General features: G+C 36.1%; 5 protein-coding genes across 5 annotated transcripts in view; 3 read left to right on the forward strand and 2 right to left on the reverse strand.

The window, feature by feature from the left end:
• The first annotated feature begins 3,589 nt into the window (after positions 1-3,589).
• Positions 3,590-12,009, forward strand: LOC129275269 (uncharacterized). The gene is made up of 4 exons (XM_064108428.1): positions 3,590-4,386; positions 6,184-6,954; positions 9,001-9,070; positions 11,494-12,009. The coding sequence occupies exons 1-4, from the start codon at positions 4,098-4,100 to the stop codon at positions 11,807-11,809; spliced, it is 1,446 nt and encodes a 481-aa protein (XP_063964498.1). The 5' UTR covers positions 3,590-4,097; the 3' UTR covers positions 11,810-12,009.
• A 4,249-nt stretch (positions 12,010-16,258) lies between these two features.
• Positions 16,259-29,562, reverse strand: LOC129275268 (2-Hydroxyacid oxidase 1-like). Its single transcript, XM_054912069.2, has 9 exons — positions 29,046-29,562; positions 27,376-27,527; positions 25,972-26,142; positions 25,350-25,455; positions 23,553-23,728; positions 19,463-19,554; positions 18,544-18,705; positions 17,588-17,657; positions 16,259-17,237 (listed from the first exon to the last, which is right to left on the reverse strand). Exons 1-9 carry the CDS (start codon positions 29,183-29,185, stop codon positions 17,164-17,166), a joined length of 1,143 nt encoding a protein of 380 aa, XP_054768044.2. The 5' UTR covers positions 29,186-29,562; the 3' UTR covers positions 16,259-17,163.
• Positions 29,563-35,030: 5,468 nt separating this feature from the next.
• LOC129275267 (insulin-induced gene 2 protein-like) lies at positions 35,031-50,959 on the forward strand. The gene is made up of 7 exons (XM_054912068.2): positions 35,031-35,191; positions 41,566-41,979; positions 42,736-42,910; positions 43,328-43,452; positions 44,198-44,364; positions 45,104-45,203; positions 45,678-50,959. The coding sequence occupies exons 2-7, from the start codon at positions 41,836-41,838 to the stop codon at positions 45,711-45,713; spliced, it is 747 nt and encodes a 248-aa protein (XP_054768043.1). The 5' UTR covers positions 35,031-35,191; positions 41,566-41,835; the 3' UTR covers positions 45,714-50,959.
• A 390-nt stretch (positions 50,960-51,349) lies between these two features.
• Positions 51,350-58,057, reverse strand: LOC129275266 (polypeptide N-acetylgalactosaminyltransferase 5-like). Its single transcript, XM_054912067.2, has 7 exons — positions 57,862-58,057; positions 56,899-57,016; positions 55,960-56,148; positions 55,265-55,402; positions 53,719-53,811; positions 52,507-52,644; positions 51,350-51,967 (listed from the first exon to the last, which is right to left on the reverse strand). The coding sequence occupies exons 1-7, from the start codon at positions 58,050-58,052 to the stop codon at positions 51,815-51,817; spliced, it is 1,020 nt and encodes a 339-aa protein (XP_054768042.2). The 5' UTR covers positions 58,053-58,057; the 3' UTR covers positions 51,350-51,814.
• A 5,638-nt stretch (positions 58,058-63,695) lies between these two features.
• Positions 63,696-72,089, forward strand: part of LOC129257615 (uncharacterized) — a 13,596-nt gene continuing 5,202 nt past the window's right edge. Inside the window, exons 1-6 of the mRNA XM_054895989.2 lie at positions 63,696-64,078; positions 65,983-66,093; positions 69,462-69,539; positions 70,024-70,101; positions 70,390-70,464; positions 71,294-72,089. The exon at positions 71,294-72,089 is cut by the window's right edge and continues 5,202 nt beyond it. Coding sequence (XP_054751964.1) covers positions 63,725-64,078; positions 65,983-66,093; positions 69,462-69,539; positions 70,024-70,101; positions 70,390-70,464; positions 71,294-72,089 — 1,492 coding nt within the window. The 5' untranslated portion in view covers positions 63,696-63,724. The remainder of the gene's footprint in view (positions 64,079-65,982; positions 66,094-69,461; positions 69,540-70,023; positions 70,102-70,389; positions 70,465-71,293) is intronic.

Here is a 72,089-nt window from a genome sequence, read left to right on the forward strand (position 1 = left end):
GGGTTTTACATTTTTTTATGTACACAGCCCAAGCCAGATCTCGTACAGTTTAGTGAATACATTACCAATATACTGACCAATAAGTAAAAGAGAGGAGGAAACTTATTCAGAATGTTAACTTTAAACATAAACTGGTGTCTGAAATCCTACTTATATTATTACAGAAACAGAAACATGAATTTTACACACATTATTGAATTTTTAGTGACATTTATGTTGTTGACCATACATGGACAAAATGTAATGTGAGTAACCGAACGTGAGTAACCACTTTATCTGCATCCCTAGTAAAAACCATGTGTTCTTTATTTTTTGAATTATAATTTATATACAAAGTTTGTCTCCCTAATATACTTCTTTGAAATGGATATCAGCTTTCATAAAAGCTTTGTATGAGGACACTTTTCACTTATGTCGACTTTTCACTTTATGCATGTCCAAATCATGTAACATGAGTAACCGACACATTTCAAAGATTTGACAGGTGCATAATAAAATTTCCAAAGTTTTGTTTTTATACAAAGGATAGTCAGACTGTGTACTTTGCTGTGATAAGGAGATGTTTAGTTCCTATCAATAATGATGGAGTTACAGCTCCAAGTATGAGTCAAGGTGTCTCCAAATGTAACGTGAGTAACAGTGGAATAGCCCTAATGGTGTATTTCAATTAAGTTGAATCTTCTACTATTTTCTTTTTATCTCTTTCATTCCTTCAAATACAATGAAGCGTCCCCTACTTCACACGATAAGATTTATCAATCTTTACTAAAAAATTCATTCAATGAAAATAAATTATGTACTGAAATTGTTTGATATTCATGCTGCATTTTGTTGCATTGATTCTAGTATACAGGCAAGACCAGTATAAGATAAAGCTCACCATTTATTTGTCTCTCATCTTCAGATGCTACTCCCCTCCCTTCAAAGTTCAACTCAGCTGCAAAGTGAAATTAAGCAGAAACATAAGAAAATCAAAAGTAATTTCAGTGTGCACAAAATAACGATGCAGAGGAAAAACTAATGGAACCCAATCAATATCAGCAGACTCATCATTTTTTCTCTTATGTTTAGAAGGGTTATTTCAAATTGGTATCTCCCTTATTCTTTCAAATCCAATTAAGTTTCCCCTACTTCACATGATTTATCAATCTTTATTTTAAAATTCATTCAATTATGGAAATGAAAAATGTATTCAAGTTGTTTGATATTCATGTTGCATTTTGCGTATAAAAACTTGCATCAGCAGTGTAATGACTTGAGATACATTTGCCAAAACAGCCTGAAAATGTAAGAAAAATACTGTATGGAACAGGCAAAAAATAGTTACCAATTCTTGGGGTCTACTTTTTAGAACATTCTACCTAAATCCGCAACATTGGATAAGCTTTAACACTGTGATGAATAAGGATTTTCCAGAGCTCTTTTTTGTTTTAGTTTCCAGGGCTATATTGAGCATTTCAGGGGCAATATCATCCGGGCAAAGCGCCGTGTAATTTACTTTGCAACTGTCTGAATATCAATTTTTTCATGATTAACTACTCTTAGCAAATACTTCTGAAACTCAAATTGACGATTTCCTTTGGACTTGAGACAAGTATTCAAAATGTGGAAAATACTTCTTAGTTTCCTTTTCCGATTGGAAGTAGAGCTTTTCATATGATTTGAATATATTGGAATTCTCAGGCCCAAACAGAAATGACTGTACCATATATTTGATATACATGTATATTTTCGAGGGTAATTAGTGTAGTTTTCAAAGTATCAATGTCAATATAAGCTACTTTACTCTAATGGGGTCAATTGCAAATCAATTAGTTTGAATTACGCTTGATTTGCAATTGAACATTAAAACATTTTCAGAAGATTACAGACTGTGTGAGAGACATAGCCACAACTTGGCATGAAACAATATCAAATGAGGATAGATGTTTTTAGGGAACGCCTTTTCATCATATATTCCTTACATGAAATAGAAAAAGGAATATTTGACATTGCTTGAAAGGTTCCTAAATATTCTTCATTTCTATCTTACATTTATACATGTCCGAAATGGAAGAGTGAAAATTTGCAGGTGTGTGCATTGTGCAAAGTATTTTAATACAGGTAAATCACTTATTGCAAAAATGTTGAAACAATGCACTCTGGCTTTCTACATTTCCTGTAGGATGATTTTTTTGGGCTATTTTCATATTAATCATGGGCCACCAAAGCCATGTGGGATAAATGCACCTTGGAATTATAGCCCTCTTCCATTTTTCTTATTTGTGCAGTAAATAGGTCTCGTCTTCCCCTTGTTGGCCGCAATCGTACATTGTAAGATTATTATGGCAAGTAATAGTAGTAGGTATAGAAATGTACCCCTGCATTCGTTTTTTAGAATCTAGTTTAGGAAAATTCATAATTTATTAATATTAATATAATATTACTATTACTTCATATTCAAAAGCATGACAAGTTCGTTACTTACAGAACATTCTACCAACATCATTCTTCAACTTGATGAAATCAAGTCTGTCAAGATCTTCAAGGATGGCATGATACTTTTCTTCTGAGAAGATATTGAGAGTTTGCATGTGGTTAAAAAATGCAAGGATATCGTTTTTGAATGAAGCTCGTTGTCTGGGTGGTATTTCCTTTTGTCGTAGAAATAACCATTTGTTAACGTCGCTCTCCACAAGTTGATTTGAAATATGAAGCAATATTTCTGGATAGGACTTTATTTTCTTCAAATGTGGATATTTTGGAGATGTAGACGGGAAACTTGCACTTGGATTCAAGCCTGCCATTTTTACTGTGCTTACTGCTAGTTTAACGTCGCAATCACTGAATTTTGATGTTTAAAAATATAAATTTAATTTGACTGAGCCTGTCAAGTCACTGTCAAATTAAGTTAAAGACAATAAAGTGACCAATGTCTGAATGGTTTTACTCCTATACCACCATTTGATAAAATAATCAATGGCAAGGCAAAGAATCAAAGCACAATGAAATTGAAAAACTGCTGCTCCTTGTCCTTAAGTAAAATCAGACGTTCAAATCAGTCACATTCACATGCTGATCCAATGCCAATGCCAATGGCTATATCAATGATTATGAACTGGATAAAGAAAAGAAAACCTTCCTTATCACAATCGCACAAAACGGGTATAAAAATAATTTTTAGTCTGGAACTGGAGTGGAAATGTTAGTCCTGATCCTGGAGACCTTAGTCAGTTCAGCCTCAGCTGACACACAGTTCAGTAACACGAGTAGTAGTAACAGTTAGTCAGTAGATCTAACTAGACATGCTAGATCAGTAGTAACTCTTCCTGAATTGCGAATTGCGACCGCCATGGGCTAGCTCCAGCCCGGTCAATTATGTAGACTTTCCCCTTTCTCTGGTAGAGTCAGGATACAATGGAAAGGTCACAATATATTTCGTTTTAAAATATCAAAATGTAATTGTTTTGAATTTTAAAAAAATATTTAAGGACAAAATTATTGTTTTACAGTCAATTTATTTGTTCCGTGAGTAGAAATGATATTATTTTAATACGCAAATCACTCATATTGATCTAGATATACAGATTGGCACTGCGTGAAGAGGGGAATCCCCCGATTTTCACCCTGCTCGCGATGCTTGTTATGATCACGTCATTATACTTCCTGCCCTTGCCGTGGCGCGCGGCCTTACGGTAGCTCGATCAGCTCAGTTAAACTTGACTTAAAGCATGCAATGGCTCCAGCTCTGAGATGTTTGACTTCAATTTCAAACATCTTTGACTTCAACCAGTTTTGATTTACCATGCTTTGGGTTCATTAACATATACATCAGTTTGATCAGCCAAGGATGATGGTACTGCCTATACTGAGTATACGGTTACGTTGCATATCAAAACAGAGTGGGACACAGCGCTAGATCCATGCAGGAACTTGGGAAGATTATTTGACAGGGCCTTATTTATTTTTTAGGAGGGACTGGTCGAACGTTGGCCTGGTCTGGCCTGGTTGGACTACAAAACACTCTTGCCTGATTACCTAGTCCTGTGGTTGTCATTCGTAGATATGATTTATGAATATAATTGATGAACTAGCTGTTATATCATACATTCCGCAACATGATCGAATCTGAATTTTGTGCCCTACTGGTTTCCATCAACAAGCTTCTTTCAAGGAAACAAGTGCAACAACTCACCTTCATCACAATGGGAGATGTCGAGAATCGGCGACTTTCTGAGGAGTGCGAAAGATCAGGAAATGCTCTCCCGCTATTCCAGGCAATGAAAGATAGGGATCTGTATACCCACACCGAACCATCTTTACTTCTACGTCATCTAAAGATCATTGACAGGCACGATGCTGCAATGATGTTGGAGCAAGAAATGGGTGTTCATTCTCAAGACAATAGTAAGTTGACCAAGCCTGAAGTTGATGTATATTCAAGGAATGTTCATTTAATGGCAATATATTGTAAGCTTTGTAAAAATATCAGACATTTCAGTTATTTGAAGCAGGGAAATGCAAGGGATTGTCATTTTTTAGAGGGATAAAATTAAGTTTACATCTGCCCTATTTATTTCACACGGTAAAATACTGATTTTTGGGTCAAAATACTGATTTTGGGGGATAAGAATACTGAAAATGAAAAATACAACTTGGCAGCTCTGCTATTTGTATACTTTTTTTATGGGGTCTATTTTTTTTTGGGGGGGTGGGAGGAAAATTGCTTTGAAACTTAAGTGCTTAACTACGTTTGTATCATACACATTGAATGTATATTAAACCACTTGCTATTATTTACGGCAATCAGTTATTTCAACGAACAGTTATTTCTTCCGGTAGGAAGAAACTCCTTGAATGCTTGAGCGCCTAGGCAGCTCAGCTAAAGCCGGGGTAATAATAATAGCAGGGCCCACTGGTAGAACAGTTTTCAAAACTGAAGTGGCTACCTTGGGTAAATATACCTATATTATTATTATTATAACACAATATATAGCATCAGTGCATTGATGATACATTTACATTTTGCCAGTGATGTTTTTGACTTCACTAAAACTTTATGAAATAAATAATGTCTTCACTGAAATTTTATTTCAGCAAATCAGGTCCACTGAGTTGAATTAGCTTTTTTTACGTCTTCATCAACTCAGGCGATACATGGACATCAATACAAATTGTACGTGAGGAGAAGCAGACTGGATGCTAGACAAAATGCTATAAGTGCCAGAGTTGTAAATGACTGGAACTCATTGCTGGCAGAAATAATTATTGCATTGACATTGAACTGATATAAGACAAGTTTTGGTCTGCAGCGCAATATAGTATACCCACCCTTGGGAACGGTGATTCTTGCACAGCACACTGTCACAATTTATTTATTTGAATGCTGATACTATAGCAATAGTGATAAACCTGGAAATTATAATCATAATTGAAGGACAAGTCCACCCCAACTAAAAGCTGATTTGAATAGACAGAGAAAATTCAAACTAGCATAACACTGAAAATTTCATCAAAATCGGATGAACTTATGGCATTTTGAAGTTTTTTGAAGTTTCGCTTAATTTCACAAAAAAGTTATATGCACATCCTGTTCAGTATGCAAATGAGGGTACCGATGACATCACCCACTCACTATTTCTTTTGTATTTTATTATATGAAATATGTAATATTTTGATTTTCTCGTCATTGTCATGTGAAACAAAGTTTCGTTCCTCCCTAAACACATGGAATTCCATTATTTTAACATTTTGTGGTTCAAGCAAGGAGATCCTAATTGTCAAAATTGTCAAAATTGAAATATTGTATAATTCAAAAAATAAAAAAACAAAAGAAATAGTGAGTGAGTGACATCATCGACTCTCTCATTTGCAATTCACTGAGTTGAGCATAGAACTGTTTTGTGAAAAATAAGTGAAAATTTAAATTGTCATAACTTTCTTATTTTACATCCAATTTTGATGAAGTTTTCAGCATTATTCATGTTTGATTTTTCTCTATTTATTTAAATCAACTTTTGGGGTTGACTTGACCTTCAACTGAATAGTAGATCTGGTAATAAAGGTAATGAAGATATCACTCATTATGCTCGGCATTATTGATAGTGTATAAACTATATGAAAATCACTGACAAATGTCCCATTTCTGCACATACATTTCACTTTTTTTATGTTACTTTGCTTCCATTACTATACACTATACAGATCAACACATGCTATCTTCCAGTTACCAAGCTTCTGGAACAAGGAATGCTGCCAGTGAAACTGTTGAGAGAGCATCTACTTCAAGCCATTCAGCAAGTTCTTTTGGGAACCTTGGCCAACAGGCAATGTCTCCAGCATGCGTTGGTCGAGTAAATGGTGTCTCCAAAGATGGTGCATCTGCCTGCAATCCTGATCATAAACCGCCTACTTTGGATCAAGGAGGTCAAACTGGCAGTAGAAAGCTTGAACCTGAGGCATCTCTCTATGGAGATGCAACCTCCCCCAGGAACTTTCCACCCATTCCTGACAGGCCAGGCTCCAGCAGAGACATCAGCGCAGCAGCAACAAGATTTAACTCTGAGCCTTCTCAAGATGGGAGAATCTCATCAGCAACTGGCTTCTCCTGCAACGGGTCAGAGATGATGCATATAGGTACTCTGGTATCTGAGGAAAACTGTCAAGACATTCCTGGACAACATCCTGGAGGGGGCACTGCTGGCCCAACAGTAAATGAGTTTATACCTACAGCACCAGAAAGGACTATGGCAGCAGGAACATCTCAAGTGCATCCTCCAGAAGTTCCACCACGGCCTCCTCGTGGAATCCCTATGAATAGAGCATTTCACCTCCCAATCCAAGAGTCGCAGCAGAATGTTCCAAGTGCACACCCCCAGCAGACTGCTATTTCTAGTAGACAAGGTGCAGATCATGTGAACCCCATGACTGTGCAGCAGCAATTTCCAGGAGGAGGACATCAACGTTTAGTACAAGGTAAGCATCACCACCATGGCACCACCACCACACGTCTCCTTTGTCATCATGATCAAAACTATCATAATCACCTGGTTTTCATCATTATGTTCAAATGATCATCAACACCATCATCACTATCTTCATCATCATGATCATCATCACCACCACCACGGCACCACTACACAATCGCCATCATCATCATCACCTTCACTATCATCAACATCATCTTTAGCATTATCACCATCATTTTCATTGTCATCAATATTACTATCATCATCATCATCACCACCTTCACCATCATCAACATCGTCTTTAGCATTATCACCATCATGTTCATCGTCATCAACATCATCACCATCATCATTGACTTCATTATTATTAAAATCATCATCATCATCACCATCATCACCATCAACACCACCATCATCATCATTGTTAACTTCATAATCATTAGCATCATTGTCCTCAACATCATCATCATCATCACAATAATAATAATAATATATGCAATTTGTTAGGCACCATATCCATCTTGTAAGAGATGCTTAAGGCGCACATGTGAAGGGGGGGGGGGGAAACAAACTTACAAGTAACAGAAAATCATTGATAAAATGAGTTAAAGAGGTAAGTTTTTGTCTCGCCTGCATAGCAGAGCGAGACTATAGGCGCCGCTTTTCCGACGGCGGCGGCGTCAACATCAAATCTTAACCTAAGGTTAAGTTTTTGAAATGACATCATAACTTAGAAAGTATATAGACCTTGTTCATGAAACTTGGACATAAGGTTAATCAAGTATAACTAAACATCCTGCCTGAGTTTCAGGTCACATGACTAAGGTCAAAGGTCATTTAGGGTCAATGAACTTTGACCATGTTGGGAGAATTATTTTCAAAATCTTAACCGAAGGTTAAGTTTTTGAAATGACATCATAACTTAGAAAGTATATGGACCTAGTTCATGAAACTTGGGCATAAGGTTAATCAAGTATTAGTAAACATCCTGCTCGAGTTTCAGGTCACGTGACCAAGGTCAAAGGTCATTTAGGGTCAATGAACTTTGGCCAAGTTGGGGGTATTTGTAGAATTACTATCATAACTTTGAAAATTTATGGATCTAGTTCATGAAACTTGGACATTAGGTTAATCAAGTACCACTGAATATCCTGTGCGAGTTTCAGGTCACATGACCATGGTCAATGGTCGTTTAAGGTCAATGAACTTTGGCCGTGTTGGGGGTATTTGTTAAATTACCATCCTAACTCTGAAAGTTTACGGATCTAGTTCATAAAACTTGGACATAAGAGTAATCAAGTATCACTGAACATCCTGTACGAGTTTCAGGTCACATGACAATGGTCAAAGGTCATTAAATGTCAATGAACTTTGGCTGTGTTGGGGGTATTTGTTGAATTACCATCCTAACTCTGAAAGTTTATGGATCTAGTTCATAAAACTTGGGATATAAGAGTAATCAAATATCACTGAACATCCCCTGTGAGTTTCAGGTCACAAAACCAAGGTCAAAGGTCAGTTAAGGTCAATAAACTTAGGCCATGTTGGGGTAATTGTTGAATTGCCATCATAACTTTGAAAGTTTATAGATAGAGTGAATGAAATGTGGACATGGGTGTAGTTGACAAGTCTTAAGTCACCGTTCAAATGTCATTTATGGTCAATGAACGTGGTATTATGTCATTATATGGATGGTGTTTTTGTGAATGATTATTTTATAGTAGTTTTCAAAGTTAGCACTGCTGCTATATTAAATCGCGTAATGCAGGCGAGACTGCCAGAGGCGTTCCACTTGTTTAGCCTAATCATAATAATAATCATTTTAAAAAAATCTGATGTGAAAGTAAATAAGATTTCCCCATTTCATAAGGAGGCTCATTTTGTAAAGAAAAGAAAACAAAAAATATATACCTCTTGTTGGGGCAAAACGGGAGTTTACCATAATAAACAGAAATGTGAAGGATTAAATTACATTGAGAAAAAGAAGCAAATTGCTGTGGAAATATTACATATTTTTGTGCTGAGTTTAATTTTGCTTTGTGTGATTTTTCAGGATATGAAAAAATGTACCTGCCTAGAATTGAGGTGGAGCAGCTTCGGGGGAGACCACCTCCAGTACCAGAGTAAGTTTGTATTTTGTGATAATTTTATATATATTAGCAAACAATCATTTTATTTCTAAGACTGCCAGGAAAGCGGAGAACCCAACAACTACACCCTTTCATGAATTGTAATTGAGAATATATCCCCCCACCCTCCTGTGGGGCTAAGAGCATTGACTAGATATTCCATTAAATATAAGTAGGTGTTTGAAAGACTTGTGGAAACTCATTCAATGACTTTCATTTTTGTAAACAGTTCTTGAAATGCAGGATATTTAAGTAAATGATGGTGTCTATGACTATTAATCACTTCATCTTTTAATTATTTATTAGAGAATAGTAAAACTATACTCTGTATTTAGATATTCATGTCAGAATTGAAAGTTAAGATGTCATTTTCAAGAGAAATTGCTATGAGTGCTCTAGAGAAATTCTTTGAAGGAAATGTAATCAATTTATATGAAGAAAGTGGTGATGTGACATCATCAACCCACCCCGGGGGGGCCACTTCCATTGACAAGTGGATACCATGCGCGACCATTGTGGTCTCGAAAAGCACCCTAAACACGTATTTTCCATATTCTGAAAATGCACCTCTTAACAAGTATTGGCGTCTGAAACCCTACCCTTAACAAGTATTGGAAACAAAATGATACTCTTTGGCAAGTATTCCCTGAAATGAACCCCTAAACAAGTAGGTCCTACAGCGATATTTTATTGTTATGTCACAGGTCCGTCGGTCGTCGGTTTTACCTTTACACACCATTTTGGTTTAGTACGGCCCCACCTTCCACACCTCTTGCAAATCGGACTCTAAACACGTAGTGTTGGGGCAAAAAGGACATCCTTTATAAACATTTTAATTTTGTTTTATCATCCCCGCAAATTTGACCCTTAACACGTAGCTTTCCTAGCGGAATAGATACCCTTTTTTCATTATTTTTGTGTTTTTGACACCCTTATCACGTTACGTACGTAACGTGCCCTATCTTGAAAAAGACACCCTTTTTACGTGTTTTTTTGGTCGCGCATGGTATCCACTCGTCAATGTAAGTGGCCCCCCCGGGCAACCCACCTCATGAATAATTCATGACAATGTGCATAACTGTTTTCTCAATATATTGCTAAACTTTAAAATGCAATAACTTTGCTATCAGATTTTGATGAAATTTTCAGTACTTTGCTCGGTGAACTTTACTCTTATTCAGTATTCATTACATATTTATATTTATAATATTTTTAGCCCGGATTACCCCTTTAATTGTACAGTGTATTTGAAAATGCTGATGTAAGGAGCATACAACTACTCATATAAATATAGGCCATGATTATGAATTTTTAGATCACTTTTAAAAATACAATATATGTCAGAAGTTTGACATGGGTGAATATGTGGTATTTATGTGATATGTTTAGGGTGTAAGAATTATTTAAGTGACTGTTTTTAACTTATAGCACTGACCCACTAACAAAACCAGTTCAATTTTGAAATGCACAAACGAGAATGAAAAAATCAGCACAAATTTTAGGAAGTGTCTGCTCCCATACCATGGACGGAAATCCCAGGGGGGACGTGCCCCCCTACCCAAAATATTAGGGGGGGGACACTTTAGGTGGTTTCAGACCGCCTCGAAGTTCGTCAGTTCCAGGTATTCTCTGATCGGGAAATTTACCCCGATCAGAAAATACCAGGTATTTTGGTAATGTGAAAGCAGACTACGCGTAATTTCCCCGAAAAAAAAAAAAACCCGCTAAATAGTAGGTACTTGGCGAAATTACGAGAACTTTCGCGGGGATTTTTCCAAGGTTGCAGGTATTTTGGCAATGTGAAAGCAATTTACGGGAACTTTTAGCCCAGCGTGTCGTTGGGCGCGGGCGCCGTGGGTGGCTGCTGGGCTAGTGGTTTTGAATCTCACGCCTTGCCTGCTTATTAGACCATACTGCGCATGCTCCTAACTTCAGGAATTTATCCCGAAGGGTATGTTTCGGGGTGGTGTGAATGCAGGAATAATTAATGGGTATTTTTTAGCCTAAAAATGTTCTCGTAATTTAACAGGGATTCTTGTGATCGAGGCGGTTTGAAACCGCCTAATATCAAATGTCTCCCCTACTATTTTGGGTCTTTTATGATGGAGAGAAATACATCATTCACAATCGATGTAATACACATATTTTGACCTTACATTTTTTGAGAAAACCTTTTTTTCCTTTTTTTTTGCTTGTCACTTTTTTGGGGTTAAATTGACTTTACATTTTAGGTGATAACCTTTTTTTAATTTTTTATTTTGCATGTCAAATTTTCCAGCCCCTGGTCCCCCTACCTTTGGGGACAGATTTCCCCCATGTCCAATACTTGTGACAAGTAGCTTTCACAAATTATAGGATACATGAATCATAATATACTAAATCTACTTTTTGTTTCTTTTGATTAATGTTTTCCACAGACGTCCAGTACAAAGGCTTGAGAAAGCTGAGTTTGAAGTTGAGGAATTAGAATTATGTCACCTTTCAAGACGCTTTAACGCTAGAGATGTTACTCTCCTTGGACACGAACTTGGCTTTGACTCTGCAAAAATCTCCCAGCTGAAATATGATAATCCTCATGATATATCGGCAGTGTTTTACCGTCTTCTGGTGGAGTGGCAGAGTGCGCAGCACAGCAGTTCGAACATGAGGGGGAGTCTTGTGAATCACTTACGCCAAATCAACTGCATGGGACTAGCAGATGACCTCAAGCAAGGGCGATTGAAGCGAAGGTAGATGTATGATTTGCTGTCTTAAATTTCAGTGGAGTGACCAATGGCGGGGCGGTTTGAACACAACACAATAGAGGCCTTGGAACGATTTTCAAAGAGGAGATGCTCGTGTGGAAAAAAATAATTTACTCGCAATTTTTAAAAAAAAAATAGGTTTTCATTCCAAAATGAATGTAATTTTTTATTAGAAAATAACTGACATGCAAAAAAAAAAGATTTCACTCCATAATGAAGGTGATTTTGGTCAACAAATTTTACATGTTAACACACCTACGGAACGGTTTTCAAAGTGGGGGGGCTGACCATGCTAAAAATCACAATCATATGGTAATTTTTACGTTTTTGTACACGGTTTTGGAAAAAAAGTGGGGGGGCTGAAGCCCCCCCAGCCCCCCCCCCGGTTCCGCGGCCCCTGACCTACTTAATTCCCAGGGGGTGCTGTGTATGGTGTATTACTGTATTCAACACACGCAGCACCCTCGCTTTCCAGGGCCATGGAGAATCTGAACAATTGCTTTCGCAAAAACCCCGGGGGGGGGGGGCCACTTCCATTGACGAGTGGATACCATGCGCGACCACGGTGTCTTGAAAAGCACCCTAAACACGTATTTTCCATATTCTAAAAATGCACCCCTTAACAAGTATTGGCGTGTGAAACCCTGCCCTTAACAAGTATTGGAAACAAATACTATTGGCAAGTATTCCCAGAACTGAGCCCCTAAACAAGTACAGCGATGTATTTTTCATATTCTGAAAATGCACCCCTGAACAAGTATTGGAAACAAAACGATACTCTTAGCAAGTATTCCCTGAAATGAACCCCTAAACAAGTACAGAGATATTTTATTGTTATGTCACGCGTCCGTCGGTCGTCGGTTTTACCTTTTGACACCATTATTTTGGTTTAACACGGCCCCGCCTTCCACACCTCGCGCAAATCGGACTCTAAACACGTAGTGTTGGGACAAAAAGGACATCCTTTATAAAACATTTTGATTTTGTTTTATCATCCCCGCATATTTGACCCTAAACACGTATATTTTTCCGAGCGAAATAGATACCCTTTTTTCAATATTTTTGTGTTTTTGACACCCTTATCACGTTACGTACGTAACGTGCCCTATCTTGAAAAAGACATCCTTTTTACGTGTTTTTTTGGTCGCGCATGGTATCCACTCGTCAATGTAAGTGGCCCCCCCGGGCAAAAACCAACTCATGGGATTCTTTTTTGCAATTTCTTGTGTTTTTCCTTTTAGATGTTTTTTATTTAAGGGGGATGAGGCCATTGCACTTTGCTAGAGGACACCTTCCTGTGTATTGCACTTTACAGGAAACCAATCAGAAAATTAGGAAAGCTGAAGAGAAGCGGTAGGAGAAAGATGAGAGTTAATATTTTACTTGTATGGATTCTGAGAGCACCCTTATAAACCCTGAAGTATGCTAGTGGATGTGCTGGGGGCAGCAGAAGGTCCATATTGTTGGAGAAAAAGGCATGTTGCTGGAACAAAAATGCCCTTATAACCATGACTGAAGACTGATGTACCACACACTTTACAAGTAGAAAACATCTCATGGTTGTCAGATTTCAATAACTTTTCCTTGTAATACCTAAATACCAAAATCTTAAAAAGTTATACATCAGAAAGCAAAGTACAGAGAGGCCCGTCTGCTAGACATAAACATGAGTCTGCTCCCCAAGCACTCAATTACATGTACTGTACAAGTAAACATATGTATGAATAATGTGATGGTATGAATAATGATAGTCTAAATAATGAGATTCAATGTACATCGATTAGTAGTTATTACATAGACTAAGTTTTTGTAATCATAACATTTTATTTAATAATATATGTTTGCATCGTATATTGTGCAAAGAATGGAAGGTCATGCAGTTGGAAAGAAAATGGTATCATGAACATTAAACAATTTACTGCAAAATGTATGTCTTGGATTGATAATGATGATTGATAACTGAATTTTTGTAGCAAGAAAGTTTGCCAAATTATTAATTAGTGATGTTTTTTTATGGTATTGACTAATTACTGTAGTAAATTACTGTAGTAGACAGTTTAACATGATGAATTTATTGTATATTGATAAAAACTGATGATATTGTAAAAGAGTATAGGAATTGAATAGAATTTACATGTATACATGTATATAGTCTGACAGGTTTATCCAACAAGTTTGTCTGTGTACATGCTTATTTACTTTTAATTATGAACTTAAATCACAATTCCTTCATTTTATTGAAGTAGAACAATCATGACTTGTCTGTTCACTTTTATATACTTTTATGCATGGGGTTTCTTAAAGACATGATTTATTTTGAATATTTATTCCAGAGTCTTTCATACATGTTATATGAATATATTTAGACTGAGCTAATTTTTAATATTATAATTGCAAATAATTTTTTTTTCTATCATAGTTTTGAAATGAAATGAGATTGGATTTCATTATTATTTCTTCATTTTATTGAAGTGGAATCATCATGACTATTATTTATGAAGAGTATTTATTATGTGTGTGTCTTAAAGACATATTTCATTATCAGTACTCAAGAGTCTTTTATAATAGTAAATATGAGATGCAGTGAGCTAATTTTTCAATAATTTTGTTGCAAATAATTAATTTTTCTTGGAAGATGTGAATGATACTAGTGCTGGTAACACAGCAGGTTGAATGCTTCAAAATATAAAAGTTAGAGTCAATTACAAACTTAATAATAATCTAAGCTTTACTTGAAAGATTAAGTCTACAGGTTTGCTTCATAAGGAGTTTCTAAAATCACATGTCTTTCCTCTTCATCAGCACTCCATATAGTCTTTCAGCAAAATATCAATGTTACATTGTCAATTTAAAAAAATCAATTGTTATAGAATTACATTTATTAAATTGATGTCATATCAAATATCATTCTTTTTCATCAGAACTCCATAGTCTTTCAACAATTCCAATATTACTGTAATATTGATTATTTTAGAAAAACAATGAAAAATTGTCTCTGTAATAAAATTTTAATTTCTTATAAATTGATCCAGATTTTATTACTGCCCAGGGTGATGTTTAATAAATATATTTGTGAATGACTTTACAAACGACTGGTGATCCATTCTTAGGGGCTAAGTCTTGTACATGGGGATATGCTATTTAGCACAAGAACTTGTTACCAGTTGTATGTAAATACATACAGAGCTCTGTATTGAACAACCCCAAAGAATACTGCCAAAGAGCCTTTTCTACCTTTTTCACAAATCATTTATTCTCAAGTGTGTTGTCTCATTTTCTTTTATTTGTGCATAATTATTTAGTGGAGCTATTATGTAAGTTACTATAAACTCAGTAATTATTCTTAGGAGTGCACATTATTTAAATCTTTAAGTGGGAATTTACCCCGATATGTAGTATAAGTGTAGAGGAGCATAATTGTGAATGATATCAAATCTCAATTCCCACACTTATTTTTACAGTACAAAGGAGCAACTCCCTCATATGTCATGTAATAGTAATTCGAAATTGTTGCTAATTTTTTTTAGTAGTTCCAAAAAAAAAAAAATAGAGAGAGAAATCTTTGCTCACATATGTTTTCTTTGTTTGTTATTCTCTCCCTCCTTCTTTTCTGGTGGGGTGGGGGGGGGGGCTAGATCTACCAATGTACAGTATATCGCAGTGCCCCCCCCCCCCCCCCCCCCAAAAAAAAAAAAAAAAAAAATAATAATAATAATAATAATAATAATAATAATAAATAAATGAAAAAAATAGTAATAATGAAAATAAAAATTAAAAAAACATTTTATTGAATCTGAATTATGACATGAAATTTCCAGTAATTGCAAAGGAGGAATTATAAGAGTAAACTATTTTTGTTCTACATGTATAGACAGACAGGATGTTAATTTGGACAATATAGCAATTTCAAGAGTATTTTGAAAGAAATATATATATACATGTATATATATATATGTATATATATATTCATTCAGAGTAATGTTGGAAATTATCATAAGAACTATTTTTTTCACCATTTGTTGTACTTGATGTATATTGCATCCAACCTGAAGATGAGGTCATGCATGAGGATGTATAATTTTTTGGTACATGTACAAACTTCCAACCCCCTTCATAATGGCTATACTTTTTATGGAATCTTATAGAGTGTCAAAACATGGATGCCATGTTCACGTAGTGTCATGGTTAATGGTCACAGACAATAATGCAAATCCTGTGAGAACCCACTTTCGTATTACCGTGCTATTTATTCAATTTTGTTTGCTAGCTGTCTCACAAAGTTTGATGAACTTGTGGCAAACAAAGATTGATGACTAATAAGAATTTTGAGACTGGGATTTTGCAGGTACTGTATACCCGGGCTGTATACGCAAAAATAATAATAGGAAGAAATAAAACACCCACTTCGAACGAAAGTACAAGGGAAAACTCACACATATGGAATTATATGGAGATTTAATGCAAATTATTATTTATATTTCCACTTAAAAAAAAATCAAAATGAGAGAATGGTGTAACATGACATTTTTATATCAACATTTGCTACACCACATTATTTCCTGGAATTTCAGCATTCATAACAATGGTACAAAATGGAAGTTACTATCCTGACAATGACACCATAAAACTTGTGCATAAAGTTATTTACCCAATGCTATTCAAGCAATGGACCTAGTCTTTAATAATCTTGTTTTAATTTACAATAGATATATAATTTTTACAATCGCATAAGTCAGATGATATATATATGGATTATTGAAATGAATGTTTAGCATACTCAAAAAGAATATTTTCGTTTCCAATCGATACATAAAAGAAGAATGATTGTCGTTTACTAAAATGATACAATTCCAAGTTTTTATAAATGAGAAGCACTTAGAATTTATAGACACATGTATGATTCAAGAAAGTGCATTTTCTATTGTTTATATTATGAATAATGCCTTCTTCCATTACTCAGAGACAGAATACAAATATATAATATAAACTCACTGTATATTTCACCGTTATATTTTATTACTTTGTTGTTGTTTATTTACTCGGAATAAATGAAGGTTATGAATTATTTATTTATTTGCAACAATGATTCATTTTCTTTCGTGAATATGATTGAATGATTAGTAGTTTATTATCAATTTCTTAATGTTTATATCATATATCATTATTTCTTAATATATTTTATGTATTTTTCTTCTGTTTTTATCCATTGGTATCTCACGAACTGACAATGGCACTATGGGTATTCTGAAGTTAAAATACTATTGTTCTGTTCCGCATTTGAAAGGAAGAGAAATACATCGGACTAAAGGAGAATTCGACATTCAGAATGAGTATGGTCCCAATTTACAGCTTCGAGTCACAGTACATCCATTGGCGAGACACAAGTGATTTGTCAATATCTTCTATTCTTGCACATCCTGCATAATATAAACAAAGATAAAAGTAAAAAAAGCAATGAGAAGTCAGATCTTTGTGTTGGAAAGTATAAGATATTAAAAACAGCTAAACAAAATGGAAAATGAGGATGGACGGTGAGATTTAGAAAAACATGCAATAATTTTGTCGAATATAAAGTTCCTCGAAAAATACCCTAATTTTAAAGAGAAACATAAGAAAAAGGACTGTGATTTTACTAAAATCTATTTTCACACTTATTAGGTCATATTTACATTATTGATGGCAAACAAAGTAATTCATTTTCAAGGGTTATTGTTGATGTATTTAACGATACAATCTTAGAAGGGGATAACATAATCACTTGACTTACCTGTCAATGCCATGGTTCTGCTAAACTCACTCTTCAGAAGGCCTAAGACATCTGTCACTCCTTCTTCACCCTAGGACAAAACAATAATAAGGAAAATGTAATCGATCATTTATTTATTGATGAAAACATTGTAGAATCTTATATTAGGTTATAGTTTGTCCAAAACTGCCCTTGCTATGGAAGAAAAATACTTGAAAAAAATAGTCTGGATCTGTGAATGCACATTAAAGTGCTTAATATTTACTCTAGTGGATTCTCCGAGCTCAAGTTATTCAAATAGCTTTAATTTTAAGATCCTATTGGTCGATTGCATTTTGTGTCATGGATTTATTATGATCCGGCATATGAGATGCCCTTTTAACAAACTATTTTCAAATTATTTTTAATTATGATTATAAGTGAACGAACACATTGTGTAGTAATACGCGTTTAAAGGTAAGCAACATAATGTCGATACAATAGGCACCATGAATGATGGTGTATCGTAAGACGGTCTTGCGAAGATCCTTTCATAAAGTCAGCCCTAGGCCTAATTTTCAGTGTTCAAATTTAGCACCTTTTTAGAGCTAGAGATGAGAGTGACCCGAGCCCGAGTGTGCATTTCCACAAAATGGCAATATCCAATTTCTTTTTTTTATGGGGGGGTCCATATTATAGTAAAGTGCTTTGAGCAATATGTCCAATATGGAAAGGCACATAATTATGTATGTATGCATGTATATATGAGTGTTCTTATAAGCACTTTAATCATTTTTTTATCAGTCTTTGATCATGTAATATTATGGTTTTAGAAATAAAACAGTCCTATAACTTTTAATGGCCCTATGAAATATGGATATATTCATACATATGCTGAATGTCTATCCTTTAAATTTACGATAATGTGGACCTCATCTAATATTGTGAATAAATGTCCTTTTAATGACGGTCAAGCATTATTTCACTCCCTTTCATACCCCGCATGCTAGTCCATAGATAACGGGTCGACCAATGAACGCTGCCCGGGCACCAAGGGCGAGAGCCTTGATGATGTCTGTACCGGTTCGTACTCCTCCGTCGACATAGACTTCAACGTTGGAACCTTTGACCGCCTCAACAACCTCGGGGAGGGCATCCAACTGAAAGAATGATTTTTAAAAATGATGCTTATCAGTGTATTTAGATAGGGAGAAAGGCTACCTATAGATGAGATAATATAGAATTAAACTTCTTTTTAATACTTTTTTGTTTCTTCCCTCTTTTTTCTTCTTTTTCTTCTTTTTCTCCTTCCCTTTTCACTACTTGGTGAAAAATCACAAGAGGGAAATCACCCCTGCCCCGTTCTGTTTAAGCATAGATCAATAATCGTGATTGATGGCTGTATATAGATGGAATGAAGGTATACAATGCATACATCATAACTGTGATTGATGTATGAATATCTAGAAGAAGGAAGAAACATATGGAATATAAAGCGTAATGAGGTAAAGAAATTGAAGGTGCTTGGTTTGGATGTAATGCACCATTTTTGTTAATTTTCGAAAACTATGACGTTGAAAAGTACCGTACAATCATTCATAAAAAAAAAACTTGTGGGAAATTTGGGATGTGTCTCCAGCCCACTCCTCCTATTATCACCAATACGACGGATAATATGAATATACATAGAGGTCAAGACCGAGTGGAGTATAAAGAAATCGGAAAGAGCTTGAAACAATGAACAACTTGTTTTTCTTATTAGTATATAGTTCCAATACGTATTCAAAGTCATGATATTGTTGATGTGGTAGGGATCCATTTAAAATGAATACCTTATGAAATGGGCAATACCATTTGGATTGACACCCCAATTTTCATAAATGAATAGTGGAAATTTTGGATTAGATTTTAAGTTACCGGCGCGATGGCTGTGTCGAGCTGTCGTCCACCGTGGGCCGATACCATGATGCCATCTACACCAGCCCCAACAGCCTCCCGGGCCATTTCTCCTGGAATGTGGTAAAGGCGGTGATTTTTATGGAGGTTGGATAGAGAGGGCAAGTGAAAGGGGAAATGTGAGGTGTGAGGGAAAATAGAAGGAGGTATATAGCGGAAGTTTGAGGAGAAAATAATAGGATGAAGTGTTAATATGACTTCTTCAACCGGGAGATATATTTCTAGTAACCAAGAGGATATACAACCAAATCAATACGAGGACAAATACTTCATTACCAAGTGAGTGTACATTATCATTGACTTTTCGTAACGAAGTGAATATGTCATCATTATAGATTCTTCGCCATCAAGAAGATTAACCATGAATGCAACCTCTTCGTCACCTAGTATATATACCATCAATATTATATCATCTTCTTTACCAAGTGAATATACGATCAATAAACCTGTGTGTCACCCAGTGGATATACCATCAATAATAATATGTTCGTCACCCAGTAAATATATCCTTAATATAACTTGTTTGTCACCAAATGAATATATCCTCAATATAACTTGTTCGTCATCCAGTGAATATACCCTCAATATAACCTGTTCGTCACTCAGTGGATATGCCCTCAATGTAACTTGTTCGTCACCCAGTGAATATACCATCAATATAACTTGTTCGTCACTCAGAATGTATATACCATCAATATAACTTGTTCGTCACCCAGTGAATATACCATCAATATAACTTATTCATCACCCAGTGAATATGCCATCAAAATAACTTGTTCGTCACCCATTGAATATACCATCAATATAACTTATTCGTCACCCAGTGAATATACCATCAATATACATTATTCGTCACCCAGTGAATATACCATCTATATAACATGTTCGTCACCCAGTGAATAAACCATCAATATATTGTCACCCAGTGTATATACCACCAATATAACTTATTCGCCACCCAGTGAATATACCATCAATATATTTCATTCGTCAACCAGTGTATATAGAATGTATTTAACTTCTTCGTCACCCAGTGTATATAGAATGTATTTAACTTCTTCGTCACCCAGTGTATATACCACCAAAATAACTTGTTCGTCACCCATTGAATATACCATCAATATAACTTATTCGTCACCCAGTGAATATACCATCAATATACATTATTCGTCACCCAGTGAATATACCATCTATATAACATGTTCGTCACCCAGTGAATATACCATCAATATATTGTCACCCAGTGTATATACCACCAATATAAATCAGTCGTCACCCATTGGACATACAATCAATATTACTTGTTCGTCACCCAGTGAATATGCTATCAAAATAACTTGTTCGTCACCCAGTGAATATGCCATCAATGTAACTTATTCGTCACCCAGTGAATATACCATCAATTATAAATTATTCGTCACCCAGTGAATATACCATCTATATAACATGTTCGTCACCCAGTGAATATACCATCAACGTATTTTCTTCGTCACCCAGTGTATATACCACCACTATAACTTATTCGCCACCCAGTGAATATACCACAAACCTAACTTGTTCGTCACCCAGTGAATATACCATCAATATTACTTTTTCGTCCCCATTAGATATTCCATCGATATAAATTATTTGTCACCCATTGGACATACAATCAATGTAACTTGTTCGTCACTCAGTGTATAAACCATCTATATAAGTTATTCGTCACTCAGTGGATATAGCATTCATATAACATCTTCGCCACCCAGTGTTTCTACCATCAATATGACTTATTTGCCACCCACTGTATATAGCATATATATATTTTCTTTGTTACCCAGTGTATATACCATCAATATAACTTGTTCGTCAATCAGAATGAATATAACATCGATATAACTTGTTCGTCACTCAGAGTGTACATACCATCAATATAACTTGTTCGTCACTCAGTGTGTATATAACATCGATATAACTTGTTCCCCATCCAGTGAATATACCATCAATATAACCTGTTCGTCTCCCAGTGAATATACCATCAATATAACTTGTTCCCCATCCTGTGAATATACCATCAATATAACTTGTTCCCCATCCAGTAAATATACCATCAATATAACCTGTTCATCTCCCAGTGAATATAACATCAAATAACTTCTTCGTCACTCAGTGAATATACTATCAATATAACTTGTTCCCCATCCAGTGAATATACCATCAATATAACTTGTTCCCTATCCAGTGAATATACCATCAATATAACCTGTTCGTCTCCCAGTGAATATACCATCAAATAACTTCTTCGTCACCCAGTGAATATACCATCAATATAACTTGTTCCCCATCCAGTGAATTTACCATCAATATAACTTGTTCCCCATCCAGTAAATATACCATCAATATAACCTGTTCATCTCCCAGTGAATATAACATCAAATAACTTCTTCGTCACTCAGTGAATATAACATCAATATAACTTGTTCCCCATCCAGTGAATATACCATCAATATAACTTGTTCCCCATCCAGTGAATATACCATCAATATAACCTGTTCATCTCCCAGTAAATATAACATCAAATAACTTCTTCGTCACTCAGTGAATATACTATCAATATAACTTGTTTCCCATCCAGTGAATATACCATCAATATAACTTGTTCCCTATCCAGTGAATATACCATCAATATAACCTGTTCGTCTCCCAGTGAATATACCATCAAATAACTTCTTCGTCACTCAGTGAATATACCATCAATATAACTTGTTTCCCATCCAGTGAATATACCATCAATATAACTTGTTCCCTATCCAGTGAATATACCATCAATATAACCTGTTCGTCTCCCAGTGAATATACCATCAAATAACTTCTTCGTCACCCAGTGAATATACCATCAATATAACTTGTTCCCCATCCTGTGAATATACCATCAATATAACTTGTTCCCCATCCAGTAAATATACCATCAATATAACCTGTTCATCTCCCAGTGAATATAACATCAAATAACCTCTTCGTCACCCAGTGAATATACCATCAATATAACTTGTTCCCCATCCAGTGAATATACCATCAATATAACTTGTTCCCTATCCAGTAAATATACCATCAATATAACCTGTTCATCTCCCAGTGAATATACCATCAATATAACTTCTTCGTCACTCAGTGAATATACTATCAATATAACTTGTTCCCCATCCAGTGAATATACCATCAATATAACTTGTTCCCTATCCAGTGAATATACCATCAATATAACCTGTTCGTCTCCCAGTGAATATAACATCAAATAACTTCTTCGCCACCCAGTGAATATACCATCAATATAACTTGTTCGTCACCCAGTGAATATACCATCAAATAACTTCTTCGTCACCCAGTGAATATATCATCAATATAACTTTTCATCACCCAGTGAATATACCATCAAATAACTACTTCGTCTCCCAGTGAGTATACCATCAATATATCTAGTTCGTCACCCAGTGAATATACCATCAAATAACTTGTTCGTCACCCCGTAAATATACTATCAAATAACTTGTTCGTCACCCAGTGAATATACCATCAATTAGATCAATATCTTTTTCATCAACCATTGAATATGAACCCTGCTACCCATTAGATTTAATTCCAATATAACCTCTTCGTTACCATGATTACCGAGTGAATATAATGTACCATCAATATACTTCCTTCGTGATATAGTCAATATAATGAACATATATGACTTATTCATCAACGACTAGATATACCATCAAAACAAATGGTACTGACTATCAATATTCAATCAGAGGTCGTGAATTCGAATCATTCTCTAGGCGTTAATTTCCTCCAGGAAGATATTTATCCACAGTTGCTGCACTTGACCCAGGTGAGGTGAATGGGTACTTGCAGGATTTATTCCTTGAACATGTTGAATGCTCTGACACCTATTATGGCGGCTCAGCTACAGCCGGGGTTATAAGAATAATACCAAATATTGAGCACAATACGGTATATGCATATAGTATTTGTGCTATATAAATGGACCTATTATTACTATAAATTATGTGAAACCACTTACCAGTCAGTATGCCTTTGACCACAATGGGGATTGATGATATCTTCTTGAGTCTACGGATATAGTCCCAGGTCGCTGAATCATCACTGGTATCGTTATAGTCCCAGAGAAGCTTATCACCCGCTGCCTTGAACTGATCAGCTTCTTCCTTAATACCTATCATTTCCATGTTAACACATCTCAAGACATGGAAAAAAAACAATATAATTTTTACACAACAAACACTTTGGTGTTAATTTTCATCGGTGTACCCTTACTTGCCACTGTCCATTCACACATTTTCCGACACGTTGAAAATTTGCTTTTTTTTTTCTCTGATGGTACTTGATTTGAAAAAGTGGAAGTACCATCCTCCATTTTATACCGAAATTACTTTAAATGATTCAGAACAAAACGCTGCAGCAACAAAGAAAGTTCATCTACCTCCCCCCTCCCCTCCCCGCAAAAAAGAAGAAGAACAAGAAATAAATAAATAAATGAATAAAAATCAACGTTTTGTGTAAATGTTAATGACCACACCAATCATTTTACTCCGTTGTTAATTGCTTGGTGTTATTTCTACACACGGATGTTAATACAACACCCATAGTTTTTACACTCATTGGTGTTATGTTCAATCCCTAGGGTGTAAATTAACACATCAGGGAGTGATCCTCTCGATACACCAACTGGTGTCAGTTTATAGTTTTTACAGTGTGAATTTCAGAGTGAACGATAGCTATTTTGTAGATGCGGCCATACACGCTAAAAACACTAAGTAAAAATCTTACCCAATGTTGAGTAGAAAGGGAACATGTATGGTTGCTGGGTATTTTTTAACCCCATATTGGGCTATTTCAACGCAACATTGCGTAAAATCTACAAAATATCTTTTTACCCAACCAACATGCATGTTTCCATTTTACCCAATATTGGGTAAAGCTTTTTTTAAGAGTGTAACAGGGAGGGGGTGATTCCAAAGGAGAACAAAGGAAGTTATCACTGAGCTAGGCAATAAGCTACATGCATTGCTATGTCGATGCCTAAAATAATATTTGTTATTGTAAATCATACTTAACCCCCCCCCCCCGCCTCTCAGTTAGAAATTACAATAAAAACATCCGAAAGGCAATTCACAATATAACTTTTACCGATTCCCTCAAGGTATTAATACTCATGCCCAACCACAAAAAAATTGAAAAAAACTGCCACATTTATAAACACTGCGATGAAAAAATATAATTGATTACGTAATATTGATAAATTACCTTGTAATTGAGCCCAATCCAGGCCTCTAGGTATCCATACTCATGCTCAACCACAAAAAATATGAAAAAACCGGCCACACTTATCTACACAGCAATAAACTTAGCTCAATATTACCAATTCCCAATTACGAGTAGGAAAGTATACATGTATATTGTCAATCGAATAATTGTGTTATTCTTTTGATATGAACAAAGGATGTCTCTGAATAATAGCTCCTCCGGCATGTAAATTATTCCCTCCTTTAACAACTTTATTTGTATATCTCCGTATATTCTCTTCATTATATTTACTATTCAACCTTACTTTGTGTGTTAAACTTTTTTAATCTATATAATACGGAAATTATTATTTGCGTTGCTATCAGTGTTCTCATAATGAATGAAAACACATTTAGGAGATCGCACCAATGCATATGTGCATTTCTAGGAAATCCAAAAACCTGTTGAAAAAACCCCTGAATTCCATTACTGGACTCAAATTTCAACAACCAAAAATTGACCAACATTGAACTACTTTTAAAGAATGTCTGATTAAAGTTTTGGATAATCTTACTTCAATTTCTTGTAAGCTGGATTGGTCCTCACTACTCCGTAAAGATCAAAATCCTTTTCGTTTCTGCGATGACCGTAGGTAGCGAAGTCGACGGTCACCAGCAACGCTGTGGAATCAAAGAGAAGAAGTGATCCCTTTTATCCCCCTATCCTTGTGGTTATGTTTATAAAGGAGAAATCCACCCCAAAATCATGAAAATAATGATGCTGAAATTAGATACCATTTGATTAAAAAGCAGAATTAAAAAAAAGGTTCAACGAAAATTTCTAAGGGATTATTTTATCGAATTGCTCTCTCTCTCTCTCTTAGTAGTAGTAGTAATAGTAGTAGTATAAGTAGTAGTAGTAGTAGTAGTAGTAGTAATAGGAGTAGTAGTGTAGTAGTAGTAGTTGTAGAAGTAGTAGTAGCAGTAGTAGTAGTTGTTGTAGTAGTATCAGCAACAGCAGCAGCAACAGCAACAGCGGCTTGCAGTATCATCATCATCATCATCACCACCACCACCACCATCATCATGATGATCATCATTGTCATCCTATATTATCATAATCATCATCATCATTGTAATAGGCCTAATCTTGCTTATGATCCCCCCCCCCCCAATATTCCATTCCTCTTTACCTACCGTTAAAACCCGCTTTCTCCGCCCTTCTCAAGAACAGTTCTGTGATATTTTTATTTTTGTAGATGAGGGTTTGCATCATTCGTAGACCACCGGGAGCTGCCTTAGCTATGTCCTCGATCTGAACATTTGCTCCACAGCTTAAGGACATGAACACACCCGCGGACGCGGCAGCTGAAACAAGCATATGACAATGAAACAAAATTTAGACAATACAATTGAAATGAAAAAAAAATCAAGAATCAATCAGGTAGCGCGGAACCAGGGCTGGGCTTCGGTCCCAAATTTTCCAGTAAACGTGTACTAAACATGAAAATGACTGTCAAATTGTGGATTTATGCACGTTCAGCCCCCTCACACTTTTGAATCAGCTCCCCTTTCAAACTAGTTCTGCGTCCCCTGATGATAAGGATATAAACAAATAATTTTCATGAAACTTGTTGTCGATAAGCCGGCGGATCCTTCATCTGTCTTGGGATTTATATATTTGTATGTCTCTCGATTCCCCCACCCCCTTTCTATGTTGACCCTCTTTCGGTGACGAACAATATTCCTTCCGTTTACCACGTCGTGACATCATGTCTTGCCGCCGATGGTGTTTCTCATTTTTCTTGCCATTCGTTGAGATGACGACCCTCCTCATAGAAAAATCCTGGATTAGCCCTTGAAAAATTAAAGTTCATATCTTGTTGTTAATGAAAACGTACTTAAGCTTTCAGTTTTTCTGATCGGGATATCAAAATATAATTTTCAGGCTCGCAACAAATATTTTTAGATACCCTACATGTTCGTGATTTAAAAAAGTGCTTATGTCCCATTTTTAGGTCTAAATACATGACATATCAAAATCATTAAGCTCGCGCTTCGCGCTCGCAATATTTATCTAGGCCTTATGAGATACCTATTCTTTTGGTTTGTAGTTAAGGAAAGATCGAAGATGAACTTAACACTTCAACGATTAGTCAGGACTACCCCCTGAGACTTTCCTCATTTGAGAAAAGTTGATCCGATGAGCTAACTGTGAACTGGCTTATTGATAAGATTACGGTATTGTCTACACACTTAAAATGTTGGGCAACATACTGTCCACTGTGTTGGGTAATGTACAGGGGCCGCGGAACGGTTTTCAAAGTGGGGGGGGGGGGGAGGGGGGCTGACCATGCAAAAAAATCACAATCATATGATCATTTTTACGTTTTTGTACACGGTTTGGAAAAAGTGGGGGGCTGAAGTCCCCTCCCCCCCCCCCGCTTCCGCGGCCCCTGATGTGTAAAGATATATACATTCTGGGCAATTATTATCCAATTGAGCAAATTTATTACCCAATTTGGACAGTAGTTGTGTGGACAGTGTGTTGCCCGGGGTCGGTTAAATAGTTTGCCTAACTATTTCAAGAGTGTAAATTACCTCTTGCAGTAGCGATCTCTCCATCTGGATGCGCTCCCTTATGGAAGGCTGTTGGTGAGATACCGCAAGGGAAGGAGACCTTATGACCCAAGATGGTTGTTGATAGGTCCCTCCTGGAGACGTCACGTAGGACCTTTGGCCTCAGACGGTACCTATGGAAGAACGGAGGGTCGAGATTCAGGAGGGGGGTGACAAGATTTGGGGGCGGTGCCGGCCGGATTATTTTCAAACAGGGGCAAGCAGATCCCAGGTACAGATCCAGGTCTGCCCCCCCCCCCTGGGAAGAATATGTGATCTTTTAAAAGGACAAAATCCCCTATGGCAGCCGGGCGTCAAGGAGGAGAGGGGAATTTTGAATGATGAGAGAATTGGCCCTTTTGGGGGCCTTCCCTAAGGAATCCTTGATTGATTGGGCCTTTGGGCGTTCGAACTATAAAAAAATTCTTCTTCCGGTGGGTTGATAATTTTTTTTAATTTTTTTTTTTTTTTTTTGGGGGGGGGGCTCAAGCCCCACCCCTCCCCCTCTCTTCGCCAGTGATTCAATTAGAGAAGTCAGCTGTGCAGGGCAAATTGGTGTACATGCAGAGCGTTATTTGGCTTCATGTAGTTGATCATTTCAAATGTTATAAGAGCTTCTTTAAATGGAGTAACGAGACAATAATTATAGGGGTAAAGGTGACTCGACCAAGACAGTGCATTGACCGACTTTATTGACTATTCAGATCATGAAACGGGGGGTATAATATTATAGGAACATGCAGTATCGTTGAATAAGACCCAGTATGATTTTATTTATGTTTCATTTTTTTGTGATGAAAGAACATTCGACCCTAAAGGTGAATTGTCTTGATTATGACTCTATAGACCGTCATATTATCAGTTAAAATAATGATTTCTGCGTGTTAATGTTCAATCCTATTAAAAAAAAACACTGCATCCGCAATGAAGAATTCATGCCACGTACCCTAATGAACTTTAATGGTGGTTTAACAAATAGAGTTTGATTAGAAATGCACATCAGCACATGGTGTAATCTCTGAAAATCATGTCCGTTTGTGTAAAGGCGAAACTATTTTATAAATATATATATTTTAAAGGGGCATCAATTTGTAAATTAAACATAGGTGGAAGTAGGTCTATGTGGTTTTTAAAGTTAATAGGGGTACACGGATACTGCTTGAGGGCATGACTGTATTAACAATCAAGTCTCTATATTTTGAGCACAAGAACGTATAACAGTCATGCAGTGGCAAAAAGGGGAGGGGCACGCTGGGGCATTTATTCCTCCCCCATGCAGTCGGAACCGTTAATTTATTATTTCTCCCAGTTGCCGGCCCCCAAAAGAACAATAATAAACGACGGAGTATATCCGCTCTTGCCTAGTATCCGGGAACACTATATATACTCTTGCCTTAAACATCACGCCCTCCACCGTTGCCCCCTTAAAAATCCTGTTGCTGCGACCACAGCCCTATCGGAGCAACCCCGCCCCCGGGGGTCGAGTTTTGTACAGCTGCCAATAACAGGGTCACGGTCTCGCCCTCGCCCCACCCCCACCTCCCCAAAAAGGTGACAATCTCATTATAAATCGCCGCGTATGAACACGATAAAAATAATGACGAAATACTATAAACAATAATTTTTGCAGCCCTAAACGGACCCCCACCTACCTCAAATAAGCAGCATGACTGTCCCGCAAAGTGACCTCCTCGTCGGCCCCACCCTTGTAGAAATTCCACAGCATAGGGTCGAGGCATCCTTCAGCGTCTTTCTCAAAGTCGTCCAGACATAGTCGCTTCTTGGAGGTCATGATTTCAACTTGGTACGACCAAACGTCGGCAATGTTGAACAAGAGTTGCTCTTGTGAAACACGAACTACTTGTTCAGAAAACTGACTACATTGAATGGACTATGTGACCTAACTAGGCTTACTCTAAGATGTGCACTGAACTTGTACTATATTAATTTAGCTCTCCAATTCGAGTTCGAGCTAAAAGACAACAGATTGCATCATCAATCGCAACCATTAAAATACGGGAAATACAGAGCTACACCGGGAGCTACATTGGAAATACCTTTGTCACATTATTTTGCTCTACAGCGGCCGTACGGCAAGCCGAAAACAGCCGTTTTATTAATTTCAATTCAAACCACCTGTATGTAGTTGGTACAAAAAATGTTAAAACGGCTGTTTTCGACTCGCCGTACAGCCGCCGTAGAGCAAATGTGACCAAGGTAAAGATTCACATAAATCCGAATTTCAGGCTTTGTCCGGGGACTATAGTTGATTCAGCTTTGAAAGAAAATCAATATCACCAGCATGACAAATTGAACCGCACTCACTATTCACGTGTATGTACATGGAGAAAAGGGGAAAGGAAAAATGAAGAGCCAATATTGTGAGATTCGAGTAGACCAATTAGGAATGCTAGTATTTTCCATAAGTTTATGTTAAATTTGATATTTTTTTTAGCAAACGGAAGCTGATCTCGTATGACGTCGCTGAATTATTGCCAAAAACTTGAAGCCCAGACATTTTTGGGGCTTATCCAGCTTTCGCCAATGGGGGGGGGGGGGGGGGTGAAAAAAGTCAACCATAATATTTTCCCGATCGGCCGCTCAAAGTTAATTTTGGTTTGTTTCTTTCAAGGGGTAGCCATAACAGTCACTTCTTAGCTTTATTCTTTTCATGAATATATAGTCATCTCATAAACCCTATAGTGCGAGCACGAAGCGCGAGCTGAAAATATTTGATATTCCGATCTGAACAAGGTCAATTCAAGCACTGTGTCAAGCACTGTGTAGGATATCTGCGAGCGAGAAGCGTAAGCTTATATAAAAAAATAAATCATTTTGACCTATATTGGACCGGGACATTTTATGGACATTTTGTCATCATATAAAAATGGTGACTATCTTCCCATTTTTCTTCCTAAGCGCGAGATGAAACTTGTCGATATTCGATTCTGAAAAAGGAACAATAATCTTTAAAAATTCACGAGAATGTTTTTATCTTATTTCTTAATCAAATAAGTCTAATGAGAGCATGAAATTTGTTGATATTAAGGCCTGAAAACAGGACATTTTAAGCACTTTTGTAAATATGAATAAAATGCATAGGTTGATATATTTTGAACAATTAATGCGAGCGTACATTGCGAGCCGAAAATTTTGATAAGCTGCTATAAAAAGGGGGTTTTAAGAAGTTTCTAATAGAATTGATATAGATTTATAACTCACCAGGGCAATTCCACACTAGAACTTCAAAAATATCATAAATTTCAACATGCTTTCAAAAAGTCACAAGTAGTGTAATATTTTACTATGATACCTAAATTTTATGAAAATTATGAGTTTTAACCAAAAGTGAAGTCAGATATAGTTTTTTTGGGGGGGAACAATGGAATTTTCAATTTTCAATAATTTTGCTAATTAAATAGTCAGGTACAAACACTGCCTGAAACAATTATTGGCAAAGCGCGAGAAGAGTGAAAATATTGCAGGCCAATGGAATAATGTATCATTGATGGTTCCAAATAATATCTACAACATTTTCATGATCCATAATAGGGACAGCCCTGATTTTTTCGAACCTATTTTTGGCAATGTCCCGTACGACACATGAAAATGCAAAAGTTTTTCCTACAATTTTATTTTTGATGATGCAATTTCACAATATCAGTTTCTCTTTCTTTGACCCATGGGTGATCGATTTATCCCATAAGGATCTAATTACTGCCCTTAATTTTTCAATAATTGTCCTATTAAAAGTTGTCCCGTACGACACACAATATATAATGCATTTGATTACAGGATTTGGATTCAGAAACTATAAAGAGTAGGCCTATTTTAATTCAAGTAATTGATTTGACATAAAGTGAACTGAAAAAGTACTTTTTTATCTCCATAGAACATGAAATAGGTGATTTTAACCATTTTAATTGATTTCATGTAGGCGTATTCTTTTGTGAATCCCTTCAGGTCAGTGCAGGTTAATTTCTTTGTCATTGAGCATGAAAAGAAAACCTTTATAATTGATTCACCCTGGAAGATGACTTCCTCTTGCATGCTAATGTGGAAATATTATAAGATGTAAAAAAAAATGCATATCAATCATCTATTTGGACTTCCCTTGATGATCACTATTTTTTTATATACAGTATTGAAACTCCTTACTCTTTTCAAGTTGTAAAAAAAAATCACAAACCATGTTGTTCGAAAAAAAAATCTGGAAAATAAGACAAACCATATGGTTTCATAAAATGCAGAAAGTTTTGAAAAAGTAGAACCGCATTTCTTTAGAAAAAAAATATTTTGTGGAATTACAAGTGACAGTTGTGACATATATCATGTATATATACATTTTATATGAAAAATTATAAAATTTTAGCCCCATAATTTACACAAACAGTTTCATTCATTCATTGTTTAAATAGTGTATTGGAAATCATCAATTAATTCACTATTAAAGATATAACTTCACACAAAACCTCAAGTTTTTCAGCTCGTAAAAATGCTGTGAACCCTTGTACATTTCCCATCATGAAAAAAAAATGATAACATATTGCTCCCGATTGTATATATTGAGGTTACTTAATTATATTGTCCTGAATGACTACTTATTAAAAGACTTTGCATTAAAAAGGAAGAATTTAGGGGCAATGCTCCCCTTCTGATTGATAAAAAGTTCATTGTTTTATTCAGGCTGCCCAGTACAACACGCAAGTGCCTGTACAACACACAAGTGTCCCGTACGACACATTATTTTGTTTATGATATATTGACAGACTCAGCCAATAGCCGCTGCGGTTTCTAACATAATGAATGTCTTTAGTTTGATAGGATTATCATTATCATCAGCCAAATAAAGTGATTGAAGAAGTCAAAGATACATAAAGTAAGAAAATTTGGCTTCAATATTTAGAGATGTCCCGTTCGACACATTTTGAGTGTCCCGTACGCCACAATGTTCTCGAAAATTGTAATTTGCTTTATTCATTCATGAATGTTTATTTTGCTTTCTTTCATAGATGTGTTTGTTCTTGGGTAATTAAATATCAATTTGAGTTCAGTTTATATGAAAATTATCTGTCCAACTCACAGACTTTAGAGTACAAACTTGAGGTTTCTAAAAAAGCCACTTTTTCTGCGTCCGTACGACACATTACTATTTTAAATCTGTATTATTCAGGATGTGAATTCAAGTCATGTTAAGTCTTGTTTTTTTTTAACACTCTGGTTGTACTTGATGATCACCTTTAGTTACTGGAATATTTGTTGTTTTTCTTGTAAAAAAAATCTGTCAAATGTTCTCTAAATGTCCCGTATACGACACGTATGGAATCACCCACCAATGATGCGAGCGCGCAGCGCTAGCTGATAGGTTTTGACAATCAGACATGAATAGCACATAACACTTCAAATCTATTTTAAATCAAACAACATAATGAAAGCTCAATGTTCGAGATGAAGGATGTTTTTTTCAATCGGCTTAAAAACTTTTAAGCTTCATATCAGCCTATTGAGTAAGCTATATATGTTTCTCATCGAACATGCAATGCAGGCGCGAAGCGCGAGCGAAAAATTTACATAGTGACATTAATTTTTATATTATTTTCCAAGTCTTCCCCTCACCTTATTTTATTCACTTGTCTTCCTCTTCTTTTTCCTCTTCTTTTTTGTCCTCTCTTTTCCCCTTTTTCTTTTTTTCATTCTCCCCCCCTTTTTTTTGGGGGGGGGGGGGGTCGCGGACCCTCGGCCCCCTCGATCCGCCTATGCATTTGGTAAAGATTCAATTGAAGTATTATATCAAAATATTCCATTGTTACAAAAGTGCATGTTGTGACCATTAAATCACCTTTTTATTCTTTATGAAAATTGTTACATTTGAGGATATTAGCACCGTTTGTCTTCACGCAACACTTTATTTTTCGCATTTGAACAGTACATACTTCGGGGTCAGTGGTACGGTCCATGTTTAGAGGGAGTGTGGTATAAAAATGGTGACTTTGATGATGATGGTTATAGCGGTGGTGGTGGTGATGATGATGATGATGACAGTGATGATGATAATGATGATGGTACGATGGTGGCGATGATGGTGATGGTGGTGATGATGGTGATGAACTGATGATGGTGATGGTGATGGTGATGATGATGATGGTGATGATGGTGATGGTGATGATAATGATCATGATGATGATCATATCATGATGAATGATGATGATAATGAGGCGACGAAGAGGATTGATTGGTATATATCTGGTGAAGAGTAGGCCTAATGATTCGCATCTTTTTAGTAGGCGTACCAACTCCCTCCCTAGAGAAAAAATATTTTAAAACTTCATTATTTTTAAACTTCTAATAGCTATACAGCCTCCAACCTCAGCTTTGACAACCTCAGCAAATTGCTGCTGCCCTCAACGTTATAGCGATTATAAATTTGTTTACATTAAGTTGTACCAAACCCCACAATGATAAAAAGGCACGATCTATGAAAGAAACAAAATCAACTCAGTATCAAACACGATTATATAATATGCCATAGCTAGTCCTTAAAGTCGATCGGCACTATATAGGCCAATATGGGGGGGGGGGGGGGGTGGGCATCGGGTAGTTTGGTGTGGTTGAATTTTCAGGGGACATTATAGTCCTTTTTTCATCTTTGTCGCTATGATTTTACTAAAAATGTTATTTCCCGCATGTTCCTCCATTTCAATATTGCATGCACTGTGAAAGGGAACAACTAAAAGATCACCCTTCTGCGCGAAGCGCGTAAACTTGAGTTTGGGTTATTGGGCAAATGCTCAGTTGTTCGGTCGCCCTTCTCCCTTTCATCGGGCCCCCATCACTGATATCAACAGCGTCATCATCACCTCGAACCACTGTCATAATCATCACCATTCCAATTTTAAATTCACTTTCACCCATAAAGATGTATTATATTGACAATATATAGACCCCATCTGTATGCTTTCTGCATCCTCTTGATTTCATCATAATATCAATACCGGTAATCGGTATTATTATTATTATCATTATTATCAATGTAGCAGGGATAATAATAGTAACCGGTAATGTAAGTTTGTTCTCGTTGTGTATATTTCTATATATTATCTTATAGTTTGTGCTCTGATTCTCTGAGAGTACAACTCGGCCGGCCTATCGACCTTATCTTGACCATTGCAAAAAAAACAACCGGGCCGATCGAAGGCAAGAAAATTTTGTCAATAAAACGACATGTGCATGTGTGTGCATAATAGAAGTAGAGCGAGGTCAAAATGAAGTGGTGTGAGAGACCTCATGAATTATGCATAAAAACGTAAGTGGGTGTGTTTGTCTTATTAGTGTATGAATACCTGACAGATTTTAAATTCATATAAATGTTCAACCAATATTTGCATGTTTGGATTCCTAAGAACACAATTTCGACATTGATTGCGGATAGTTTTTTCATGAAAAATTTAGTTTATATTCCAATTCAGTTCTTGCTTTAGCTTTCAAGGCGTCCGATTTTCTGTATTTTTGCTCACTTTCAAAATACACTCTGAATTTTAGACTATCTCTTCTCGGTCAGTCGACTGATACTGGCTTTTTATTGGTTCACCTTTTTGCATACATTACCATAATAATAATAATGATCGCGCGATCGGACCACAACAGCTGAGATCTGAGCCGACAAACGTAAACGGAGTGTGCATGAGTGAACCAACCTCACCGGTATTTCATACTTTATCACCAGATTTCGAAGCGAAACGACAAAATATTCAACTATTGACCGTCTCTTTCATGTTCTTGAGGAACAGGCTAATATAAGGTGAGTGTATTTACCGATTCAGTGGAATAGAATATAAGTTTTATTTAGATGTAAAAGTTACAGTTTTCAGGCAAAATGAACAACGTAAGAGTTAAAACAAATGCAGCAACATCATGAATCATTGAATGTGATGTGTGTCAATTGATAGACCAAAAGCTTCAGAATCAGACATTCTCTCACATGTTATGTATTTTGGTTGTTCCGCTGAACTACGTCTACGATGGTGAATGGGGGTGATAGTAAAATGTCAGAAATTGTTAAATAAATCCCCAGAAACGACAGTTATTCCTGTCAGGCCTTGCCTTGCCCTTGGTTAACGTTGGGACTTGGTTTTTCTTTTGTTGCATGTGGCATGTTTTTGTGTTTAATTTTGTTTTGAACTGAGTCAGTGAGTGAAGCCTGAGGCTGAGTCGAGACTGAGTGAAGGAGTAACGTTGGACATGATTATGTCCAGTTTTTGTAGCGGAAGAAATATTGATCTGAAGACTTTGAGTTGTGACTTAACGTTAGGCCTAAAATTAACGTTACGCCTAAAAATAACGTTACGGTACATGTAGGCTATACCTCATCCTCAACTTGATATTCGTGCAGGCTTCACTCCACTTCAATACCGCTACACTACGTAGCCTACGCTCCACAGCCTCCACTTACCCGAACATCAAGGTACAGAACTCGCTCGGATACTCTGAGTGGCAAAGGTGGGAAAAAATGCATATTGTAAAAATTGTAGGCCTAGGCCTATGTCGAAATGGCATAAAAAAAGAATTAAGGCTTAATTTCTTAATTTATACCCTACTTTCACTCCATATCCATCCTCCGGTTAGCCTCAAAATTGGTGATTTAGATCTAGTCTTTTTAGAGCCAACATGGAGTTCCTCACACGTATAGATAATTTGCTGCCGATTTCAAAACATCGCATGCTCGAGGTCTGAGCTCAGACCCTCACGCATGCAATGTTTTGAAATCGGCAGCGAATTATTTATACGTGTGAGGAACTCCATGTTGGCTCTAAATCACCAATTTTGAGGCTAATCGGGGGATGGATATGTACTTAGTGAAATTAGGGTGTAAAGTAAGAAATTAAGCTTTTATTCTTTTTTTTTATGCTGCTTCGACTTTCGACATGTATTTTTTACAATAGATATGCATTTTTACCCACCTTTGCCACTCAGACTTTATTGATACAGTTTTCTGCATTATCCTGATTATAAATAGATCTAGGTCTAGGCCTAGATCTAAACTAGTCCTATCCTAGACTCACACCTAATGCGTATAAAGGTATGATAGTTCCCCCCCCAAAAAAAAAAACGTAGCTTCGATGATCTGTATTATGAAGTGCCGTTTTGAAGAAAAATTCATAGAATATAGATTGAAAATGTTTTTTATTGAATAATAAAATTTAGATATTGATTGATACTAATTATTACAATGATAATTATTAACAATCAATATTCAAATTTTAAGAAATTCCAGAGCAAGAGTTTTAAGAGGGTGTACCTGGCTAAGTGACCGGATGTCAGACCCCCTTATGAATATGCAATTATGTTCTACATTATTCAATTAAGCCAGAGTCGCTACATGTAGGAAGCGTTTGGGGAGTAAAAATCATTCACTAGCTCAAGTTTACTTTGGAGAGTAACCTTGCGTATCCTAAATGAATTATTTTTAGTCCCCATGCGTCTCCAGATAAAGTGAAAGTGAGTCTCCATTGATCAACAGTTATTTCTAGATCAAATGTAGAGCAGCCTCGAGGTGTTTGGAGAGTAAAATCAATTTGCTAATCCAAGATAGACAGTATCTAGGGATTAGCCCACATGAGCAAATAATTGTTACTCTCCAAATGTATTGCCAGTTGTGATACATGTTATGTCTAGACAAGACAGCTATCCAGGAATTTTTCAGTACAAATTTCATAAATGATTGCAAGTAATGTCAGACAGTTCCACAAATTATTTTTGAAATTTATACTCATGCATGAATTTAGGAGAATATCAAGAACTGCAAAAAATGATGTTTATTGGCTTAAGTGTTAGGACATTTGACCCATCCATCCTACAGAGAAACACAAGCCCTATAGTATCAGTGTAATTGTATTTTGGGAATCAAATCCAACTAAAATTGTTTAAAAAGAAACAGAAACCAAAGTGAGAAAGTTCAGCTTTGTAAAAAAAAAATGTAAAAAAATTGTGATCACAATACCCCCCCCCCCACCTCCCCCTTCCATTTCCTCTAAGGCACAAAGTAGCTTAAATATGTTTTTACAAAAATTTTAATCAGAATATTTAATCTCCTCTACAGATATGAATTATAGTCACTTAGTGGGGTGAAAGAGGATAATGGAAAAGTATCACAGATTTTGAAGGGCTATATTTACATGTATGTTAACTGAAAAGTACATGTAGATAATAAATATACATGTAGGATATTAGTCTTCACCACTTGTCACTATCTACTCGCTGAATTGCCATTAGCGATCTCCTTTTTCAAACAGCTATAGTTTTCTGAAACCTTGTTGAGTTTTAATGATAATAATTAATTAATACTCAATTTTTATATCTATGGTGCAAATTACAGTTAAGTCTCTTATTGCTCTAAAAGGTAGTATGCGAAAGAGATAGATAGAAATTGAAAAACAAAAATATTGAACCTGATACAGCATTAAACATAACCTAAAAACATCACTTTACTGTTACATATTAAGACTTGAAGAATTTTGACTATTTGGAACTACATGTATATAATACATCATTAGGAAATTTGAGCTTATCTTTGGAAAAGGTAACACTTTGGAAAAGTTTTAAGCTTTTGTTTGTTCTAAACTAATTTTGTCTTTTATACTAAAATTGCATTTCACTATTTAAACTTAACATTCATGTATTTCTAGATGACTTCACACAATTCTTTCTTACTTCTATAAACATTGGTTGTAATAAAAAGAGTAACAGTTTTGGGGGAAACAGATTCAGCTTTTGGATTTTTAGTGAAAATTAAGTGTGCAGACATGGGACTTTCAAACATAAGATTTCCTGTAATGGATTCAGCAAGATTCTTTGTTAAATTCACAAAGCATGTTGTCAATGTATCCAGCATGTACACGTTTGAGTGGTTTGCAAGCAATCAATCTCAAGCAATTTTTTGTATCAAATAGCAATCTTTCATTTTATAATCAATAAGGCCTACAATACATGTACATACTATTGATTTGATCATTAGTATTTGCACTCAATCGCAAATTTCATCATTTCCATGAAAGGTTCTTGACCCTCACTCCCTCAATTTGTGATGGTGATGATGATACTTGAACATTGGATATGTGCTGCATAAAACAATACTTTTTAGAAATGAATAAAAAAGGAGATTTCAGTTCACACCGTGTCTCATTTTTATACATTAAAAAAAAAATTGCAGTGTTTGTTATTACTTCAAAAATGCAGAGGACTTTGCTCAATTCATACAGTGCAAACGTGCAAACATGTCGACATATTAAGCTTTTGTTTAGTATATTTGGCAAATTCCTCATTCTGTACTTGCTCTCCCCAATATGTGAACATTACCATGAAAATAATGTACTAATGTGATTTCCATTTATACTGTACTTGTTTGAGTTGTTTCATAAAAATATCCTTGAACTCGGGGCAGCACAGCAGAGCAGCACAGCATTGATGTGTAAATTGTAGGACTTTACATTTTGTTGTACACATAGGCTACAGTGGCACGTATACAAGGGCATGTTCATTATCAAGTCTCACTGAACACTAAGTACTGTACACACTAAAGCAGAGAGTGGAGGCTACATGTAATCTCTGTACAAGAAGGATGCAGGCTTTTATGTGTGATGTAGGTCACTGGTCAATTTCTATTGCCCTGACCTCATTAGGACTTAGGAGTTGGAAAGATGCTTAGTCAAGTGGACAAAGCTGGACAATCGCACTGGTCACGTTTTCGTGCTCCAAAGGGTGAAGGTTATGTAGAGTGAGCTCAAGATGCAGGTCACTTGTTAACCCTTTATTACTGCACTATAGCAAGCTTGATGGGGGGGGGGGGGGCATTGCCGCATAGGGACAGTGCCTAAAAAAATTAAAGAGGGGGAAAGAAAGGAAGAAAGATTATTGAATAAAGATAGATAATTGTGCATTTTGCATGTACAATGTACATGTGTATGGAGTATTCATTACACAATGAAGGTTACAATGATCTACTACATGTACGTGGATTCTGATATTTACTTCCGGTACTTAATGTACCATTACTTTCAATCACCAATTTACATGCACATGAAATTGTGTCCGTGTAGGTCTACTAGTGATGTTGATTTGAAAGTGCATTTTAAACCTCTCTCAATAACAACAACAGCAGCAAAAATTAATCTGAATCTTTTAATAGATCACAGTTTCTGACTCATTTTCAGGAGTGCTATGAGTTTGGAAAGGTAACAGAAAGTCTGTAATTTAAAGGGGAATTCAACCCAAACAAAAACTTGTTTTTATAAGAAAAAGAAAAATCAGACAAGTTGATAGGTGAAAGTTTGAACAATATTGGACAAACAAGAAAGTTATGAATTTTTCAAAGTTGTAAATATTGGTAATCACTATACTCATGGAGACTTCATATTGGCCGCGTATGGGATGTCATAGTGATGTAAGGCAAGGACTACTCTTCCATGTACTTTATACATATTATGGCTAAAATGTCATTTTTCCCAAAAGTTTTATTTCAAATTATATTTTTCTTTCATGAGGACATTAAGCAATATACTACCTGGGTTATATTTAGATTACTGCCCCAGGGGAATGGGTACTTAGGAGAAAACCACAAATCCCTGATAATAAAGTACATGGCCTATGGGAAAGTTGTCCTTGCCCCTTCTCATAATTTACTTACCCAGTTGCCAATTTGAAATCTACATATAATAGTGATCTCAATTTTAAAGCAGCTATAACTTTCTTATTGCTTGTCCGATTTCTTTCAAACTTTCGCCATTCTGTTTAATTTATTTTTCTCCTTCCCAACAAAACATTTTATGGCCAAGGCTGGATTCCCCTTTAAAGGGGAAATTCTCTCTGATGTCAAGTTCTTATACTAAAAGCAGAAAATTTTGAAAAAAGTTTGACTAAAAAATGGTTGGTTGAAAATTTGTAGAAAGTGTTGAGGACTTTTCCAAGATTCGAACTGTCTGACTTGCATGATTTTCTGATGAAATATAACGATACAGAAGATTGCTGCTAGCTTGTCATGTCAAAAAAGATAAAAATTCATCCACAGTTAGTATACAAATATACCAGGCTTTGAGTAATTATCGCGGAAATTATTTGTCTGAGGTTGGACTGGCAAATAGTAAATTACATGTATGCCATTACAACTGAGGATGAATAATCCTCTTTTTACTTTTGAAATAAAGGCCTGGTATATTTGTTTTATATCCTACATTTTATAAGTTAGAACAACAGATCTTGATAATCTAGTTTTTATACACATAGTTCATCTTTTTTTAATCTGAACCAAAATATAGATATTGTGCTGCGCTGACTGACCTACTTTTCCTGAAGCTCTGCGCATTTGTGCCTGCGCCCGAGAGATTGCGCGATCCGTGTCAATGATCTGTGAGGTTAATGATGGAATACATGTAGTGCATTATTCCATCATTGACGTCACAGAATAGCAATTTTTCTTCAGTGGGTGTTTCATTTCTAACATTATTGCAAAATGTTGGGTCACATGATGCTATTTAAACCAATCAGCATACATTATTTAATTTATGTAAGATATAATAGTTATTAATTATTATTGTATTGAGGGAGAGTGAAAATACTCTCATTCATTTCATTCAATAATATATACATGTAAAATCATACAAATATCATACATTATTTTGAACATAAATATATAAATATAATCATGAAACATTTTTTTAAATTTCTCTTCTATTATAAACAACTTGACATTATAAAGTAGTAGATTCCCAGGGAAACACATAGCAGTATACCGTATTGATGATGATATTCATATTGATCCAATGTGTATTGTTGATAATAATCGGCATGAGGAATTTTGCATTGTGTGCAATGTGACATTTAATCAAGCTCTACAAATAAATGGGCATGACAAAGATAATTTTTGGCTCAATTTCAAAAGATTAATATGTTGATACTGTACATCTCACATTAGTCTATACACACACTTGCAATGTACAGGTACTGTATATACATGTACATGTAGCCTACATAAAACATTCATTTTACAGAAGGAGACTCGAGTCCGATCATATTGAAACCAAGTACATGTATATCATGTGGTGCATGCAATAACCGATGCATAATGATGACATCTGTTACATTAATAACATTTAAATTCTCTCTGCTTTGTTTTCCATGTAGACCTACAGAACCCAAGTTGAACCTCTTAATCTGAACCTTCATATTTTCCTGCTGAAATGTCACATGATCCATCTTCCTGCCTTTAGTAGCCAGCTACGTATTCAAGGACCTGTACCTAGGCTACACATATGCTGCAATAGTGAGCTCCATTCACTACTACACATCCTGCTTGCCCAACTTGCTGAAACTGTTACATTCCATCATAGAATAGAATAGGTGGTCTGCAGAATAAGCCAAAATCAGACAATAAACCAAAATCAGACAATAAACATGGCTTCTCAGGGGCCAGTGTCCTCTCCGCAGAATCCCAGCGGTCAGTCGTCCATACTAAGTGGTCAACAACCCAAGGAGAGCTTGAGCACCCATTCCTTTGGCCATACCATGGCCATTCTTCTGGACAGACAGAAAGTAAAGGTAGGTTATCCAATAAATCCCATAAAGACAATTACAATACAATATGATTTTAGTACAATACATATTTTCAATATAATTAGTCTATAACAAGTTATCTGTGTAGCCTGTAGGGCTCAATTAGTTTATTCTTAGTTAAGCTGATTTAAAAAAAAGAAAAGAAAAGCTATCCAGTTAGGTTTTCACATTCTCCCAGAATTTTAAGCTAGATTTGCGGAGGTGTCATGGTGTAGTGGTTCAGTCACTTGACTCTCAAAACTAAGGGTTGAGGGTTCGAATCCCACCTGGCACTAATGTCCTTTGGCAAGGCACTTATCCACGTTTGTCACTCTCCACCCAGGTATTAAATGGGTACCCGGTAGGATGTAAAAGTCAATGTGCTTAGATTGGCATGTGTGCAATGATAATTGGTTGCCTGGCCAAGATACTCCCCAGGGAGTAGAGATGGTTTACTTTTATGTGTGGGACAGTGATGGATCCTATGACCAGGGTAATAATAATCACAATGTAAAGCACTTAGAAACCAACGTATAAAGTGCTATATATTATTATTACTGTATTTAGTTCAGAAAATCAGCACTGATTTTTTTTTTTTTGGTCAAAGTGATTAATTATTGTCCAATAGTTTAAATACTTCTGGTATGTTTGTACCTTTCATACAGTATGTACTGAATCAACGATTCCCCTTGCCAGGCTTGCCCATTGCACACAATTCTGTACAACCATTTCGTTTAGTTTGTTTTGTTTGATTATTTACAGCTATGTCGATCCTTGTGCAGACGCGGTGTTGTTCTCTTCCTTATTGGCATTGTGATGGCTCTTGTACTTAATCTTCTTCAAGTCCAGAATAATGTCACCTTGTTCCCCCCTGAGACTCTGGACAGTATTTCCTCCTCGGCCTGGTGGGTTGCACCTTTCTGTGGCTCTGCTGCTGGTGAGTTAAAGCTAAGCTTATGTAATCTCAGAAAGCAATATTTCATGAGAATGTCTTTAAAATACATGTAAAGGTTAATTTTTACCTTATGTTAATTTTGTAGATCTAGCAGGTGTATTGGTCTGTAAGCAATGTGACCCTAAGAAATGGTCTAGTCTATTCTGAGAAGCTTAGATACACCAAAGATCACAAACATAGATAAGCACATGTGGGACAGTGTATTATTGCTAGGAAAAAGACCCATCACTAACTGGCAGGGATGACATATTTATTTGGCTAATTTTTTCAGCAATTTTGCATTTTATTATTCATCATATAATTTAGGGAACATTTCTCCATATAAAAACTTGAGATCCACATCTTTGAGTTGGTGATTTAACAAATTATACGATTCTCATCCATTTTTTCTTTGAACAGTTCTTGTTGGCCTCCTCTACCCATGCATAGATGATAAGCTTGGAGAGACGCCATATTACAAGAGAGAGTGGTCCCATGTCATGCGATGTCTTGCCGTCTTCGTAGGAATTAACCATGCTTGTGCTGTATCCTTGACAAACGTAGTATAAAATGATTTTTTTTTAATGGATGACACAGTAATATTCAGCAGATAATCAATCTTGAAGGAAAGAATGTTTGAATTCCATCAGTACTTGCCAGAAATTGAGCATGGGGCAATTGCACCACATTCACCAATTGCTTTGGGATATTTTTCAAAGAGGAGGCTGAAGTCTTTGATATACTAGCAGGGTTGAGTATGAATGCTTACCAGGGTCCCGTATCACAAATTTTAGCGATTAATCGTATGCTTAATTTTCATGATTGATCGTACATTGTAGTCAATGGAATCAATCGTAGAAAAATGTTCCACGATCATTGCTAAGCTTTGTGTTATTGGCCCTTGAAAGCTTGCAAAATGTGTGCATTTTTACGTCAAGTAACTGTACATTTTTATTACTAACTAGTTAGAAATACCTCGTTTCCCAACAAAGAAACCTTGATTACTTGGTATAAATTGGTCCCTTTCTCTGTATGGGGCAGGAAAGGAAATCATGTGGATATCATAAATGTTTTAAATTTCTTTTTAATATCTTCAAATCTGGGAGTGTTTCATGAAAGGACTTGTCTGACGTGGCGACGTTGTATTCGACAAGTTCTGCTTTATCCAACAATAATCATAGGGAGTTCTTCTCAGCACATTAACATCAAGGAAAGTTGTAAGATCTGATAACTTGTCAGATTTAATATGTTGATGCTGTAAGTATAGTCCTTGACTCTATGCCAACACAGAAAATTGAATTTGGCAATAATCTCCAATTTTCTCTGACATTGGCTGCAATGTCCCTCGGTCTATGGTGGCTCTTTGACCGATCGAGGAGTGGGTTTGGTCTTGCCCTCACCATTGCCTTCTTAGCCACTCTCATCACACAACTCCTTGTCTATAAGGGAGTTTACAGGTAAGGAGTGTTCACACTGAGTTTCGTTCTCATGTCTATATTCATGTAGATAATACAGTTCAACTCCAGATTTAAGAAAAAGTTTAGTTCACACTTCTATGGAATGCTAGGTTTAATCTTCCTCTTTGAATATGAAACATTTATGTCAGCAAAAAAAAAATAATTGAGATTAATTCACACATTCCATATCTAATAGTATTGCAAGTTTATATTTAGGACACTTTGTAACTCATTGCAGAATTGAAATAATCTGTACTTTTGGAATGAGTTGACAACAGGCAGTGGCACTTCATAAAAGTGTGATCTACATGTAAATGATCTAGGATTGACTTGATTGATGCTTTGATATATTTTCATAATTTGCTGAGCAATATTCCTGGATTCATTATGTTTTAAGGATAATTTTTTTAAGATGAGTGGATTAAAGTAATCATGCTTCTTACATGTAGTTATCCTACTATTATAAAGGATTATGTATAACAGGGCTTTTCCTCACAATGACAAATCACATTAAAACAAAGTTTTAAGATAATTTGCACAAGCTGAAGTACAGTTGGATTACTACAAGTACAATTCAATTCCAAAGTTCTTTTTTTTTCGCTTTAAAAAATATACATTAATAACGAAAAAGGCCCATTTACAGTATGATCTAATTATGAAAACAAAAAATAACCCAATTTATTTTATCTGGATAAAAGCTTGTTGCTTACATCTCTTCAACTTAATCTTTCTGTTCCAGGTACACTGAACCCGACTTCCTTTACGTGCGTTCTTGGCTTCCATGTGTGTTCTTCTCAGGAGGTGTAACAATAGGCAATATAGGCAGACAGCTTGCATTGGTGAGTGCAGTCTGATGGTGTATCATGGGGTTCCAGGAGTGGGGGGGGGGCATGGGGTAGGTTCCCACTGATGTTATTGGCTTATCTCGTAAAGCTCTTCATAAAATCACACATGACTGGTGACATGTTCTTGTGCTAAATGACATACCCCATGTAGCTGAATGAGTACAGAATTACATGTTCCATTTGTGGTAAAGTCGTAACTTACAAATGGTCATATGCAGTGCCACTTCAGTCTCAGCATCTAATCATAATCAAGTGTGTCATGGAATATAGCATAATGATAATTTCTTATGCAACAGGTCCCTTGGTTGATTGGGCAAATGGAAATTAATATCTTCTTGCCTTGGAGCTCAGTGCCATGACAGAGTTTAAACAATGCACCTTGTCAACAACAGTATGACAAGATCATGTGTTGCAGAAATACCAGTATTTGAATATTAATTATGAACATGTCCATGTCTATTCTTTCAGGTTGACCGTCAGTTTGCAAAGGAACACATGAGTTGAATTCATTAGAATGGAAGAAATAGACTTCTATTATGAGATTATTCTTGAGACAAAGAACTGACAACTGCAGCTGAATGTAGAAATGCAAGCGAAGAGGCTAGATGTCGCCGAAAGCATAGCAAGATGGCTTCAGAAGCTGATGGCATATACAGACTGGAACAACTGCATGTCGGCTTGTATGTAGCATGATAAAATTTGCTCTCTTGAGGACATAATTTATATGCTGCATGTTGCATTGATGTTGGAACACTGCAGATGAGCCTTGGCAAGTAAATGACATCTGAATAGTTCTGCGACATCTGTAACAGCTGCGTGAATACTGCCGAAAGATATCCATAGAGCTGCATTGGTGCCTTCTGCTTAGTCATTTCTTATGGAGCAATTGTTGCAGGACAGCAGGGTTGAGATGCGACCTATTAATGCAGTATTTAAGAGCTTTTGATGCAGACGTATGTTGTAACGTCTATCATGGCATGATTATTCAAGGGAACTGATTGCCCATTGGCTACTTAGCTGCTTCCTGCATCCAGATCGGACAATGTATTTCCTGAGAATTGACTCTTCGCTTAGGAGGACAGGGAGTAGAGACTTATTTGTTAAGTGTTATGCGCTATACAGAAACTGACCATTATTATTTTTTTATTATTAGATATGAGCATGCATCTTGATTGCTAAAGCTCTCGGTTCTCTTCACCGTGTAGGAGAACATTGACGTTTGGTACTTAGCTGTACTTTTACCCAAGATGTGCCATGATTGAGATTTACAGAGTGTTAAGAAAACAGTACCTGTAAGCTTTTCCTGCCAAACCTGTGGACATCTGCGCTAAGCCACATGTAATATTTTGACCTGTAACAGGACACAAATGTGACTCCAAACTTAATAACTTGAAGCTGCAGCCAGTGTTGCGCAGATGGTTACTTACTCTAGGGTCTTCCAAATTTAGATCCACCCATACTTTGAATTTGTCCATAAGGATGTTCACTCGCACCATTTCAAGTTTATAGTAACTTGGTCTAAAAACTGTTCGCCTACATCTTAGATAGTTTAATACCCCTTTCGTCCAACTCTCAGTCTAATTCCGAGATGGTCCGATTTCCACTTTGTCTTTTCAATATGTTCTACTTTGTCAAATTGAAGATTTGATTCCATAACCAGGGCCCCATGGCATACAAGTTACTATGATGGTAACTTTGCCATCCAATGGTAACTTCCCTGAAATCCTTGATTCTGATTGGCTGCTTAGCATTGTTACCATGGTAGTTGCCATTGGATGGCAAAGTTCCTATAATGGTAACTATTATGCAACAGAGCCCAGGTCAACTAATAAAAATTGGGTATAGCCTGACTGGGACTAAGACAAAATGGTAAATGGGTCGAATGGCATGTGGACCAAATGGTTAGTACATGAACTGGTTGTAGGTGAACTGGGATTAGACCAAATGGAAAGTGGAACCAATTGGATGTAGACTGAGTGACAATTTACCTTTCATTAATGCGCTATGGGGGTTAAATGTATTTATAAAGGTACTCATGAGTCAAGTTTGTGAACAATTGAGATCTTGAGTACCTAAAAGTGATTTTTTTCCTTCAAAGGTATTTAAAAAGTTAGTTTTGGACAAAGTATCTTAACAGACTACTTTTACGTATCTTGAAAGGTGTTTTCATTGTATGGATATTTACTTACATATACTCTTACGGTTTTGAAGGCCTAACATAGTAAGAAATTACAGGAAATTATTTTGTCATACCATCGTGAAATGACCTCACACATCTATGATTGTGTGTGTTATGCTTAAAGTGTGCTTTGATGTTGTATAAATATATATATTATATATTCAAGACTTCCATTGTAAAAATGAAAAATTTCGGAAAATTTAACACACATCAAAACAGTGTTACATTTTTTGAACTGTTGAACAGTTGTAGTTAATGAGATGAGGAAGAAGTCTTCTTTTTGCCATTTCTGAGCCTTTACTTCATCTGTACACAGCATGTTAAACTTTTCAGCCACAAGCTAAATACTTGATATCACGAGAAATGAAATACTACGACGAGAAATCGTCCCCAAATCCGATTAATGTCAGCAAGTGCTGTCTCCGCATATTCAGACGTAGTTCGTAAACATGCAAAATAATAGTGTTTTAAACGGAGACAAAGTTCATTGATGATTACTATTATCTCATTGACAAAAGAGTTTAGAAAGATAACAAACTCCGTCCCAATATTTTGATCTCTCTTCTCCATGTACATCAAGTAACTACTGAAAGAAATGCTAGTACTTGGGCCAATAAAGAATGTTTCTGAAACAAAGACAAAGTTCATTGATGATCGCAGTACAATTATCTTATTGACAAGTATAGATAACAAACTCCACCGTAATATTTTGATCTCTCATCAGGCAACTACTGAAAAAAAATCTAGCACTTAAGAATGTTTCTAACCAGAGACAAAGGTCATTGATGATTACGATTATCTCATTAACAAAGAGTTTAGAAAGATAACAAACTCCGTCCCAATATTTTGATCTCTCATCAGTTAACGACTGGAAGAAATGCTAGCATTTGGGCTGATAAACTTTTGTATACAAAGTGCAGTACCCTCTAACAGACCTGCCAACCAGTACGTTTTGTTAAAACCAGGGTGAAGATATTCACATTTTTAATGTTTTTTTTTTTCATCTGCAAGAGCAGTGCGCATTTTAGCTTGCATGCAGCTTGAGCGCCGCGATGAGCGAGTGCGCCAAGCATTTTATTATGAAATACACTTTTTTGGGGAAATTTTTTTTTTAAAATCACAGAATACAGTTTTTCATTCCCAGAGGTTGGCAGGTCTGCATATTTATCTCACACGGTAAAAATACTGATTTTTTTGTCAAAATACTGATTTTTGGGGATAAGAATACTGAAAATGCAAAATACAACTTGGCAGCTCTGCTCTAATCAAATATTTATGATAATGACTTGCTGTTTTGTTGTCTTCACCGATGCTGGGGGATGTTTCACAAAGAGTCAAGTGTGACGTAGAGTCGCACTTGAATTCCCAGTTGCATGTGGTATAAAAGGCATCACCGTATTGGTCATTCATGAGAAGAGGACGAGCGTTGCTTGTGATCAATGAGATTGTGCATTTCATAATATGCCCTTGCGGCACTAAGCACAACTTTAAATCGGACACTTAAAACCTTTGTGAAACACCCCCAGAAATGCAGTGCTGCTTTGATAGTGTATGTGTATCTCAAAGTCTGAAAACATAGATAATGGTTTTAAGCATTTATTGCTGAATTCATGTCTTTTCTCATGGCTGTGTACTTGTGACGCAGTGCTGAAAGTTTTACAAAATGAAAGATGTTCAGGGTTTCGGAAAACCTGCCGTCATCTAATTACATTCTTTCTTTGCTTTAGGCTATTTATTGGTCATCTAGCAATACATGTAGGTTATCCTATTTGAAACCAACTGGGTTCATTTTGCAGATACAGTACCTTGCAGGTTATATTAAGTTTAATGAATTTAATGATTATGTCTTGCTGTCCAACATATTTATTATTTTTCCTTCCAAGCTTTTCATGTTAATTTATCTATTTACAGTTATCTTCCGTTTCTGTTAGCTGCTTTGTCAATTTGCCTCAATTTTTGTTTGCTGCTTCATTTAATTTCTTTGGAAGGAAAGGAATTTCTTGTCTGGATTACAATGTGCCATTAATCCAGTGTCTAATATAACTCATACCTGCCAAGTATTCCTAATAGGTAGGAACATTCTTATTTTGGGGAATGAAAATTGCCATCTTAACGTGTGTTCTGTCAGAAAAACAAACTATGTAGTAATGAATGGGGAATTTATGAATGTTCCTACTTCTGGGAATTGTGTAATCTGTTCCTATGTGTTCCTATGTGTTGGCTGTCTCGGGTGGCAGGTATGAAATTAAATCAGATTTAGAGGTGTTTGTACCATAATACAGCTACATGTAGATAAAAGTATGTGTACAATCGACCTTTGATAAAGCAAACAATCACCAAAGTTGAATTGAATTCTAGGGCATACTGCAAATCATGTTTTATTTACCTCTTCTATGTCAGATTTTGCCCAGGTTCAACAGATATTTGTGTTTCCAGTACATGCAGGTTTGAATTTGATTGCCTCACTTGTAGTTATTTATTAAAAAGTGGTTCATCAGAACTTGCCATGTTTAGAGTAAGGGTGATGCTTCATCAACAATATTCAGGGAGTGAAAAAACATGGCTGCCCCCAAACTGAGAAATTGGATCATCTTGCCTTTGACATCTCTTAGTGCGTCATCAAGGGTATCCCTGTGAACATTTGGAGGGAACTAGCATCTGTCACCTGATAAAATTTATTCTTATCATGATTTTTAGATAACTGTGTACATGGGTATGAAAATCCATAGATGTGTCCATGGTATTATAGGGCTGACAAGAAGCATTTCACAATTCTTGGGTCTGCTTTGTAAAGACTAGTGATGGATCCTATTAAAAGGTGAATCAAGATTTCTAAAGTTCCTGTCAAGTAGACAATTTGAATTATTATTATATATTGAGTTTAATTTTAATCTACTGCAACTCTTTGTAAGATGGATCACAGTATCTTTCAATCATTTCCACCTGGTTCATCCCAATTTCACTAAGTTCTTAACATGGTTAGTATACTTAGGATGCACACAATTCATGAATTGAAGTTGTGACCTAGTTGAAATTCTGGTTTGGAAATAAAATTACTTTTTTGGAAGAATGATGAAAAGGCTTATTTAGACACAATGAAATAAGCTCGGCAACATTTTGCTGTACAAAGTCAAAGGGATGTTTTCAATAGACTCCATTAGGTTAAATCACTACACAAGTATATTTGACATCGAAAGAGAAGTAAAATGGTATAAAGATATTTTCTAATGTATTCACATTTTTCCATTTTAAACATGGGATGAGTCTGTTTGACTTCTTTATGGTCACGATATGGGAGTCCCAAGAAGCTGCCATTCATATTGGGAAGATACAACAATACACATATTTTTATGTTTGTCATGTTCATTATGTGTATGTTATATATATTTCAGAAATTACTTATGTTTCACAATGTAAGTAGTTTAGATGCCAACAGAATGCAATTATGTGAGTGATTCAACCAAACTATGTATAAATGGCAATACATATTGTGATTTCTACTCAGATTTATGTATCTTTGCGTCACATATGAAATCTTTTATCTTAATGAATAAAATTGTATTGAAATTTATTTATTGTTTTAAGATGCTTTTTTTGTCGTAATCCAATTATTTCTTTTTCAGTCTTTAGGGGAAAACAGTACTTTATTGAATGGGCTGGATAAAGAAAAAAAAAGGAGGGAGAGAAGTATAAGAAAGTAGGAGTATAAGAAAGTAGGAGTATAAGAAAGTAGGAGTATGATAAAGTAGGACTATAAGAAAGTAGGTCTATAAGAAAGTAGGACTATAAGAAAGTAGGACTATAAGAAAGTAGGAGTATAAGAAAGTAGAAGTATAAGGAAGTAGGAGTATAAGGAGGAGTATCAGAAGGGGAAGATGAGAGAGAGAAGGGGAAGATGAGAGAGAGGGATGGAAGTGTGAGGAGAGATAATGAAATGATAAACAAGAAAAGCTGCCATGTGTACAGTACAAAAATCATTTATAGTTTATTGCATTAATATTTACACTATTCAAAAAGATCTGAAGCAAATGTAGACAATAGCATAAAACATTCATACAAGTGAAAATGGGACAATACCCTGTAAGTTGTCAGGATGTTTAAATAAAGACATTTGATTAATTTTCTTTTTTCTTCTTCTTTGTCTTCTTTTCTTCTTCTTTGTCTTCTTTTTCCTCTTCTTCTTCTTCTTCTTCTTCTTCTTCTTCTACTCCTTCTTCTTCTTCTTCTTTTTCTTCTCCTCCTTCCTCTTTTTCTTCTGATGTCATCTTCTGTTTGTTTATTTTGAAAATTTTCCTGAAACACTTATTCATTTTTGGAAGTACAAACATTCTCCATCTCAGCAGTCCTGCACATGTTGAGAATCTTTAGCAAATTTCAGTACTGCACAAAATAATATGTCACCACTAAAGTGAAAATATTGAATCCATCAATGGTTCATTCGTTTCGTGTAATGTCTAAACTCCCATTTCTGCGTGCCTGAATCCCTGCTACATTCGTTTGTGATGAGTCTTGCCTTGTAGATTCGTCCCATCGCTACGTCCAAACAATATCCACTCTCACGATGTTTTATTTGACCGGGCTGCACATAATAAAAAAAAAGTCAAAATATTTTAGTATTTTCATTTAAATACTTGATTTTTTCCAATTTAATCATAATTCATTTACTTTATTTATCATAGCTGTGTCAGGTTAGGGTGACCCCCAAGAAACTTTCTTACAAACAATATTTTTACAGGTTCTTGGAATTCTTATTTAGGTCCATAGAATCGTTGATTTTGATTGAGCATTGTCATCATCATGGTCATTACCAAGCAAAGTTAGCATAACTTACTAACTTTCATGCTACAGGACCCGGTTCTCAAAACCATGATCAGTATCGATGCTATTTTGTTTGATATCATGAAAAACAATAAGATGGGAGTCGTAGCGTATTTGAATTCTCGTCCTTGAACATCTCTCTGAAAAGCAATAACGTTCTCTTGTTTTTTAGATGGATTTCGCTTTTGGTTTTTTAGATTTATGAGACTTGAAGTTTTCAAATAAAGACAGTGGACTTAGCAATTAACATGATTTATGATCGTCTAAGTTTGACAGCAGACGCCAGACGACATCGTTTACCTTCGAATGTATCCACTCTTGTGTTCCCGCCATCCCGTGACATGCTTCTAAGGTCGCTTGCTGTCCTATCCTATAGTCTGAGAGATCCAGGCACAGATCTTCAAAGCGGATCTCAAAATCTTTGGTGAGTAATAATGCCTGCACGTTAAAGAAGACATAACATATAGGCATACATAAATTACAACTTTCTAAGAGAAGACAGCATCACAATGTGAGAAATCTGTCCAATTGTGAATTCCTTTACATTATAAACATTCTCATTTATTTTGTTCTTTTGATTTCAGGGACATTTTGATTAAATGAATAAGAAAGGTAAATTCAAAACAATATAAATTGATATTAACTGACTTAAATTCCTATGCACTAATAGGGTATGTGATAAGTGCTATATTAATACTGTAAATTATTTCATTATTATAATTATTAAGAGCAAACTATTTTTTTTTCAATTTGTAAAAAAAAATCATTTCAGGCTGATAGAGTTTTTTTTTCATTTACTGTCAAAAACAATGCTATACAAAATGAGAATTGTTATGAAGTCAGCATTCAGGATAACTATCTGATTTAACGCAATATCGATCGGTTATTATGGACGGTTTCGTTTAGTGTGGCTGCGCTAAAGCGTGCAGCGGGTCACGTTTTGCACGTATCCCAACGGAATATCAAGATCGTTAGAGTAATTATTATCCTCATTATGATACTACTACATACCCACAATGGTATCTAAAGGTACTCTAAACGACCTTCCGCTTTTCCTTCCTGCCAAGTATTCTACTTTGGAAGTAATTTATGGTAATTAGGGAAGTCTACCCTGACCATGCTGACACCAAGTTGGTTTAAATATCCCAGAAAATGAGAGACTAAACACACCAAGAATTAACAGAATTATGGATTTTGTGCAGTACTCTGTACAAAGTCAATAATTATGAACTATATTATATTACAATTGCAATTTATTGAATTTACATCATATATTACATAACAAATGTGACGTCACAAGATTAAAAATTGAAAATTCATTAACCTCAGATTCTTTTAGCGATTTGGCCAACCTTCATTCATTTTTTTATTTTATTTTTCTCCTTTTATCAAAACCAATGTCAAGTCAGGATATTAGATATAATGTAAAGTGCGATATGAAAGAAGAAAGAAAATTCTAACGTCCAATAATATCATGTCATTGTGTTTTATTACCAGTACATTTTTAATTACCTGTTTTTTACCGTCGTCGCTGCAAGTGTCTACTGATAACCTTTTACCCTCTCCACTTGGTACGAAACACAAATCATGATTTTGGTTATGAACCTGAAAAGGGAACAAAAAGAAGAAAAGAATAATAACTATCTTTTATAGACAATGGCGGATCCATTATTTCAGATGGAGGGAGGGGGCGTGCACGAAAATTTCAAAATTTTGACAGCAAAACAAATGAAATAAAAACGGCCACGTTTTCCCCAATAAAATTTGACAAACAAAACAAGTGAGGTAAGGTCTTCAATAAAAACGCGGTTGCATTTCCTGTGTAAAAGCACAAGTTTCTGTACCTTGACTTTCCCAAATGGGGGCACATACCCCCGTGCCCCTTCGATCCTTGAGCTACAGCCGACAAACTATGTTTTATCTGCAGTTACTGTAGGAACTGTACGTGTTTCTCAGCCAATCAAAAATCATTAAGGAAAATTGTCAGTTCTGATAACTTGTCAAACGACATTATGTTGATAAAAGGCTATCATGATACCCGAGTTGCGAAATAAAACTCAAATTGAATTGATTAAAAAAAAAAGTGTCGTTCATAAAAATGATTTTTAGATCAATTGCTCTATTTTTTTTGCTACAATCCCTTGCAATTCTTCGTAAGATGGGACCCAGTACTCTTGACAACCCCTCGGCGAGTTCAATAAGGAGGAACATCTCACCATGTTCCCCTTTTAACATCAATCTTAAAATCACCCACTGGGCCATTTTTTTTCCACTCACAAACACCAAGGAAGGACTGTCGGAGTCAAGGACGGGGTCATGAACCTGTAGGTATACCTGGAAAACCACCTCAGGGATCATTAGATGGTAGTGGTTAGAGGATCGGAGGAGAGGGGGGGGGGCTACCATAATTGGTATAGGTGAAAGGAACTGATTACCATCTCAGTGAAAAAATGTTGTCATATTGTGCAAATACCAGCAGGTAGTTGACTGTAGGTCTGTGCGGAATGATGCAGAGGGCGGTATAGTCGGGTCGCCAAAGTTTATCAATTGAGTTGGTAAATTGAGGACTTCAAACAGTGAACCATCGAGTTGCGGAGTTCAACTATCCAGTATTTCATATAAGAGCTAATATAGGCGGTGACAACACAAGGACTCTTCGGAAGGGGGGTGGGGGCCCGTGGTGGGGGGAGTGCATAGAATTGGACAATACATATTTAAGGGGGAGGGGGGAGGGGCCGTGGCTAAGTCTCACATGTGCTCGCTGGATCCACACCTTATTAGCACATTCGGGTAAATATCACCACTAACCAACGTGTAAACCCTATCTAGGCCGGGGAATTTAGGGAGATCTGTTGCCGGAGGGGGGTTGCCCCCCCCCCCCCCCCTCGGAGATCTCGGCCGTCGATCGCCGCACGATCGCGCCGAAAATTGGCACGCAGGTTTTCTGGGATATGATCGTTGAGGTGGGGGGGGGGGGGTTCAGAGCCCCCGGGCTAGATAGGGTTAAGCAGCACTAACTACATGTATAATCATAATAGATAACTGTCCTTGTCCTTACCCGACCCCATGCTCTTCTTGCGTTGTTGGATGTTGCTAGGAGCGACGGTGTCACGTGATTTAGATACCAGTCGAAGCTGTGACAATTTTGACGTGTCTTCATACTTTCGATCTCTGAAATATCACCAAAGTACCTGTCCTATAAATTGAAAAAGAAAGTAAGTAGTAAGAAAAACGTAATTTATGTTTCCGTTTATAATCCATCAAATCATAACACTGAAAACTGATGACCAGGCACGTCGCTTAAACTTGAGTAAATCTAAAATCAACCAAACCGTAGTATGCCTTCATGTATCGTTAATATGATTTATGATACCAACGTTTGTCGAAATGCACATTGAAGAGAATAAAATGTCGCCTTTGTTTTCAAAATGAAAACATTATTTCGTTATAGCTTTCATGATATTATTTCAACAGAATTACGCGAGCAGGGGAATCTGGAAGAAGATGGGGGAGAATGAGTTGCGAGAGGGGGTGAATAGGAATGCAGATATTGAGGGGAAGTGGACATGATATGTATAAGTAAATTATGAGTACATGATATGCCTAACTGCTATGAAGGCAAAAATATAAAAGGGCTGACTAAAGGGGGTGGTGAGAGAAGTAGGGGAGTGGATCGAACCCAAGATGGGGGAAGGGGAGGGGGGTAATGTGGATCATGGAAGGGGTACCAGGATCTGTTCTTCGCATACGTACTCTGGCATCTGGCACCGCGGAATAAAACTCCTCTTTGTACTCGCCCATCCATGTTTCGGCAATCCTCACCAAGTTACGCTGATACGACGTCTCGAGCGAACCCGGGGACGAGTATGGTGGGGCCTTACGGGTCACGTGACCGACCCGGCTACACGGAACGATGTAGATTGAACCACCACACATCCAGGTCTGAAAATATATCAGAAATAAAAGTAGTAGTCGTGGTAGTAGTAGTAGTAGTAGTAGTAGTAATAGTAGTAGTAGTAGTCGTGGTAGTAGTAGTAGTAGTTAGTAGTAGTAGTAGTAGTAGTAGTAGTAGTAGTAGTAGTAGTAGTAGTAGTAGTAGTAGTAGTAGTAGTAGTAGTAGTAGCTAGTAGTAGTAGTAGTAGTAGTAGTAGTAGTAGTAGTAGTAGTAGTAGTAGTAGTAGTAGAAGTAGTAGTAGTAGTAGCAGTAGTAGTAGTAGTAGTAGTAGTAGTAGTAGTAGTAGTAGTAGTAGTAGTAGTAGTAGTAGTAGTAGTAGTAGTAGTCGTAGTAGTCGTAGTAGTAGTAGTAGTAGTAGAATAGTGTAGTAGTAGTAGTAGTATAGACGGAAGTAAAATTACGTTGATTTATTCGCTTTTTGTGTTTTAGAGTGTATAGATGTTATAATAGTAGGAAGATTTAATGCTAATCGTTTGATAAAAATTGAAGAAAAAAAAAGCCATAGAAATATGACAACGCGGCAAGAACATTGATTACGACGACAACGACAACTATCAATCAACATGATGAAGATGGACGGGATGGACGATTATGTGTTTGTTACTTTTGTTGTTTGTGTCGTTGTTATTGCTGCTGATGATGGTTATGACGATGACGACGATGACCACAATGATAGTGATCATTATGGAAAGATAAAAGGGGTTCCCATGTCTCTCTCTTCACACTCTCAGACTCACCTTAAACGAGAAATCGAGTGCGTCAGCTCCCCATGCGTCAAGCCCTGCGTCAAGACCTCCAACCTTCTCAAAGAATGACTTACTGACAGCAAAGATTCCTCCGTTTGTAAGAGGAGATCTGTGATATAAGTTTGAGAACATCCAAAATATACATGATATACTTTAGCAGATTAGGATATGTTTATATGCAGTCACACGAAAAACAAACTCATATCCAAATCAACCGATAGTAATTCTGGGAATGATATAATTGCTTTGGTCGGGCTCTGTTTCGTCGGTGTGATTATAGCGATTCATTTACACATATTTTAAAAAAATTATAATTCTTTATAATTAGGCTAAGGTTCATATTATGTAATATTCACTTAATTTTTACTTGGTATATTTCTTCTATATAGAATTGTCAAGTGTATAGAATTATCAGTTAAACGGACGCATTAATGAAATGAAATACACAGGGGGTTGCACTATCATAATTATTACAATATCAAAATATATACACGTGAAAACTTAAGAACTCGTTGGTTCCAACAGGTCCTGTAAACCTCCGTTGCTACTTTGAAAAAAAAATCACTTCGTTGGCCACGATTTGTAGGGATGTCTGTCGAAAAGTATTCATAAATAATTAATCTGATTACAAGGATTCGATTCTAATCAAAAGTGGACGTTGTACGATTTGGCATATCGGAATGCCTTGAATAAGTTTCCAAAATCTATACACTCTTTTTAAAGAGGGGTTCATAGCGTGCACATAAAAGAATACATTCCCAAAATAAAAACATCATGCTTTCTATGATGCGAACCCAAGCTAAATAGAAGAAAATATATATGAATAATAATAAACAAATCGATAATAGCACACTAACATAGGCCGGAGTTGGTTAGCATCATTATATAACTAGATGGCTCATCAAAGAAATATCACATCAAGAAATCGAGAGCGGGGTGGGGTAATGGACCTACCTGACAGGCTCCAAGGGGTTGAGTCTATCTGCTTTTTCCATCTTGCTGAGAATGATCCGTCTAGTCTCCAAGCTCCATCTAAAGGAGACCCTTGATAAGGAGCCGTCTTGGAAGCCGAATGTCTCCGGGTCGATGGTGTCAATGATCGGTGATACGACCGTCGTAGGACCTTGGTGAATGAGATCTAACATCGGCTCTAACCTAAAAAATAAAAAAAAGTGAAGATTTTTGTTTTTATGCCATTTTTTTTTGTGTATCGCGTTGACGGAGTTCTACATAAAACCAACTTCTATTTATGGAATCAAACCCCCGGTGGGGGGGGGGGGGGTAGGGGAGATATTCGAGAGTATATGGGTGTCCCCCCCCCCCCCCCCACACACACAAAAAATGATTAAAAAACAACAGTTAGAGGGCGTGGGGTGCCCTAATGCATGGATATTAGTTTTCTAAAAATTTGGTTTTTTGGCCCTAAAAATTTGGCTTTTTTGCCGAACCTTTTTTAAGAGTCTATATACTGGCACGAAAGAATTATACCACCACTAGAGACCTTCAAATCTAAACTGAAGTCTTATTTTTTTTAAACAGTATTAGTTATTGGCACTTTGACCCTCATCCAAACTTTTTTATTCTTTCTTTTCTTGTGCGCCTCGGAATAGAATATTTCTAGATAGATGGCGCTATATAAATGCCTATTATTATTATTATTAATATTTCAACATGGTATACAGGTTTTAGTTTTGAAACCTACCATTAGTGTTCATACTACTTTACCGCGAAATTGCTCAAAAGAGTGGCCAAACAACAACAAATATAGGCGCAAGTAATGGACTCGTGCCCAGGGTGCATGCCATTTTTAAAAACACAAAAAAGGGAGAAAAAATGGGGATAAAAGCATTAAAGAAAGAAAGATTTATAATATTTAATCTGACAATTAACCAAAGAGGGCACGTGCGTCAAATATATATATACTCTGGGCAATTGTTATCCAAATGAGCAAATTTATTACCCAATTATTAGTTTTCATTACCCAATTTGTATTGATTTTAACCAATAGTTGTGTGGACAGTACGTTGCCCAGTGAACCCTTTTTTAGAGTGTATATACTGGCACAAAAGGTTGTTTTTGATTGGCGTTTTTTTAGGTGGGCATATTTGGCACGAAAATGAATCCAGCTTGGGGGCTCCCGCAGTACATCCCTTCAGAACCAAAAGCGAGTACCCCCCTCCCCATGAATAAAATTTAAAACCCGGAGATAGCTGAAGCTGTTTTAAGAATTGACATACCTCACCTTTGAAGGGATAGGGATGGTCCATGCAGGCTGGAGATATTTATCAATAGAGTAAAATTCACATAGCAAAATGCTGAAAATTTTATCAAAATCGGGTAACAAATAACGAAGTTATTGAATTTTAAAGATTTGCAATATTCCGGTGAAACAGTTCTAGGCATGTCTTTATATTAGGTGGGCTGATGATTTCATATCCTCACTTGTTCTTATGTATGTTATTATATAAAATAAGGTTTATTAAAAAAATTCTACCAAGAACTAAAACATTGGATTGACAACTCATTAAGTGCATTAGTTATTTATTGCTGCAACTAATTTTATCATAAAGGAGACATATCACTTACACATGTATGAAAAATGAAACATTTATCATTTCATGTAATAACAAAGAAAACAGGAAAGTAGAGATGCGACATCATCAGCCCACCTAATGAATATTCATGACCATGTGCATATAACTGTTTTCACAAAATATTGATAAACTTTAAAATTCAATAACTTCATTATTTGTTATCCGATTTTGATGAAATTTTCAGCATTTTGCTTGGCGAATTTTACTCTATTTATTTAGATATAAATATTTTCAGCCCCGACCATCCCTTTAACATTCTAAATTCGTAATTCATAATTTTTTTTTTATAGTGTATCGGGTTTTCATGGTAGGTTTACCTTCCGATGCATGAAACGCCGCTACTTATTAAAGGGTGATTGTTCGTCACACGTGTAACGTTATATTCAGAATGACTGTTGTTCATAATGTAAGACAGTCTCTATTCATAATCCACTCCGAGTTTATGACCAATTAACACTTCCCTGCCCTTATATCAAAAGCGACAGTGATTAATTATCACGACTATGTAATAATTCCTGTTGCACTTATTAAAACAGGATGGTCATGATGATATCACCGTTAATTAATCTCATTATACAATTAGTAATGAGTAGTTGCATGGACAGACTATGGTACTTGTCAAGAGGCCAGCTCCTAGGTATGGGCACCGGAGTAATTATAAGCAGTATTATTTCAAACTGTATAACGTTTGATAAGAATGAAAAGATGATAAGGTGTGGGGTTGTGTGTGATGAACCACTATTGATGCTCGGGGTCTATGTGATCATTTTCCATTTAAAAATCTGTGACTAATTTTTGTCCATCGGTAATGGGGTTGTTTAATTATTCATTGAATTAAAAATTTAATTTTTCGTGCACTTTCTTTGCATCCTTGCCACTTCAGGAGTACTAAACACAATAACAAGACCCATGAACCCCTAAAAGTCTTATAATTGCGCTTTTGATGAGGAGGGGGACTTGAGGCGCTGCCCCCCCCAAAAAAAATCGTGACCGAGAATAAAAGGAAAGGAAAGAAAGAAGGCATATTATGATATTATTTTCTGAATATTACGTCAAAATCTATCACAAAATTTGATATTTGTAATAAGAATGTCAATTTTTTTTTCGCTCGTTTCGCTCATAACTTTTAATAGTTTGTCCATATACGCCATATGTAGCCCCCTAAGTTTTATTTTGGGCTCATTACACCACTGTGAGCAGGGAATCACATGGTTATTGCCGTCATAAATTGGATTGATTGACTGATAAAGATACAGTCTTGGACTTGGAGATCTAAAGTAATTTGGCAATCATCATTAAATGAAACGATTACCAACACAGTCAATACCATCCCTTACCCCTCTGAAACTTCTTCTCCACTACAAACTAAATGCAAGTATGTTATCCTGGAATCTATACCTTCTTTTCCTTTCACCGTCCGACTAATAGAGTGGACAATTCGACTGATTGAATCGTGTACGTGATGCATTTATCGAACAGATGTTAATCCGGTTAGAACATGTGGAAAACGTTGATCAAATTTCTCCAAAAGTAAAATACAACATCGCATCAATCGGCAATTGCAAGATGTTTTTCTCAGGTTAAGTATTTACTTTATCGGAAACTCAGGAAACCACATGGAAGTGCACACGGTAGATTACGTTAGGTTGTGAAAGGACTGATTGAGGTGTTAAAGAAGTTCTTGATAACTATGATCATGGCGGTATATTAGAACATGGACCTATAGGAGGTAAAAGGCGGTAAACCCTGCCCCCTCATATACCTTAAAGAGCACCTTGCATATCGATATTCGATATCGATAATAAAATCATGCATTCTGCTCTCGAAATAATACCAGCGAGTTTACCTTAACGACAATAACTTATCTTGTTCATTATACAAGGTTTTCTTATATTTCATACTGATGACTATGATGATTACTCTTGAAATGATGAGAATAACTACGAGCATTTCAAATAGCTTAAAGTAAAATGAAGCGCATTATTTCCCCTTTCCATCTCCCTCCATTTTTCATCCCTTCTCTTTTGTTCCTCTCTTTCGTCCCCCCCCCTCGACGTCCCCCCTTTCTCTCCTCCTTCTCACCCCCCTCTCTCTATCCGTGCCATCCCCTCATCCTCTCTTGATCTCCCTCTACAGCTCCTCTATCCCCCCCCCTCTCTCTCTCTCTCTCTTCTGATACTGACCATGGCCTTATGGCACTAGATTTCAGTGACCTCAATGTTATACGACCATTATAAAACCCTCTCGGGCATGAGAAGATAACTCGACCCGGATTCCTCATTCACCTTGATATGAGACCAGGAGGCCTGTTTCATAAAAGATTTGCAACTGTTGTAACTTTGCCATAATGGCAACTACCATGGTAACAGGGCTCAGCAGCCAATTAGAATCAAGGTTTCCATAGTAGTTGCCATAATAATGGCAAAGTTACAACAGTTGCAATTTCTTTATGAAACGGGCCCCACGATAGGACCGTTGCGCAAAGAGCTTTGCGATTAAACGTAACAAAAACAAAATCAATCGCAAAAACGTGCGTTTCATTGGAAATTAAAAAGCGGTTATTTTTTGGAGGTGCCTTTGATTATACAACTCATTCTGAAACGGGGCTCAAGAAGGGGGAGGGGTGAAAAGTCCGATTGAGTATTCTTGACATGGAGAAAAAACATTACTCTTAATGTTATTGAGGTTAGAAGGCATGGAATCATCTAAATAAAAGGATCGACACAAACAGAAAAATGAGAAGCAAGGTATGGGGGGGGGGGGGTGAGGTGGGAATGTGAGAACCGGGTGAGAACATGCAAACGAAGGTGTGAACTGGTCAAACTGGTCACTTGATTAGAAGAAAAAAATGAATGGAAGAATAAAGAAAAGCTGAGAATAATTTGTACTGTTTTAGGGCAATAAAGTTCTTGACAGGGACAATCGGAATTTGTAGTTTTAAATCATGCAATTTCTTGAAGGACACATATAGACGGCCTTTCATTCAATTTCAAAATATTGTTGCTCTACGGCGGCCGTACGGGGAGTCGAAAACAGCCGTTTTATTAATTTTTATTCAAACCATCTTTGAAGCTGGTACAAATTTTTTTTAAACGGCTGTTTTCGACTAGCCGTACGGCCGCCGTAGAGCAAATGTGACCAAGGTATAACAGCTCCCTTATACGTTGAATCGTTCTTCAAGTACGATTATTTTCTCATACAACACTCAAAACATTCTCAGTTTCCTTCCAGACTATTTTCCTTATCCGCTTCGTTAAATTGAACTTCCCATGGCATTAATGTGATCAAGACATTTTAACAGAGTCCCTTGATACTAATGTAAACTCATGTTTTCAACATTTTGTTTTGGGATACTATTTCACTGGGATAGCAATCGTTTAGTCCAGGACTGCTGCACTTTTATAACGGATATATATTTAATTAATTTCCGCAGAGGATAAACACTGATCAAGACACAAGTTATTAAGATTACTGTGTTCAGATGTTCAGGAAATTCATTTCCAGGGGGGAGGGAGTCATCATTTTCAAAGATTTATATGTTTCCCTTGGAAAAGTAATTGAGAAAAGTCACACGATCGTGCTATCAAAATTAATTCACAATATCATCACAATCGTAATCCACATCGGGTTCTCAGATAAAGTAATGCTCGTTTTCTCAAATCGGAATTAATTCAAACTCCTGTTTGAAGTTGTGGTTTAACTTGAGCTACGGCTTTTCTGTGAAACAAATTAAAGTACAGGTTCAATTCATCAGCTCAAATCCACACTCAAACCATGGACTAGTAGGTCCATGCTCAAACCAAGAAAAAATATGTAAAATTATTGTGTTCACCATTAAAATATGAAGAAGAGTATGTTAAACAATAATTACGAAACATACAATGTAAATTTTTGAATAAAATTTTCAACTGCAGAATACGAGTACACTCCAAAGGGTTTATGAAACCCAAAATATAATACCACATAGTATCATTGATTAAATTTCACTGATCAAAATAAAATAAAAATGAGGCAAAACGGTTTCCTATTTCTCATGATATGCCAAGTCAAAGTTATCAATATTTAGATATTTGAAAGACCCGTGGAGGTCGCCATCTTGCTCAAACTCCCCATATCTTCGTGGGGGGTTGTGACGTCAGCAACGTACAACTCGGTGTCTGATCTAGCGCGCGCTTGTGATATATTGCTAGTGGTGGATAACACATGGGACTAAGCTGATCAGGATGGTTTACTGCCAGGCGTTTGGCTGCCGAAATCGGTCAGGAAAGGGCGCAAAATGCAGCTTTTACCGCATTCCCGATCCGGAGAAGAGGCCAGAAATCTCTAAAAAATGGGTGGCTGCACTAAAGGTAGAGAAATACAACAAGCCTTCCTACAAAATCACGAGAATTGATGTTGTTTGTAGCGAGCACTTTACCGAGGACTGCTTTGAGAAGAACGTGATAGAGTTGCCTGGGAAAGCTACCCCAAAACGACTGAAATTGGATGCTGTCCCTTCAATTTTCCTCCATCATGCCCCCCAGCCGAAAGTCCGGGAAAGTACGGAGAAGAGATTGGCAAGGATAGAAGCTCAAAAAGTAAGTATAATGATTTTTTTCCTGTTTTGTCGCTTGTATGTATCTTTGCACTGCACTGAGGTGGCACGACGATCGTCTCAAGCAACGTCAGTCAGTCGCGTCGGTATACAATACTCGGCCTCGGCAGGTCTACCGCGCTACCATGGCCGTGCCATGGGGAGGGTGAGGGAAAGCCTCGGCATCCTCGCCGACATATTGCTGCAGCTGCACAGTGCACATGCACCCGTCCCGAGCTGAGGCTGTGCCCTGCGGGGACAAGTTGCTCACTACATCGTATCCCCGATTATTTAGTCAAGAAGTAAGACTTACATGTAAAACGGTGTTGAGAAACAGGCCTCAGTCAGTCAGTCATGCCTAGTTAGGGACAGGGTAGGCTGGCGCTTTGTAACTTAGAATCTTAGGCTTGGCTTTGTATCTTGGTCTCGTTTTGTATCTTAAATTTAAAAGCTCCAAAACAGTGGAGGGATCATTCTAAGTCTAAGTAAGAGAGAGAGAGAGCTGCCTACCGGCAGAATTAGACAAGACTCTATTCTAAAAAAGTAAATGTGAATAATTTTGACTGTTTTTGTTAATTTTCATACCGGTACCAATGCAATGGCAAGATACTGGTACAGATTTTGAAGAAATTTGCGAGGCCAGCGTAGCCTTTATAACATTTATACTATAGGCCTACATCATACACAATTACATGTACATGTATAGTACTCGCACTAATGCAAGGTTAGTTGCACTAATGCCAACGGGCCTAGATTTATATTAGTGAAAACTAAGAACTGAAGTTGTTTTTGTTGTATTATTTTAATAATATTATCTCCTCCATGTCCATGTTAATAAATAAGTGTGATATCTTAGCATGGTTTTATTTTTGCAGTAGTAAGGTCCTCCTAATTTTAGATTGCATTTACATGTAATTCCTGATGTTATTGGATTTCATATTAAATCAGTACAGGCATTTTAAGCATACTGTCTTGTTGAAGAATTACATTACAAATTCTTTACAGTATTCAGGTACATGTAATTTGTTTTGCTTTTTTTTTTCTATGTTGTAATTTTATATTTTTTGAGAGAGAGGGGGAGGCCACAAACTGTAAATGGGATTTTGATTACCCGGTACACACACACAAAACCCCTGGCCGTAATGTTTATGTTCACTGTACTTAATGCGAGAGCTAATGTGTTCGGGTCTTTTAATGGTCCGCCCCGCAGTCCACGTCTGCCCCGTTTCAATTTTTTGATAACTTGTAATTCAACAATCCTTTAACAGATCAACTAACTTCAAACTAGCCTTGAGGACTCCATGTCTGATATTTCTTAATATTTTGACATAAACTTCTTCAGACATAGAGCTTTGAACCACCGGCCATGAGACACATGTACAAAGATGGATTTCCCTAGGAAATCCATAGTTAGAGGGTTAAATCGGTTCGTAGGGGTGAATTTTATTTATGAACCTTCATGCGCCTAATGCGTATAAAGGAATAAAAAAAATTCACTATATATAAAAATAAGACGTTTCTTTATAACAGACCGATCGCCTGGAGATCCCTCAATCCATTTGTCAACAAAGCAAATACAATACAGCGTGACCCTTGAACCGCTTCGTTATGAGGTACATCCGATTAGCGATGCTGTTTTGAAGAACAATTTATAGATAAAAATTATTATTTCACAAATACTAACATTTAATACATGATTATAAATAATTAGTATACAGTAATAATACTAATTTTTTATAATCACGTATTAAAAATAATAATTTGTATCTATAAATTGTCCTTCAAAAAGGCATCGGGGGGAGGTAGGCCATCAAGTTTTCTGATGTATGATACCTTACAAATTGATAACATACGATAGGGTAACTTGGATATATCATAATACCAATAATCTATAATTTTATGTTTCAGTATATCCAAACAGTCTTGTCAGCACCAACCAGTGGAAATGATGAACAAACTTTTCCGAGTAACATCCAATCTACACGTACATGCACCTCTGCTTTTGCATCTCCTGCACCGGTAAGAATATTACACATTTCATTGGAAAAAAATATGGGGAGTTATATGTACCTTTTGCCCCTATCTTTTAACTTCCATGTATAATGCCCATGAGTCTTGAAGTTGCCCCACATAATGGTGGTTTCGTTGCACTTTTTTTCAATGTTCATGGGGTTTTAGAATATGTCAGTTGAACATAGAGATCTTGTCATAAAATTGGTATCATTTTAAAGCTAGAAATAAAATGTATACCCTGTCATTTTTGAAAAACTAGCGCAATAGCACATAAATTCATGACACTGTGATTGATAGAGCAAGACATGGCGAGATTGGTTAAGGGGGTGGGGTACATGCGAGTCTGTGAAAGTCACATTTCATATTTTAAACATAACTGGTATACCGGGGGCTAGAGGCTTTATTTTGGTTTCATTTTAAAGCTTGAAGTGGGTAGTATATACATCTAACACTCTTCACAATTCATTTCAATTATTGAATAATTTTAATTAGCAATGAATTTAAAAAAGAATTCTACAGAATTTTTTTCTCAAAAATTCTTGATTGTTTGTGCTAAATGGAGATGTATGAAATTGGTAAAATAAAACAAGGGTCGTTAGAGGTGGTGGAAGCTGTGCAAATTACATGCATGATGTTAGTCACTACATGATGTATTTCATTGTTTTTTCTCGTGTGAAATGAGGTTTGTTTACCCATGTACATGTAAAAGTACATGTAGATATAGGAAAAATACATTTTGCTTTAATATATTTATTATAATGCACCCAAGGATTGTGGAATCACTAAATTGTCAGAGAAATTACATGTACATGTACATTGTAATAAGTGAGTCATATGCACTGCACACAGAAACGTATGTCCAATTTATGGGACTGCAGACAAATGTTTATTTAGCTGATATATGTCATATTTTGATTTTGTCAGGACATCTGAAGATAAATCATTTGCAGTCCTGCTTTGCCGTAATATTCTCCCTATGTAAACTTAAGTTGTTACGTTTATTTTTTTAAAATACATTTAACGCTATATATGTTATTTAAACTGGTGGGGTTCAGATAAAAACCTTCCCCCAAAATTGCTGAAATGTCGCATTTAATATCGTTAATCCAGGATACAGCCAGTAATTTTCCTATTTTCCCTGACTTTAGTTTTGTGTAGTTGGAAACAATCTACAAAATGAAAAATATTCCCTTCTTTCTCAACTCTGAAAGAGATGAACTACATGTACATGTACACGTACCATGTGTTGCTCATTTTCTGGACTTGAAAAATAAAAATCCTATCAATATCACCTTCAAGATAGATTGGTAGTGCATTATGGGTAAAGGAAAACTTGATATTGGAGTGGTGCTTTTTTTCAAGTGGAGAAAATGAGCCCAAATGCATAAATGGATTCAATGTTAATGATTCAAGGACTTACATTTGGCTTATTCTTTGGACAGCTCCAAGGTAAATGAGTGACATTCAGAAACAAATTTTAGCTTATACATGTACAAACAATTATTTGCAAAGAAATGTTACCTGACATTAGTTGCTGAAACCCACTTTTCAAAATAATAACATTTGTTATTTTGATCCCCTGATTTAATGAGATATGAATATTCATGAACATGGTTACATTGTGATGTAAAATTGACATTGCATATTTGAAGAGAAAACATATTGGTCAAATTCTTTGAACTTTAAATGGCTATCACAATTTTGAGTTATTGATTGGATTATATGTTGTTCTAGCTTTAATATGCTGCATTACATCAACAAATTTGTGGACGGTATTTTTCATGTAAAACATAAACGCATACCCAGTTACGGAGTGACATCCGAAATATTCACACAAAGGCAACGTGAAATAAACTTATACTTTAAAATTTTTCTCTTGATATGATGTAAAATGATGATCTTCAGATTATCCAAAGGAACATTTTAGCAAACAAGCAATAGTTTTCTCGTAAATAGAAATTCATGTACAAAACAATACATGTAGTCCCATGTGTAGAATTGTTTGTATGGATTAGATTTTCTTATAAGGAGATGCATAAGAAAAAATGACTTTGATTAGAAAAAAATTGATCCATATTTGAAATAGAGCCAATTAAATTTCTTGGGAAATGTCCACTTTTGCTTGGAATTGCCCCTTTGGAATAAAATGTAAGTGTAGGACTTAAGGTCTATTAAATAAGAATCTTATAGTTTGTACAGCCCAATTTTTTTGTGGTCCCACATGTAGACTTCCATGTTTATCTTGAGTGACCTCATCTCAAAGTACAGAGTCAAGAAAGAAGGGAATGATAGAATGAACTATGATAATCATTTTTTGGATGTAAAAGTGTGAAATTTCATCAACTTTTGTGGGGAGCTCTTTTTGTTTCAAGGGGAAGTTAACCATGACAGAAAATTTATTGTAAAAATAGCAGAAATGTGATAAAAAATATTGCTGAAAGTGTGAGACAAATCCATCAAAGGATAAAAAAGTTATTAAATTTTATTTGTTTGAATTGTGACGTCATGTGCAAACAGGATTCTTACCTCGCAAATGGTAAATAATCAATGAAATGTCATTTTCTCAGAATATTGAAAATGATTTTTACTGCACAATTTGTGTATCAATAGACATATCACTTCACACTGATCATGAAAGGAAACGAACATAAATCTTCAAGAGCCAGTAAAAAAATTAAATAAATGCATTTTATATTACGTAACACATAGGGCAGCTTCTTGTTTATGTCAGAAACCAAAAACTTCAATTAACGAAATCTTTGAATAGATTTTCCTCAAACCTTCAATATTTTTTATTATTCTGCTATATGTAGAACTAACTTGTCTTCAGGGTGAACTTGCCCTTTAACTTCTGTTAAAACGGTTGTCACAATAGATGAAAGTTCATGCCTGTAATGGTTGTTTGAACAGCATTTAAAGGTCAAGTCCATCCCAGAAAATGACGATTTGAATAGAGAATAATCAAACAAACATGATGCTGAAAATTTCATCAAAATTGGATGTGAAATAAGAAAGTTATGACATTTTTAAGTTTCGCTTATTTTTCACAACACAGTGATACATGTAAGCACAACTTACAACAACAGTGACATGCAAATGAGAGTCGATGATGCTCCTCACTATTTCGTTTGTTTTTTTATTGTTTGAATTATACAATATTTCATTTTTTAAAGATTTGACAATAAGGACCAACTTCATTGAACCATAAAGTATTAAACAATGTTAATTGCACGTGTTCAGGGATGAATTAATTGTTGTTTCACACGACAACAGGGATGCATAAGTACATGAAGATGCTTTTTTTTCCATGTGTGATTCCAGTGAAATACAATGATTTTATTGACATTCTTTATTCTCTTTGTTGTTCTATACAGTCAACCAATTCTCATCCAACTAATGACGAGCTTCGAGAGTCTGCTGAAAAACTGCACATTCCTTCATCCCTATCAAAGGTTTGTCTTTAAAAAAAAACAATAAGCAGTGTATGTACACTAAATTCCTAGTTCAATGGAAATTTCAGTTATTTGAGAATTGTAATGAGAAAGGTAAAAATTGTGTCATGATATCATGTTACAGTTGTCTGTATTATATTTCTTTGTTGTTGTAGCATATAAAAGATGGGTTTTTTTTGCATTGCACCATTACTATTATTAGGAGCTTTATCACTTTCACAGTTCATTGTTTATTCATATTTTTGCCACATTCAATTCCTAGTTCAATGGAAATTTCAGTTATTTGAGATATGTGATGAGAAAGGTAAAAAAATGTGTCATGATATCATGTTACAGTTGTCTGTATCATGTATCATATTTCTTTGTTGTTGTAGCATATACAAAATTGTTTTTTTTTGCATTGCACCATTACTATTATTAGTAGCCTATCACTTTCACAGTTCATTGTTTATTCATATTTTTTTCCACATTTTAAATACTACAGCCAACACAATCTTATCCAGCCCGTAGCAAGCGTGAACTTACTAGCGATGAAGAACTCACTCCTTCATTCCCTATAAAGGTAAAACTTCTTATCAGTGTACACGCTCTTGAATTAATATAAAGTGGACTAATTCAAAGAAGGGGGGAGGGGGTCTTCTGAGGTGAGGTTAGAACATTGAATACTTTATTACCAAATTATTATTGTCGTAAGGGAGAATCGGTTGGGTACCAGAAAGATGCTCCTGTACTAAAGCTTATCTGTTATTAACCAGCTTCATATTAGAAATGTGACACTTTGCAGTGTAGCTTGTCAAAATCAATTTTATAATTGAATGATCTAACATGTACTTTATTGTAATCCTTACAGGACCACCTTTCGCTACAATCTCGGCCTCGTAAGAAGCGCAGACGAGGATCTAAAAAGAAGATGTGCTCCGATAAGGTAATATTCCCTTAATTTTAATTATGTTGACTAATAAAATGTTTGATGGAATCACAAGGGAAAATAAACTAATTTTCTTCAGTAATTTCCATGTGGAATCATATTTCAAATTGGAATTCTTACATGAATGTGTCTTAATTGGATTCATTTTCAAAAGTTACATTCTGGGGTAATATTTTCATACAATTTGTTTTCAGAGAGCATAGAATTTAGTTATTATAGTAAGACATTCTCTGTCCAAAAGAGCACTTGGATTTCATCAATGTGCTGAAGTACACTTGGATAGTGATTAACCACACATTTAATGAACATCCTTGGTTTTCTGTCAAAAGAGCTGAGCAAATTGTGAGTTTGTTGGGAATGCAACATCATGATTTGAATATTTATATCAAATTTAATTATCTATGAAGACATGATTGAAATAAATTGAATAAAGAGAATTTCTGGCATTCATTATACTTGTACGTGTGCACAAGTTTCCTCCCGCATTAAAATGATCTGAATGGTGGAACTGTGGGCAATTTTTCTAAAATTTTACCTCTAAATTTTGTTGATTCAATAAAAGAATATATCTATCTTAGTAATTGCTATATGTTTTTGTTACTTTATTTTTGTATGATAACATCAATAATTATAATTGTTAGTATAATATTAGTGATAGAAGTATTAGCATTGCTGCTGCTACTATTACTAATATTGGCAGCTATTTTTAATAACTTTTAATTATCAACATCATTGTAAATAGTACGTTCAGAGTTTGTGCTATTGTTATCTTGATTATTAGTTTACAAGTTTAGGGAACTAATCTATGATTCCATTTTCTTTTCAGGAAAGAACCTTCCAATCTTCAGACTCAAGCACACAGACATGCCTTGAAGACATTGATGACAATGGACTGAGGGAGGAGAGCACACAGTGGCCTCCAGACTTTGATGCTATCAACATTGACCATAATTACCCACAAACACAGTTGCCAGTTGTGTGGCCATGTTGTGCAAAAAGTAAACTCAACAGCAAGACTCAAGGGTCATCACCTTTGACCGAGCCATCGATGGCTATGCCTCCACCTCCACCACCAAGCCAATCACCATCTGGCTCCCCACCCACTGCACCTGGACCACCATTACCCAGCATGACCGTAACTACCTCTCAAGAATCGGTATCAATATCACCTAGACCTTCACCAGAATCAGAATTGCACGTTCAGCCCAGTGAAATATTGACACCTCTTTTGTCTCCCAAGAATTCTTCGATGTCAGATGAATCATCTTCTGATGAACTAACATCGTCGCAAGATAGTTCTTCTAGTTCAACTTCCCTTTACAACACCGGCACATCAAGTGACCCTTCTTACCTACCTTCTGATGAGGAATCCTCCAGCTCAGAACCAGAAGATGAGCCACCACAGCTTCGCTATGTGAAGGAAAAGAAGTTTCTAGTGTTTGAGGAATGTCTTGACACTTTGTTATATTCACAGAAGTGTGCTAAGTGTGGTTCTGGACAGATATGCGAGATAAAGAAGTACTGTGTGGGCACAATGCTTGTAGCAGACCTCACATGCTTTTGTGGAAACGTGTTCAAATGGTCTTCACAACCGAAGATTGGGAAACAACCAGTTGGCAACC

This window comes from Lytechinus pictus, chromosome 13 (assembly GCF_037042905.1).
Source record: "Lytechinus pictus isolate F3 Inbred chromosome 13, Lp3.0, whole genome shotgun sequence".
In the NCBI taxonomy this organism is placed as follows: domain Eukaryota; kingdom Metazoa; phylum Echinodermata; class Echinoidea; order Temnopleuroida; family Toxopneustidae; genus Lytechinus; species Lytechinus pictus.

Bases quoted from the DNA above. Each gene is read 5' to 3' on its own strand.
- LOC129275267 (XM_054912068.2), top strand. From the start codon at position 41,836: ATGGCTTCTCAGGGGCCAGTGTCCTCTCCGCAGAATCCCAGCGGTCAG. The intron at 42,911-43,327 runs GTGAGTTAAAGC...TTCTTTGAACAG, and splicing joins TTTCTGTGGCTCTGCTGCTG to TTCTTGTTGGCCTCCTCTAC. The intron at 45,204-45,677 runs GTGAGTGCAGTC...CTATTCTTTCAG, and splicing joins TAGGCAGACAGCTTGCATTG to GTTGACCGTCAGTTTGCAAA.
- LOC129275268 (XM_054912069.2), bottom strand. From the start codon at position 29,185: ATGACCTCCAAGAAGCGACTATGTCTGGACGACTTTGAGAAAGACGCT. The intron at 23,729-25,349 runs GTAAGATTATCC...CCATGTCTTGAG, and splicing joins CCAGCTTACAAGAAATTGAA to ATGTGTTAACATGGAAATGA. The intron at 17,238-17,587 runs GTAAGTCAAGTG...TATATTATGCAG, and splicing joins CAGAACCATGGCATTGACAG to GATGTGCAAGAATAGAAGAT.
- LOC129275266 (XM_054912067.2), bottom strand. From the start codon at position 58,052: ATGTTAGATCTCATTCACCAAGGTCCTACGACGGTCGTATCACCGATC. The intron at 56,149-56,898 runs GTGAGTCTGAGA...ATATATTTTCAG, and splicing joins CACTCGATTTCTCGTTTAAG to ACCTGGATGTGTGGTGGTTC. The intron at 55,403-55,959 runs GTACGTATGCGA...TTCAATTTATAG, and splicing joins CCGCGGTGCCAGATGCCAGA to GACAGGTACTTTGGTGATAT.
- LOC129275269 (XM_064108428.1), top strand. From the start codon at position 4,098: ATGATCGAATCTGAATTTTGTGCCCTACTGGTTTCCATCAACAAGCTT. The intron at 4,387-6,183 runs GTAAGTTGACCA...TACACTATACAG, and splicing joins TGTTCATTCTCAAGACAATA to ATCAACACATGCTATCTTCC. The intron at 9,071-11,493 runs GTAAGTTTGTAT...TGTTTTCCACAG, and splicing joins AGACCACCTCCAGTACCAGA to ACGTCCAGTACAAAGGCTTG.